Raw genomic sequence first — 72,089 nt, forward strand, 5'->3', positions numbered from 1 at the left:
GCTCCATCAGTACCCCCCTCCTGTGGAATTGGTAAATGTTTTACATATTAATAAACCACGCACTGATGTGCCAAATATTCCGCGGAATTATTTGAGTGGGAAAGAAATGAGAGTAAATGATCTTACTGGAGAGGGAGTGGGAGATCTTGTACTGACAACACGGATCTCTACTGCTAAAATAATAACAATCTCTACTGCTATGCAAGAGTTGTTTCATATTGTTGCAAATTTAAATCTAATTTCCAACAGTATCAGCATGCACAAGATATTAATTTACAAAAAGATTTGTATTAATTACACTTTAGCTGTTCGACAAATGATCAGATGGACCTAAGTGAAATACAGCATCTGGATTTTACTGTAAACAACAATGAGATTATATATTCAGACTGGTGGGTTTGAGAGGCTTTTATCACATTATTTGTGTGGAAGCTCAGTTGGTCTGACAGGATTAACCTGAAACATCGATGTTTCTAACGTGAGCAGCTGTTACAGTGGGCTCCCGGTGGACACCAACCCTCAGAGCTCCCACTCAACCCAGATTTGAGTGGAAATGTTTTCAGAGGAATGGCCTGAGGTTTGTGATGCTCTTGCTGTCGAGTTCTGGGTGAGACCCCTGTGCGATGGACGCTCCCCGCCGCACTCCAGCACGTGTTGAGTGCCTCACGGCGGCGTGACCATCCGTCAATCGGCCAAGCGAGCGCAGAAACATCTGGACGCGCCGAGATTTGGTGGAGACAGACAATAGAGTTGGCGTTTCCACACCGCATGACTCGTCTTCGGGGCTCCCAACAGAAGAAGAGTTCCGCGCATTCAAAACGGAGGGCGGGGTTTTCCAGCCGGCGGGGTTTTCCGCTCCCGTCCTCGGGTTTCGCGGTGGCATTCAGCGGTAAACCCCCGTTGACAACGGCGGAACCGGATGGCTCCTTTAGCGCACCGCCTCCACGAAACATGCGGTGGGCTGCACGGAAAATCCCGCCCAAGTTAACTACTTTCTCTCTCCACAGGTACACAGACCCTGCTGGGTTTCCCCCCACACTTTCTGATTTCGCTTCAGATTCCAGCATCCACAGGCTGTGTGGAGTTAATCTATTAAACGAGTAAAATCGGTGCTTGGCTCCACATATTGGCCTTTCTCTTTTACCAATGGGAAATAAATCTGTGTGCACACATTTATCTTTCATACTCCCACACGGAGCTTGACTGAATATTTATTGACTTATTTGTCAGAAATTGTGTTTTAAATGTTAATTTTATTTTTGTACCATGTATGGGTCCACATGAGCAGAGTGGATGAGGAGAATATACCCATTTTATTTATGGTTATTTTGCATCCCTGTCGATCAGTGTAAACATGGATTTCTATGCAGTCTCTCGACATTGAAATGTGTAACATGTATTTCCTTCACGTTTTGATTCCACCGCCCTTCAGAGAATCAGATGAAAGGTAAAGATGAGGTACAGTAATTATTTCATGCGGGTTGTTTCTGAGCTGGGAACAGACATTTACAAGCCATGCCAAACTCTAAACCCTCCCCACTGCCGCAACTGGGATAGGAGGAGTGTGCAGATTCTCCAGCCTCACTACCCCAGAGGTCGCAGCAATGGTGTAAATGCTTAATTCACTCCACAAAATGGGCAGATGTTCACCTTTGCTACTGCTGGCTTCTTTCAATAAACCCAGAATCATTGATTTATTATTAATTTATCATTAATGGTCAATGAGCATTTCAAATTTCAACACACACTGTAATGGTCCTTCCTGTTTATTCCCTGTTAATTCTCTTATTTCTCCTTTTATTTTTGCTGTTACATTTTTGTTTCATGGATGATTAATGGACATGTGGCTTTAAGGCAGCCAGTATCTTTAATTCAAGCAAAGGATTTCAGCAGCAGGAGAGATCACTGATAGTCTCTGCTGTTCATGCTGGAGTTTCAGACTGAGTGGCAGCGATGTCAGAGATTGGCTGGGAATTGGCAAATGAATTTGCCCAAAAGGCTGTGCTCTGCTCGGTAACAGGTGGTGATTGGATCTGACCCCACTGGAAATTGTTTGAGAGCTCCAAAGGTTGAGTTTCAGTTTTTATCTTGGCAGCACAGGAAAGGACAGTGTTTCTGAACTGGCAAAGAATCTGATCATAGAATCATGGAAGTCCTACAGTGCAGAAGAAGACCACTTGGCCCACCCAACCTGCACTGACCATCTGAACCAAACCCCTACCTAAGCCCACACACCCACCCTATCCCTATAATCCCATCCAACCGTTGTACACTAAGGGGCAATTTAGTATACCCAATGCACCTAACCTGCACATCTTTGGACTGTGGAAGGAAACCGGTGCACCCAGAGGAAACCCACGCAGTCACCGGCAAAATGTGCAGACTCCGTACAGACAACCATTTGAGGCTGGAATTGAACCCGGGTTTCTAGTGCTCTGAGGCAACAGTGCTAACTACTGTGCCATCAAGCCGCCCTTTGAATCTATGTACGGGCAGAATCCAGAACCGACAAACTCTCTCTCCTGATGGCAAAGGCAGAACCAACCAACTATATCTCCAGAAAGATCGAGGCCTGAATGCGAATAAGATCAATGAGAAATAAGGTACCTCCAGAAAACCTAAGAGTGCTGCATTTTCTAAACTACAGGAACCATGAGTGAATGACTCAGCAAAGAAGATCATTGCCGACTGCAAACCAGACACTCAAATCTGAAAATTTGCTGTGAAGAAAGTGTGCTGAAAGGACCACCATCAGAAGCAAAGACAGCAGTTATTTTTAAATTATAACTCAAGTACTCAAAATAATTCTTATCTCATCAGGTGTCTTGCTAGTCATCTGGCTGAAGTCATATGATTTCTTGAAAAAAAGTTTGCTCACTGACCAAAGTGAACTTGCAATCTTCCACAAAAAATTTGAGAGTGCCCAAAATTAAATTTTTAAAACATATTCTTCATACCGCAAACAACAATTGATATATAGCACCATTAACTTACAACAAGTAGACTCTGCAGCTATGGAGTGAAATGCCTGGTGAGACATTTTATTTCAACAGCAGAATAATGATTTGTGCGATGATGGCTGTGACGCAGCAGACATCAAACTAAGTCTGCTCTCAGGCCCGTTTAGCAACATATTTCTCAGTGGATGCAGTGCCGGGAACCACAATGCCATTTTCTTTGGCCTCGGGACGTTTCTCTCCACTGAGTCTGCACTTAGAGAGGTTTCCTGCTGACAAGCTTCAGCTCAACCAACCTTGGGGAGGCTGTTGGGGAAACCCTCTTATCCTGTTCAAGTGGCAAGGACCCCCGGGCCCGCTCGCTGCCAACCTAGCATGTGGGCACCTTGGCACTGCAAGGGTGCCAGGGTGGTACTGCCAGGGTCCTATGTTGGCAGTGCCAAGGTGCCAAGGTGGAATGTCAGGGTACCACACTGCTCTGTCCCTGACCAACTGGGTACCATTATGCCTGGCCCATGTTTGTGTGGACCAGTACTAAATGGTGCACTGGTGAGGCCTCCCATATCTAGCCATTGAGTACAAGGCCCTGGGTGAATCCGGCATCTGGGTAATTAAATGAGCCCTTAGGCTCATTTAAATATTCAATCTGGATCTCGCCCAGTGAGGGAAGGCAAGATCCAGACTGCACTGGGCAGAATGAATCTGGTGACTTGTGATTGGCCCGGCCCTGGCATGGTGCCTGATTTGGGGCTTTCGCACAATTCACTCCTTGCGCCCAGTACGTTAACTGAATCACGCCCGATACAATTGCTCTGTACCATCATAATGGCAGCATTCATAACATGTAAGTGGATGGAACTGTGGAACCCAATGTAGCACAATGTTTTGCACTGCTGCTTCACAGTGCCAGTGACCCGAGTTCATTTCTGGCTTTGAGTCACTGTCTGTGTGGAGTTTGTACGCTCTCACCGTGTCTGCGTGAGTTTCCTCTGGGTGCTCCTGTTTCCTCCCACAGTCCAAAGATGTGTGGGTTAGGTGGAATACAATGCTATATTGACCCTTCGTGTCCAGGGATGTGCAGGTTGGGTTATGGGGTACAGGGATAGGATGGGGTGGATGGGGGTCGGTAATGGTTACAATTGGGCTGAACATAACCTTCCTCGTACATAGAACATAGAACAGTACAGCACAGAACAGGCCCTTCGGCCCTCGATGTTGTGCCGAGCAATGATCACCCTACTCAAACCCACATATCCACCCTATACCCGTAACCCAACAACACCCCCCTTAACCTTACTTTTTAGTACACTACGGGCAATTTAGCATAGCCAATCCACCTAACCCGCACATCTTAGGACTGTGGGAGGAAACCGGAGCACCCGGAGGAAACCCACGCACACACGGGGAGGACGTGCAGACTCCGCACAGACAGTGACCCAGCCGGGAATCGAACCTGGGACCCTGGAGCTGTGAAGCATTTATGCTAACCACCATGCTATCGTGCTGCCCCTACATAGGTTAACACAAAATTATGTGAAGTGAGTTATAGCTTGAGCAACACTATTGGAGATCAATGTTTAAGCTTTAGGCTAAAAGTGCATTATTATCATAGGGTAGTGTTTCACAAATGTTTTATACTTGTTTTTGTAAACATCACTGATAACATTTTTGCATCAGTTGCAGATTAAGCTATCCTGTCAAAATGGCTCATCTCCCTCCTCAAAATGTGGATGATTAATTGAAAGATGTTTCGAATGTCCACTGCGATGATAATTTGGCGAATCTGTAGAAACCTTGTGGTTTTTGCTCAGAACATATTTACATTTTTTTTGCAAGTGAACTTCACTTTTGTTTCATACACATAATTTTGATCACAGCTTAGATCCAGCCATGCCATTGAGAATTGAATACCAGAGTCAAAAGAAGATTACTTTTCCTCAACATCAAGCCAGAACTCACCTGAACATTGCACCAAAATGTGTTTGCAAATCTAAGATAAATGGAGATCAAGTGGAAAACTCATCAGTTTGAGACAAAGGTTATTCGAGGTCAATGGTCACAGCCCAAAACACAGTTGCAAAAATTCCTCAGGGAAGCATTTTGGGCCCATTCATCTTCATCTGCTCCAACACTAATCTTCCCTTCAACACAATATCAAGGGTAAGGCTGTTTTGCTGATGATTCCAAAGTACTGTTCACATCTCCTCCAATAATAAAACTCACGTTAGACAAAGCAGGAGCCGAACAATTGACAACTGGCAGACGACATTTGCATCATATAAGTTTCAGGTACTGCCCATGTCCAACAGAAAAGTCCCATATCCTTCACCCTCCACCTCCCGAACCCCACCTCAGCCCCCATTAATCTCCTGTGACACCATTATTACCTAGTCTTCCACCATCAAAATTGTGGAGGCCACCAAACCAAAGAAACTTAGTTAAATCAACCGTTTCAGCAAAGTGGCTACACAAGTAGGAAAAAAACTGGATAATTGGCTACAGTTGGCTCACATGCTGACCACACAAAGCCTCTCTACCATCTCCCAGGCTTAACTCAGAAGTGTGATGGATGCTCATCACCTGCTTGCATGGGTGCAGGCACAACAGCACTCGATACGTTTAACATCTTAGCAGGCATGTGCTCTCTCTTCCAACTTCGTCCATCAGGCAGGAGATAAAAAAGCCTGAGAACATGCACTAACAGGTTCAGAAACAGCTTCTTCCCCACTGTTACCAGACCCCTGAATGACCCTCTTATGGACTGAACTGATCTCTTAATATATCTTCTCTACTGAGTAGTACTACACTCTGTATGCTCTGGATGCCTGTGTGTATGTATTTACATTGCGGGCTTTTGCTTATCCTATGCTTTTTCATATATGAAATGATTTGTCTCGACTGTATGCAGAACAATACTTTTCACTGTGCCTCGGTACATGTGACATAAAATCAAATTCAATTCAATGTCGCTGAAGTCAATCTCCATTTCCCAATTGCCTCAAATACACATACTATCCAGTTTTGGACACATACCATGCTCCTTAATCACTGTTGAGCCAAAACCTTAGGATTCTGTTTCTGATACCACTGTGGAAATGTTGTAAACACAAAAATTGCAGTGTTTCAAGGAGTGCTTTCAGGCCAATTACGATGTGCATTAAAAATGCAACCTTACCCATGTTGCCCATACCCCGAGAGCAAAGAAATAAAAAGGAAACCCTTGTTCACCTTCCAACAACCAAATTCTGAGAAATGTGACAAAGTCAATGAGCTTGCCTCAGATATAATGGATGGCATGAGTGGATTTAAAAAACCAAAAGCAAAATGAAAAATAAAATTAAACATTCGGTGCGATTCTGCGGCCTCGCTGTGCTCTTGCTCAAGCGAAACAAAGCCGGTGAATAGCGGATGAGACCATAAACGAGACCCATGATAGGAGCCAAACAGTTTGCCATGTAACCGCCCTGCTCCCATAGGCAAAATATGGATCTCACCGTAGCATGGCGAGATACCAATTATCACCACTTTCTCCCTATTTCCATACAAGTAACGAGAGCCAACCCTTATCTAATGGCCGCCAGTCATTCAGTGGCCTCCCCAGCAAGTGGTCACGCTGGCACCAATTAGTACTCCTTTTTAAAAACATGAACCTGGTGGAAGGCCTTCTGTCGGGAGCCGAGGAAGTGAGTAGCTATCTTTGGTCATAGGCAAAGAGCCCTGGAGCATTGGCTTGCTGCCCTGTGCTCGGTGGGGGATGAGGGACCCTTGGCTAGGGGTGGGGGATCCTCTGCAGGGATGGGTCACCATAGGAGGTTGGGAGGGGGTTCTGGGGGGCAACCGGGGAGAGCAACTACTCATGGCACAACCATGCCAACACCTGGATCGGTTACCCATTGCAGGGGCAACCCTTGTTCCTGCCCATCTGCCCAATGACCACCCATAAGCCCCACTGACTGCCGAACCCTCTGGCCGTGCGGCTGAAGGCTATTGCTAATAGGAAATTGGCAATCGTGGTTAAATGAGCACTTCACACATCCCAAGTTGTTTCCTGTTGGTGGACGGGCCATGTAGCATGTGGGAGTCATTGCCTAGAATCCCAATCAGATTTTGATGCATGGGCACTGTGCCTGAACAGGGCGGGAGGCAACATCACACACGTAGCAGCCAACATCCGAACATCCAGGGGATGGGACACAGCCCCGGGGGCATGTCCATGGCCGGAGGGTGGGTGGATGCTGTAGGGAGGGGAGGGGGGGATGCCTGGAGAGATGGGAAAAAGGTTTGGAGGTCAGCCCATATTGCTGAAGAAAGTGACAGAGGCGTAATAATGCTTGTGCACAAAGATGTTTAATATGCTTTACAATCCCCCACTCTCCCGATGATGTGTCCTCCCACCCCATCAACCCCCACCATCCCCCTTCCCCACTCCTTCCCTACCCCCACTCCAGTGCCCTGAATCAGCTGGCAAGCTTTCATTTCAGGGGTTGGTTTAGCTCACTTGGCTAAATCGCTGGCTTTTAAAGCAGACCAAGCAGGCCAGCAGCACGGTTCGATTCCCGTACCAGCCTCCCCGGACAGGCGCCGGAATGTGGCGACTAGGGGCTTTTCACAGTAACTTCATTGAAGCTTACTCGTGACAATAAGTGATTTTCATTTCATTTCATTTGCTGCAAGAAGCCCGTGAGGCCTCGTTAAGTGGACCAAGTAACGTTGAATTGCATTGCCAGCCACACTGGAGCTTGTACCGGGAAGCTCGCGGCAATTCCCGCTCGCTACCACATTTAGAAATTGTTCCGGAGAATCTCGCCCATTTTTAAGACCAACAGAAAGGAGACAATGGGGTTAAGTCTGTTAAAGCTGTGAGTTTCCTCTTACTGCAGTCACCCAAGTTTTCTGTCCATCTGTGAACACAATTATAAATATGATTCATAGGATTAGTGAGAGGCTTCTTTGGCTAAGTTTGATATCCATCCACTCTCCCCTATTATGTGAATGGTGTCTGTACTGAGTTTGGCATATTTTCAGCACTTGGAATCACCAGTTGTTTTCCTTTCTGTTTTTTCTCATCAACTGTTTCTTTAGAATTATTGTTTTACGAAGTACAGGAAGAAGCAACTCAGTGTTGTACCTTTGACCAAGAATCCTGAGTTCTGAGTCTCAATGGACATGTGAAATTGGAATTCACCTGAACTGGTGAGTTGGCTAACATGTGTTGGAAAAATTAACTAGGCAGCAGGTTCTTTCTAGACTTACTTTCGTTGAAGTAGTTTGAGCAAATTTCATAATTTACAGTGACCACAGCTCTGCTGTGGGGCTGGACTATCTTAATATCTTGAGCAATGCAAATTAGGATAAAATTAGAGCAATGAAGGTTTGAACGAAACAAAAAAAAAAATCAAAAATACGTATTTGTTCTCCACACCGAAGCTTAGTTAACCTGACAGGTTAGTAAACGTACAATAATGAATTACTATTTATTGACCACCATTAAATGTGTTCCCACTTATCAAATTGAGCTTCTGGTTACTGTCTCGCCCCTCGGGGCAATGCTCAGTTTTTTTATTTGCCTGTAAGTACAATTACAAGTTTAATTTGTTAGCGGAAAGGATGAGTCTTATGGACTTACCTGATATCCAGCCATAGCAACCCCATATTACATCAATCCTGCGCAGACAGAGTTCAGCATTCTTTGAATGCCCTCTCTAGTCGCATATGGTTTGCGCCAATCAAACAATGATGGAGCTAAATCGAGATGTAATGTTTTCAAGATGGCAATTATTGTTGCCAAGTCACTGCAACTTTCTACAGTTTGTAACATTCACATGTAACAAATCCCACAACCCCATACAGTCTAGCCTTCCCAAGAGTTTTGAAAGATGTTTTACGATTGAAATTCAGAACATATGAATCCAACTTAATCCAATTTATCCAACGGAAAACAGTGCATGTTTTCCGTGATAATGAACCGAAAAGCAGATATGAATAACTAGGTTGAATGTAATTATGCCCTCGCTTATATGTTTTCCAACTTTAACAACCTCACTTTTTGAATAGTTGCCTTGTGAATCTTAAGTAATTTTCACATTTAAATAACTCACCCAGGAGGATTTTAACTCAACTCCGCCCAGTGGAAACGGAGAGCCTGCAGAGTTCAAATAGAGATGGTAAACTACCTTCCTGTTCCTGCCCCGCTGCCATTTTACCGAGGGCCACCTGATGCGCGGCTGAGGTGTCCAGCTGAATTAGGCAGGCGCCCTGTTAATCCCTTCACACTTGAGTCCTGTGACATACATAAAAGCCAGATGCCATTTTAACTGCCTACTTCAGTGAAATATGCTGATACAACAGTAGAGACATAGAAAATAAAGTGCTAAACTGGCCAGGAGGAGAAGTGTAGCTCCTCAAGTTCCACAGGAATGTTATCAATCACTCCCAACAGGCTCTCCCATCCACACCTACCTATTTTCCAGCCAGGTCTATCTCTGGAAGGTGAACGTCCTGTATTGTGCCAACACTGGGCAGGTGAACTGCTTCAGAATGCACATTTAATATATGTAGCCATCTGCATAGGAACCTTTCACTGGCAGCATTAAGTGGCAGGCGAGTGTGCACTGCCTGACAGTTGAAACCTTAATCTGCAATGTCCCTACAAAGTAGTTGTTAAAGAAAATCAGTAAAATATATAATGCAACAGCACGTAAATATTGTAAAAAGGAAATTTGACTGATAGGGAAGTAACTACAGGAACACAACCAGACACAACTATGTCTGTTTTATTATGTGTACACCAATATTTAAATATTAGAACTGACAGTGGGTATTTGGTAGTATATCGTCCTTTAACATTTGGAGCCTGTGTTTGAATCCTGACTAATGAAATTCCGACTAATGAAATTGAAATCTCCTCTGTTGGATTCTGTAACATCTTTTAAGTGAAATGAGTTTGGACAGTCTCAATAGAGGTCCTGGTTGGCAGGAATCCACAGCAAGAACATTGTACTAAATTGGCAATTTTACTCCGAGATCTCACATGGTAAATGTAAATATCTCAGTGATGGAAGGGTAGATATGCTGCTGAGCTTGTGACAGTGCAGACATAGCTTTATTACTTCTCTGACCTATAATATACACATGCTGCCAGGGTTAGATGGTGACCTGAGTTGGTAGATGTTTTCTTTTTTTTTAAGTAATTTTTATTCAAATTTTTCAACAACAAATTTTCTCCCAACAATAAAATAAACAAGGTATAGGAATAAACAGAAAGAACCCCCCCCCCCCCCAATAAAAAGCAATAAATTAATAACAAAAAAGAAAATAGCAAACATATAGTCGCAAAAATAAACCCCCTGGCACTGCTGAGATTGACCACCCTCTAACACTCCGCCAGGGAATCGAGAAAGGGCTGCCATCGCCGGAAGAACCCTTGTACCGACCCCCTCAGGGCAAATTTGACCCTCTCCAGATTGATGAACCCGGCCATGTCGCTAATCCAGGATTCCGGGCTCGGGGGCTTCGCGTCCCTCCACTGTAAAAGAATCCTACGCCGGGCTACTAGAGACGCCAAGGCCAGGATACCGGCCTCTCTCGCCTCCTGCACTCCCGGCTCCGATGCTACCCCAAAGATAGCGAGCCCCCAGCCCGGTTCCACCCTGGAACCGACCACCTTGGACAAGGTTCCCGCCACCCCCTTTCAGAACCCCTCCAACGCCGGACACACCCAGAACATGTGGGTGTGGTTCGCCGGGCCTCCCGAACACCTCCCACACCTGTCCTCACCCCCAAAGAACCGGCTCAGCCTGGCCCCAGTCATGTGCGCCCCATGCAGCACCTTCAGCTGAATTAAGCTGAGCCGTGCGCAAGAAGAGGACGAGTTCACCCTCCCCAGGGCGTCCGCCCACGTCCCCTCATCGATCTCCTCCCCCAGCTCCTCCTCCCACTTCGCTTTCAGCTCTTCCACCGAGGCCTCCTCCCACTCCTGCATCACCTGATAAATTGCCGAGATCCTACCCTCACCGACCCACGTCCCCGAGAGCACCCTATCCTGAACCCCCCTTGGCGGCAATAGCGAAAACTCCGCCATCTGCCGCTTAACAAACGCCCTAATCTGCATATACCTGAAAGTATTCCCGGGGGGGAGACCCCACTTCCCTTTCAACTCCTCTAAAGTCGCAAACTTCCCACCGAGGAAAAGGTCCCCCATCCGCCTGATGCCTGCCCTATGCCAACTCAAAAAACCACCATCTATTTTCCCTGGTGCAAACCGGTGATTGCCCCGTATCGGGGCCCAAACTGAGGCCTTCACTTCCCCCCTATGCCGCCTCCACTGCCCCAAATTTTGAGGGAAGCCACCGCTACTGGACTCGTAGAATACCTTGCCGGGGGGAGTGGGAGCGGGGCCGGCACCAGTGCCTCCAAACTCGTGCCCACACAGGACGTCACCTCCAACCTCTTCCATGCGGCTCCCTCCCCCTCCATCACCCACCTACGAATCATTGCCACATTCGCAGCCCAGTAGTACCCACACAAGTTGGGCAACGTCAAACCACCTACCTCCCTGCTTCGCTCCAGGAATACACTCCTCACTCTCGGGGTCTTCCATGCCCACACGAACCACAGAATACTCTTATTTACCCTCTTTAAAAAAGCCTTCGGAATCAAGATGGGGAGGCACTGGAAGAGAAACAAAAACCTCGGGAGCACCGTCATCTTAACTGACTGGACCTTGCCCGCCAAAGAGAGTGGCAGCGCATCCCACCTCCTAAACTCCTCCTCCATCTGTTCCACCAGCCTCGAAAAGTTTAGCCTATGCAGGGCCCCCCAGCTCCTAGCTATCTGGACACTAAGATACCTAAAGCTCCTCTCCGCCCTCTTCAATGGGAGCTCCCCATCTCCCTCTCCTGGCCCCCCAGGTGCAGCACAAACAGCTCACTCTTCCCCCCATTGAGCTTTTAGCCCAAAAAGTCCCCAAACTCCCCAAGTATCCTCAACACCTCTAGCATCCCCCCCACCGGATCCGCAATGTATAACAGTAAATCTCCACGTACAGCGACAACCGCTGCTCCTCCCCCCCCCCCCCCCCCTCCCCGGCACAATCCCCTCCAGTTCTTCGAATCCCTCAGTGCCATGGCCAGGGGTTCAATCGCTAACGTGAAGAGCAGGGGAGATAAGGGGCACCCCTGCCTCGTCCCCCGGGACAGCCAAAAGTCCTCCGACCTCCTCCCATTCGTCACCACGCTCGCTACCGGGGAACTATACAGTAGCCTCACCCAGCTGATGAATCCCTCACCAAACCCAAATCTCCTCATCACTTCCCACAGGTAGCTCCACTCCACCCTATCAAAAGCTTTCTTCGCATCCATCGATGCTACTATTTCCGCCTCCCCATCCACCGACGCCATCATCATGACATTAAGGAGCCGCCGCACATTAACATTCAGCTGCCTCCCCTTCACAAATCCCATTTGGTCCTCATGGATAACCATCGGGACCACCCTCCAGGACAGTATCTTAGCCAACAACTTTGCGTCCACGTTGAGGAGCGAGATCGGCCTGTAAGACCCACACTAGAGGGGGTCCTTATCCCGCTTCAGGATCAGTGAGATTATTGCTCTAGACATCGTAGGGGGCAAAGCCCCCCCCCCCCCCCCCCCCCCCCCACCCCCGCCTCATTCAGTGTCCTTACTAGCAATGGGCCCAGCAGGTCTGAGAACTTCTTATAAAACTCCACCGGGAACCCGTCAGGCCCCGGTGCTTTCCCTGTCTGCATGCTCCCCAGCGCCTCCATCAGCTCTTCCAACTCAATTGGGGCCCCCAGACCCTCCACCCTCTCCTCCTCACTCTTGGGAACTGCAGCTTATCCAGAAAGCGGTCCATCCTGCCCATCTCCCTAGGGGGCACCCACCGGTACACCCCATTAATGTTCCTACCACTCTGCACCAGGTTCTCTCCTGCATCTGTGTCTCCCCTATCTCTCTCGCTGCCTCCCGCTTCCGGAGCTGGTGGGCCAGCATCCGACTTGCCTTCTCGGTAGATGTTTTCTGTTGCCCGTATTGGTGTCCTTCAACGGAATGCGAAATCCCAGCCCCACCAACCTAAAACCTAAAATGAATTAATGAAACAATACTTCAGGTTAAAGGGCTTAACGATTGGTCCATGCAGTTTTTGGTTTGAGGACCATGATTTGTGACTTACCCTCACCCATTGCCATTGATTCAGATGGCACACAAACTTGATGCTGCTGCCTCATTTCCCTGATTATAGCTTAGGCCCAAGTGAGGTCTTATATGGTTATACAAGAATATGGTTATATGGTCTTATATGGTTATACAAGGCACTTATATGGTTATACAAGAATTGGACTTTCTCCTTTTACTTTTAACACAACTGGATATTCCACTTTAGAATTATGCTTTATAATGTCCCTTAGGTAGGCATACAGTATCCTTAGAATCAATCAAAAGTGTTTCTTAGCACCCAAGGATTTATTTCCATTCTTTTCCTTTCCCAGCAACTTTTAATCCCAGAACTGGAGATTTTCCCGCTTGTGCAAACTCGGCGAATCTTTCATGAAATTGCTTTTTTCTCAATCTGAGCACAAGTTCCCACTTGCATTCCTGCACAGGCCTATTGCCTCTAGCTGCCCCCTCACTCCCAAATCCAGGTAGACTAACTGGGTCTATGAATTTCAGTGATACCGTAGAAATCCTTCCTGTCTCAAATCCCAACCCCATGATGACATAAAGCAAATGGGCCTTATGTTCAGGTAGAAATGCTGATTTTTCTTCTTCATTACACCAAAACTCTATTCTATCTTCTATATAAGCATCTGAACAAGGAACATGAGGAGGCCTTTCAACCCCTCAAGCCTGCTGTGCCATTTAGTAAAACTATGGCTGATCAGATAGTACCTTCAAACCTGCTTACTGTTATGATAGGGAGATACATGGGTCTAGAAATGGGGTCCAAGATGTAGCAGGCAATTTAGGGGTTAAGCAGACTGAGGGAAAAGACTGCTACCAGCAGAGTCAGAGGGATACGCCTGCAACCTGAGTCACCTTGCTCCATTCTGACTTAACCTCGTTAGTGGGAATAACAGGATGCCCCGGTTCAGCCAAGATGATCCACTCAAGATCCATTGTCCTTTGGGACAAACTTGTTTGATAAGGCATTAGCCCTTCACAGAGTCTGATGACCTATTTGTCCATCAATGGAAGATTAGTTGCATATGAATGGCTTGGCTCTGTTCTTTTGTAGAAATGGGAATGGGAAATCAGACAGCCAAGATAACAATAATGGATTGAAGTCTGGCCACCTCAGGAGTGTACCTTTGTTTGAGGAGCTGGGCAGAGCTTAGAGAGAGAGAAAGAGAAGTAATGCTATTTTGAAAAGTTACAGAGAGAAGTTGTGGATCATGAAAGTTGCCACCGAGGCAGGCTTTGGAAAACGGCCCTGAACAAATGTCCCTAAAAGAAGAAAAATTGCTTCGTAAATGCATGCATTGCCTTGACCAGTCTGTGCAAGTGGCATGAGAGCAACATGTTTATTTAAAATTATGTGTATTGCGGACTAGCCTGTTAAGGTTAAGAAACTGCATGAAATCTGTTAGTGTTGGAGCTGAAGTAAAATTTTAAATATTGTTTCATTTTCTTTTGTTTTAATAAAGTTTGTTTGTAAAATAACCAAGCCCTATTTCTTATATTATCACTCCTGGAACGAATCGATCTTTCCGCATCGTCATAAAACGTTAGAAAGTTTATGGCATCTGGTCCAATCTCTTAGAAGCTGCTGAAATCTGACTAGGCACCTGTAACACTACCCCCAGTTAAACTGTCACCCCTTGCTTACCATGAATCTATTCACCTCTGCCTTAAAAATATTCAAAAACTTTGCTTCCACCAACCTTTCTGGACGAGAGTTTTTTCTGAGTGACAAAACATTGCCTAATCTCCATGTAAAATGGGCGATCACTTATTTTTAAGCAGTGACCCCTAGTCACGGAAAAATCCTCTCCACATGCACCCTGTCGAGACCCCTCAGGATCTTCTATGTTTCAATCACTCTTGGGAGTAAATGGATAGTTTAAAGTAGAATCACTTACAATCTGACCTTCTCAACAGCTTGCTGGTACTTTGTTAACTGCCAGTTTAACCATTGTAAATACAGGTTCTTCTGCCATGGTCTCAAATTATGAACAACCTACACCTTCTTTGCAGAATAACAACCACTTTAATCTTTAACAGCCATGTCACCGATGTCTGTTGTTAGGCAGTCTTCAGAACAGGTCACATGATCAATTTACCCCACATTAAAGACATAGTCCCAAAACAATATAATCTTATAAACCTCTTATTTGTACCACCAGAGGTCTGCCCCAAAGGCCTAACAGAGGTGCAACAGAAGATCTCACGTGAGTGATCAAGGTCAGCAAATGGTGTTCACCTAACATCTTCTACCTAATGCACGACAAACCTGTCACACTGTTCAATGGACTACTTCACTATTAGTCACCCAGAACCAGTCTCTGCCTAATGTCTCCCCTCCCCCTCACACACATTAGAGTTACACCAGAAGCATGTCCATCTCCCACCCCTTCTATGTACCTCTAGCTATTCTGTACACACTCTCACAGGACAATATCACCCTTAACCATCAGGACCAAAGTAGAACTAATGGGGGGACAAGGGTGCCTGCACCTCCTGAACCCTACAGAGGAGATGTCCTCTATATCGGTGCATCTCAAACTATCTGATGTGGCGTACCGGCAGTTTTTTTTTTCAATGTGCCAGGGACCGGTGAGCGAAACAGGCCAATCCAGGATTACTGTCTCTTTCTTTTCTGGAAACACTCCAAGTACCGGCAGACGATGGCTCACGTACCGGCACCGGTACGCGTACCACACTTTGAGAAGCACTGCTCTATATCATGGGGTCAGCGGCAACAGAGCCCATGACATTCTGTGTCATTGAAAGCATTGAGGTCGATGGTATGTTACTGCCTTACCATTCAGTGTCCTTTTCAACTCTCAGTTCTCTGACATCTGCTTTTTGGCATGAGCAACAAGTTGCAAGTGAATCTCTTGCTTTTGAACCCACATCCTTCCCTCACCCCAATCCTTCCCCTTTGCAGGCACTGGTTCAGATACTGAAAGCAGTTGAAGGCACTACATGGCCCACTCAGAGGTTTTCCAGCTTCTGGATCAAGTTTTGCACCCAGAGTGTTTATCCCAATGCACAATACATAAAGAAGAGAGTGTCATGGAAAACGGGATGACAGTTCATTTTGGTGACCAGTTCAGAACAGAACTAGAAGAAATATTTCTCTTACAACCCCCATTCTGTTAGTACAGAAGAAACCATAGGTCATTGAAATTTTTTCCATCTGTATATTTTTCATTGGTTCAGGTAACATCCAATCAACAGAACATATTTTAAATACTTGAATATGCGAGTCCACTTTATCAGATACAATGCCTTAGGAGAACAGCAGATAAAAGGAAAATGAGGGTCACTGGCGAGGGGAAGGAATAATAATCAACAATTAATTAACCATTTTGCAGCTCAACGTTGAGACCAATTCCAACCTTGAACAAAGAAGAAATTGTTCACATTTTTAAATGGGCCAAATGTAGTGAGATGGTCTAAGCTGCTGAAAAGATTTGCTCGTATACAATATATGTTACAATAATCTAATTGTGTTCAGGACAATATGGAAACAATGTTGAAACTTTCAGAATTGGCAGTCTCAGTTTTGAAAGTGTAGCATTGGATTTTTTTCAACTTATTACCCGCTTTGCATCCCAGCCCTGGGTCGCTGTCTGTGTGGAGTTTGCACATTCTGCTCATGTCTGCATGGGTTTCACCCCACAATCCAAAGATGTGCAGGTTAGGTGGATTGGCTAAATTGCCCCTTAATCGAAGAAAAAATAATTGGGTACTCTAAATTTATTTTTAAAAATGTATTACCCGCTTTGTAATATTGGCAATCAGTTCAAAGTAAATCTTTAAAAGGCATAATTACATATATACTGTAATGGAAATGTCACTTTAAGAAATGTTTGTCTTCTCGTGTGGCTGTAGTGAGAGAACTGCATCTCTCTCTGCATGCTAAAGAATGTCCCCAGATCATTTGATGATTTCAAACTAATACCTGTTTCTGTAAGGAATGCAAATCTATTGGCCAGGATTCTCTGATCCTGTGCCGGGTTGGAGAATCGCCGGGGGGGGGGGGGCGAGAATCGCACCACGCCGTCCCGACGCCAGCTCTCTGATTCTCCAGTGCCGATTTTCGGGCGCCCGTGGGGTCGCCGCCGTGCCGATCGGGGCCGCTGAAATCAGCCCCACCCCCAGCAATTCTCCAGAACTCGACGGGCCGAGTGCCCGCCGAGTTCGGCCGGGTCCCACTAGCATGGGTTACATATGGTCCCACAGAGCGGGACCTCGGAGTTCTGTCTGTGGGGGCCATTCTGGTGGGGGTGAAGGTGGAGGGATCTGACCCCGGGGGCAGGCCTCTACGGTGGCCTGGCCCGCGATTGGGGCTTACCGATCGGTGGGCGAGCTAGTTCTTGGGGGCCTACATTCCTCCGCGCCGAGCCCCTGTAGGGCTCCGCCATATTGCCCAGGGGCCGGCGCGGAGACCAAAACCCACGCGCATGCGCGAACTTTGCCAGCCGTGGCGTGCATGCGCGCACTCGCGCTGGCCTTAGTGCACTAGCTTTCGGGCGCCGGAGCTGCGGAGACCACTCAGGCGCCATGCTAGCCCCTTAGGAAGTGGCTGATAGCTGCCAGGTGAGGCCCGTTAATGCCAGAGTGGCTCGCGCCACTTTTCACACCGGTGTCAGAACTTGGCCGCATGATTGGAGAATCCCGGTCATTGCCTTTGTTAAAAAGGGTTTTTGACTTATGGATGTTGTTACGAAAGTTACTAAGGGTTACCGAAGTAGTATTGTATCTTTTGGGGGAGTATCAGTGTTGGTAGTTGATAAGATGTTTACTGTGTGTTTATAAAATGTTTACTGGATTCATAGAATAAACATTGTTTATGTTTAAAAAATACTTTAGATCTCTGTTGCATCACACCTGGAAAGTGGGGCGTTGTGCTCCCCATAACCAACATCTATTCAAAGTTGTGGGTCAGGTGGACTCCATCATATACTTTGGTGTTTTCCAAACCCTGGCCCATAATAATACAGAGTTCCATTTTCCCTGACCAGAGCCTAGTATAAAGCCAGGCATATCTGCATACTTGTATTACTCTAAAGATCTGTACTAGTCAAACTGGCACCTCTAGTGCAACTGAACATAAAAGGTTTAATCAAATTAGGCACTGCATCCTGTATTAGAATAAGACCCTATTAACAGTATACCACTTCCAAAACTGCTGTGTCATTCTTGCTGCAAGGAAATTGCACTTTCTTTCTGCTACATGTGTGTTTGACTTATTTCCTGAGGTGGTCACACCTAACTCTATTGTTTCCATACTTTAAGAAAGGTGCACCTATGAGTCATTTCATATCTCAGTGGAACAGTTGGGAATAATGAAGCATTTTGCATTGGAGATAGCAGTAATATTAGTCCCTGAATATGATTGATGTCAAGGTGACTATTTATGTGCAGTGCACCACAGGAAAGCACGTTATGACATTTATAGGATTGAGTGCTATTGTTGATTGCTTTTTGTTTGACATCTTGCCAATTTTGACTGTTTACAAAGCAATTATAGCCGTGGTTTATTATAGAATTCAACTGAAAATGTTCTTTAAACGTGGAACACTGGAGATGACTGTTCCCCATGGGGCTAATGCCCAGTATCTGCCTCAAGGAGCAGCTAAAATTAATAATAGTTTTCTGTATATTTTAAAAATTCCCACTTATTAATTTTCTCTCCATTGTATTTTATTCTGATAGATTAGTTTTGGAACAATGTGAGCAAACCAAGTCACATGGGATGCAGCACTCACTCATGCTGACATCACACAGTGAAATGTTTTAATGTACACAATGTTCATTTAGCACCTTCTAACCTCGATAGTTCTAATTCATATCTTTAATCTCCCAGCATTCTGCAGGAAGCGATACAGGAGCAGGACAAAGACCCCTCAGACAAAGTCACTGACTGACTTTCAGGGTTACCAACTCAAATACACATACTCTGGTTGGACCAGTAAGGCAGACAGTTGGCTTTTCTCCTGCAAGTCAGCAAGAGAAGATGCTGGAGACAGAATGCAGTTCCTGAGCTTGGGGGCCACTGACCCTGAGGAAGCAAATCTGGAACAGTAGCGAGAAGCGTGTGCGGTGCTGACAAGCCTTTCAGTAGCGTTGTGCATTCCTGGAGAGAGATTGGAGGAGTTCATCTCAAGAATGAATGCCCTGATGTTTGAGGCCTTTGTGATGATGCCTTGATCCATGGAAAGAGCAGTGGCCACCTGCATGCAGCATTAAATGCAGCAGTGAAACAAGTGCATGCTGGCTTGCTACTTTAAATAGGACTGATCAAAACCTTGACTTCGCCATGCAGCACCTCATTCATGCTTGACAGAGTTCTCTAGCTCATAGCTCGCGAGGAAGTGTGGGTGAACGACGAGAGAGAAGAGCAGAAAGGGGAATGGAAGTGGGGTCTCTGCTCAAAGCGCTTCTGCTTCTCATCCACTGTCTCCTCTCCCAGTTCAGTGGCCCTCTGCCACATGTCCCAATAGTTAAGTCTGCCTCTGCACAGATGCAGATTGAACAGTCTTTAACCTGGCTCTCACAAACTCCAAAACCCAATAGACATTAGCCAAGCGCATCTGAGCAGTCAAAGCAATGATCAGAGCAATTGCCTCTTCCTGTACTATAGCCACAGAAATTCCACCTCACACAAGTAACAGAAAGGAGAAGAGTAAAGATTTGTAGTTCCACAAGAGCATGTGAGATGTGTGTGTTACACAATGTTAACTTGTTAATGAACATACCATTCATTTTCTGAATTACATTAAAGATTAATTATCTGCACCACTTCCTGTCTTTACCCATTATTGCCTGTGGCCTGGCGAGTTGTCTTCTCACCTGAGGTTAAATGTAAGTCAAGATGTGAAGCCAGGTAATAGGTTTGTTGATTGCAGGACAGTTTTCTGTGGGCGGGTATGAGGTGGAGGCCAGGTTGGGGCATGTGGCTGATGACAGGTGAACGAGTGTACTGTAATTAAACCATGTCTGTATGAGGTCATCCCAGGCATTCCAGGCTGCAAGGTAAGCTGCTGACCTGTTGCTGCCATAGCCAAATCACATCCATCTTCCTCCCTCTTCTGCCGCTGCCTCGGACGGGTCAATGCACTCTGTACATTTCTCCTCCTGCAGCTCCAAACCTGCAGGTTGCTGTATGTTGTGCAGGGCACAAGCACACTGCGATCATTCTCCAGGTCCTATCTGGTGTATAATAAAAGGCACCACTAAATTCATCCAGGCTCCTGAAGCATATTTTCAGCATCCTAATTCCTTACTCAAGTATATGTCTTGTTGGGCTTCATCATGTCGACTTCTCGTGGCTGTCATCAACAATGTTTTAAGTGGGTAGCCCTTCATCTGGTAAATCTGTTCCAAGGTCTGAAGAGTTCATGGAAGGTGAACTGTCGCAGGCTGAATGAATCATGACAACTCCCCAAGAATCTTGCACACAACTGTATGGATGGCACAGCACCTCAGTGGTTAGCACTGCTGCCTCACAGCGCCAGGGACCGGGTTCAATTCCAGCCCCGGGTGACTGTCTGTATGGAGTTTGCACATTCTCCCCGTGTCTGTGTGGGCTTCCTCCGGGTACTCTGGTTTCCTCCCATATTCCAAAAGATGCGCAGGTTAGGTGGACTGGCCATGCTAAATAGCTCCTTAGTGTTCAAAAATGTGCAGGTGAGGTGTGGCTATTGGATGGGGCAGGGGAATGGACCTAACTAGTGTGCTCCTTCAGAGAGTTGGTGCAGACACGATGGGCTGAATAGCCTCATTCTGCACTGTAGGAATTCTAATTCTATTCTACGCATGATGATCTTTATATGATTGTGCACAAGCTACACAGTGACAGCGTGGAAGTCCTTATGGTTCATGAACATGCCTGGATGATCGGGGGCACTTTAATTCTCACATGTATGCAGTCAATCATGTCCTCCACCTCATGGCCCTCATTTGATGGAACCTTCAACTTTGGAGCGAAATTGTAGCTTCTGTCCATTGTCTCAGCTAAACAGGTAAAAAATGGTAAGTTGGGCCAGGATATCTTAAGGCTCCCAATAATGATAGAACTGTATCTAACCAAGAGTCAACAGTTTCAGAAAAGGTATGTGTGGTAGTATGACTAGGGGTATTACGGTACCTGGAAGTGAGCTGCTATTGGTGCAGAGGACTTGCTGCCCATTGGCCCGGGTAAGTCATGTGCCTCTCAGCCGATTGGCTGAGAGGTAGGTAGCTCCGCCTATGAGGCGGGATATAAGAACCCGTGCTTCCCGGCAGTCGGCCTTTCTTCTGTACGTCTGCTGCCGGGTATACTTCTTGTGCATTAAAGCCTATCGTTTGGACTTCATCTACTTTTTGTGTCTATTGATTGTGCATCAATTTAATGCACAAGATTTTAAAGGATGGAGCTTCATATCAAGTGCCTTTGACTCAGCCCACACGCAGCAAATGCAACAGCAGCATTTAAACACTGGCTGGCTTGCTTCAATAGCTACTTGAGCACAGCCGAAAACGTTCCGACGAGGGAACAGAAATTGCACATCCTCCACCCGTGCGTCGGCACCGCCGTGTACATGCTCACAGAGGAGACAACAGACTACGACGCGGCCATGGACTTGCTGAAAGGACATTTGAACCAGCTCTATGCTCGGCACTTACTGGCCACGAGGCAGCAATTCCCTGGTGAGTCTTTAGACAAATTTTACCGGGCCCTCCTTGTTCTGGGGAGGAACTGCGGCTGCCCACAAGTTTCTGCGGCCGAGCATACCGAACTTTTAATCAGAGACGCTTTTGTTGCAGGTATGCAATCTTCGCAGATCCGCCAAAGACTTTCAGAGAAAGAGAACTTAGGCCTCACCGAGGCACGGGCCCTCACCTCCTCCCTAGACGTTGCCAATCGTAACACCTGCGTGTACACTCCCGACCGCGCGGCGGCCCCCTGGGCAGCATGGAACGCGACCCCCCTCACCTCCGCAGACTCGGACCCCCCAGGCCTGTTCCGCAGGACACCCCGATAAACCCGCGGGGCCCCGCTGTTACTTTTGCGGCCAGGCCAAGCACCCCCGCCAGCGCTGCCCAGCCCGCACCGCAACCTAGAAAGGCTGCGGCAAGAAGGGCCACTTTGCGGCCGTCTGTCAGTCTGTCAGTCTGCGGTTCCGAGCAGCGACTGCGGGTCCCCTCCCCCGCTCTCCTCAGGGCCCCGTGCTGCACACGGACCTCGCTGCCCACACCCCCCACCACCATGAGTGATCCCCGGGCGCTGCCATTTTGGGCCCCCGACGCCACGTGCGATCCCCGGGTGCCACCATTTTGGGCCCCCGACTCCACGTGTGATCCCCGGGTGCCGCCATTTTGTTCATCCCCCACCACGTGCGGCCGACGGGCGCCGGCATCTTGGATCGGCACCAAGGACCCCGCAGGTGACTGCTCTCTGCCAGATGACGACTCGGAGTTCCTGCCACGACTCGCCTCAGTCACATTGGCCCAGTCACGGTCCCGGACGCTGTCCACGGCAACCACGAAGATCCTCCTCAACGGCCACAAGACAAGCTGCCTGTTGGACTCCGGGAGCACAGAGAGTTTCGTCCACCCCACCACGGTAAGATGCTGCGCACTTCCCATTTACCCTGTAAAACAAAAAATCGCTCTGTGCTCCGGTTCGCACTCGGTCCAGATCACAGGGTGCTGCATAGCGGACCTCACGGTCCAGGGGAGGGAGCTCTTCATCCTTCCACACCACTGCGCGGCAGCACTCCTGGGGTTAGATTTCCAGTGCAACCTCCCGAGCTTAACGTTCAAATTCAGCAGCCCTATGTCCCCCCTTACTGTCTGCAGCCTAGCGTCCCTCAAGGTAGACCCCCCGTCCTTGTTTGCAAACCTCACTCCGGATTGCAAACCCGTCGCCACCAGGGGCAGACGGTACAGTGCCCAGGATCGGACCTTTATCAGGTCTGAAGTCCAAAAGCTTCTGAAGGAAGGGGTTATCGAAGCTAGTAACAGCCCCTGGCGAGCACAAGTGCTGGTGGTAAAGACCGGTGAGAAGAATAGGATGGTCATAGACTACAGTCAGACCATCAACAGGTTTACACAGCTGGACGTGTACCCTCTCCCACGTATCTCCGACCTGGTCAACAGGTTTGCGCAGTACAAGCAAGGTCTTTTCCATGGTGAACCTCAAGTCCGTCTACCATCAGCTCCCTATCCACGCGAGTGACCTAAAGTACACTGCGTTCGAAGCGGATGGGCGACTCTACCACCTTCTAAGGGTTCCGTTCGGTGTCACGAACGGGGTCTCGGTCTTCCAACGGGAGATGGACCAAATGGTCGACCAGTATGGTTTGCGGGCAACCTTCCCGTATCTCGATAATGTCACCATCTGCGGCCACGACCAGCAGGACCACGACACCAACCTCCGATAATTCCTCCGCACGCAAAACTCCTTAATCTGACCTATAACAAGGACAAATGCGTGTTTAGCACCTACCGTCTAGCCATCCTCGGCTACGTAGTGCGTAATGGAGTGATAGGCCCCGACCCCGAACGCATGCGCCCCCTGATGGAGCTTCCCCTCCCCCACTCCCTCAAAGCCCTCAAGCGCTGTTTGGGCTTCTTTTCATATTATGCCCAGTGGGTCCCCAATTACGCCGACAAAGCCCGTCCCTCATCCAATCAGCCACTTTTCCCCTGTCAACGAAGGCCGCCAGACCTTTAGCCGCATCAAAGCAGATATTGCAAAGGCCACGATGCGCGCTATCGATGAGTCCCTCCCCTTCCAAGTCGAGAGCGACGCGTCTGATGTCGCTCTGGTGGCCACCCTCAATCAAGCGGGCAGACCCGTGGCCGTCTTCTCCCGTACCCTCCACGCTTCCGAAATCCGCCGCTCCTCGGTCGAGAAGGAAGCACAGGCCATAGTAGAAGCTGTGCGACATTGGAGGCATTACCTGGCCGGCAGGAGGTTTACCCTCCTCACAGACCAACGGTCAGTGGCTTTCATGTTCGATAACGCACAGAGGGGCAAGATAAAGAACGACAAAATCTTGCGGTGGAGGATCGAATTGTCCACCTACAATTACAACATCTTGTATCGTCCTGGGAAGCTAAACGAGCCTCCCGATGCCCTGTCCCGCAGCACCTGTGCCAACGCACAAGTGGACCCCCTCCGAACCCTACATGCGGACCGCTGCCACCCGGGGGTCACCCCTTTTTCCACTTCATAAAGACCCGCAACCTGCCCAACTCCATCGAGGAGGTCAGGACAGTGACCAGGGAATGCCACATCTGCGCGGAGTGCAAACCGCACTTCTACCGCCCTGAACATGCGCATCTGATAAAGGCTTCCCGCCCCTTTGAACATCTCAGCATGGACTTCAAAAGTCCCCTCCCTTCCAACAACCGCAACACGTACTTCCTCAACGTGAATGACGCATACTCCCGTTTCCCTTTCGCCATCCCCTGCCCCGACATGACCACGACCACCATTATTAAAGCCCTTCACACCATTTTCTCCCTGTTCGGTTACCTCGCTTACATCTATAGCGATCGGAGGTCCTCCTTTATGAGTGACGAGCTGCGTCAATTCCTGCTCAGCAGCAGCATCGCCTCCAGCAGGACGACCAGTTACAACCCCCGGGGTAACGGACAGGTCGAGAGTGAGAACAGTACGGTCTGGAAGACTGTCCTGCTGGCCCTACGGTCCAGAAATCTCCCAGTCTCCCACTGGCAAGAAGTTCTCCCAGACGCCCTCCATTCTATCCGGTCACTCCTCTGTACATCCACTAATCAAACGCCTCATGAACGCCTTCTTGTTTTTCCCAGGAAGTCTTCCTCAGGGACCCTGCTCCCGACCTGGCTGGCTACCCCCTGGGCCCATCCTGCTCCGGAAGCACGTGCGGGTGCACAAGTCGAACCCATTGGTCGAAAGAGTCCAGCTACTCCACGCAAACCCGCAATACGCGTATGTGGAGTATCCCGACGGCCGACAGGACACGGTCTCCCTTCGGGACCTGGCACCCGCCGAATCTTGGCCACACCCCCCAGCGCCAGCACCCCCCCAACCCCAACTGCCCCCAGCAAGCCCCCCCCCCTCCCCCCCCGGCCCCACCGACACCCCCACGGCCCAGCGGACAGGACACCCCTCCCCTGGCCTGGCCCCTGCTAGCGCCGACCAGGGGCACGGACACATGGAACAGGATCATCGCTCCCGGAGTCACGGACGACCACCGCTCCAACGTCGCCGGCACAGCTACGCAGGTAAAGCAGGGCATCAAAGGCGCCCGATCGACTGATTGAATCAATGTGACCTACTGGTGGACTCTTGCCTGCGGATGGACTCTTATTTTCCTTGTCTGTTCTCCATTTTTTTTCTTCCCCCCCCCCCCAAATTTTAATACACTGTACATAGTTGTTGTATTTTGCACATAATTGCGGGCAAGTGGGCAGCCATCAATGCAATGGTACGACCTAAACATCTCTAGTCATACTACCAGTCTCTCATGTACTCACGGGACAACCCCCCCCATGTCCGCGTTTCCCATACCATCCCCCCCCCCCACCCCCGGCTCTTTTTCAACAAGGGGTGAATGTGGTGATATGGCTAGGGATATTACGGTATCTGGAAGTGAGCTGCTATTGGTGCAGAGGACTCGCTGCCCATTGGCCCGGGTAAGTCATGTGCCTCTCAGCCGATTGGTTGAGGGGTAGGTAGCTCCGCCTATGAGGCAGGATATAAAAACCCGTGCTTCCTGGCAGTCGGCCTTTCTTCTGTACATCTGCTGCCGGGCAAACGTCTTGTGCATTAAAGCCTATCGTTCGGAATTCATCTACGTTTCGTGTCCATTGATTGTGCATCAGTATGAACAAAAGGAGAAAACATTTGGATGGAAAAAGCAACATAGAATTGGGATGTTCTTCATGTAGTGTTCAAAATAGGTGTGAAATCAGGAGAATGAGTCAGTTGCCTGCCTGTTCAGGCCAGTTTGAAGCCTAAGCTATTTTGAGACCCAGTTTTTATTAACATGTTACCTATGAGTTGTCGGTAGCAAACAGGCACTCCCATACAACTCACCAGTTCCAGGTGGGCAACATGCTGGCGCAGTGGTCAGCACTGCTGCCCACTGGCCCGCAATTATCTGCCTAATGGCGCCAACAACCAGGGTTCACTCCCGGCCCCGGGTCACTGTCCGTGTGGAGTTTGCACATTCTCCCCGTGTCTGCATGGGTCTCACCCCCACAGGGTGAGGGTAGGTGTAGGGTACAGGGTAGGTGGATTGGTCATGCTAAATTGACCCTTAATTGGTAAAAAATAATTCGGTACTTTAAATAAAAAAAAACTCACCAGTTCCAGAAGGGCTGCAAATCGACCTACTCTAATGCAGAGAAAACTAGCAGGTCGGGCCCTGAGGGGAGAAAGGGAACAAACAAAGTGTTAGTCTATTTATTGGTAAGTCAGGTAGAGTAAACCTGCTTCTCTTGGGATTGGGCGCTGGGACTGCAAGCAGGCCCACGCCAAACTCACTGGATCCAGAAACCAGACAAACCAGGTAAAGCATTTAGGTTGGGGGAGGATCGGGAAGCCTAGTGAGGGTTTAACCAGAACGTGAGTCAAGCAGGTTTTGGATGCATGGCAGGGAGGAACAAAAGGAGGTAACAGAGGGTGCCCCAATGCATTAGGGCAGGCTCCCCTGAAAGGACATTCGCCCCCCCCCCCCCCCAACTGTCTTTTTACAACTTGAATTTGAAAACTGACCTGCCCGCTCCCACCCACCTGCCCAAGTCAATCATGTTATGGCATGTGAAGCGTGGGGAGCTTTGTAACAAGCTCAATTGACAATTATTTACTTAAAAATGGCAGGTGAGCTGCCGATTAAGAACATGGTCACTATCATATTATGAGGCGGCAGCTCGGTGTTGGGCAGTCAGGCAGTGGGTGTGAAACCCATCATATTTTATGTGCCCCTCCCCCTTGTCAAAAACACACCTGGCGGGTGAGTGGGCCCCAAAAGCCAGCCCCATGACAGTGCGTCTGGCTTCATCTGTTGGGTGTGCACTACCTCATGTGTCACAGGAAGTTGGGGCTTCAAGAAGCCCTCCTTGTAAAATGTATCCATTTACGAGAGTGATGGTTGTAATTTTAAATGGACAATATTGGATTAGCCAACCATTGTACTCCGCACCTCGAGTTCCTCTTCCACTGATCTAATTGAAAAAGAAAACCAGGCTGGTTGCATGAGGGGGGAATCCAATCCCATCTCTTTAACACCATCATTGAAAGCCACAATTACCATGAAATTTCAAACATTTGTCATTGATTTGAAACTGTTTCTTCGTAATCATTGGGTTTTTCAATTCACTTTAAGTACCACTTCTCCATTTAAAATATAACTTCATAAAAACATTTTCGATTATGTGTCCATTAATGAAATGCTTTAAACCGCATTCTGCTCCTTCCTTGTCTTAGTGCCACAAATTTCCAGTGTGTGTTTAACGAAGCACCTGAGCATCAGAATAGAAGCTTGTACATAACACTCTCCAGATCAACGCTATTCTTTATTTCATGAGCTCTGTAAGAACAAAATATTTATAATAAAACATTTCAAAGGTCCGAGTGCAGTTACAATCATTCTGGTCAACTCCAGATAATTGCAAAATTACTATTATAATGAAAGTGCTAAATCGTATTTGAAGATAAAGAAATTCCCTTATGATCTAACACTTCTTTTACAAACTGGTAAAACAGCAAGTAAATTAAATGAAAATCGCTTATTGTCACAAGTAGGCTTCAAATGAAGTTACTGTGAAAAGCCCCTAGTCGCCACATTCCGGCGCCTGTTCGGGGAGGCTGGTACGGGAATTGAACCGTGCTGCTGGCCTGCCTTGGTCTGCTTTCAAAGCCAGCGATTTAGCCCTGTTCTAAACCAGCTGCAAATATGTTCTTCTAATGTTATTTTGCTGTCACAACTTGATCCTAAGAGTCAGCAACTAAATAGTTTGACAGTAATAGCATTTACAACACAAAGTGCCTTCAATTTAATCATTAACTGTTAAGTCCAAGGAACAAAAACATATCTACAGTTAGATATAAAATGGGTGATGGTGTTAACATCACAAGATAACGCATAAACTTCAACCTATCTCAGAAAATATATCAATCAAATCAACAGGTGGCTTACATTAAGCCTCATCTAATAAAAATATTGAGCCTGCATTACATCAAAAATATGTTCTATTCATTGACAATGAGTACAATCACAGTCTGCTTTCATTTTTGTAATACGTTGTTATGGGACAGGGTTTAGAGAACCCCATAGTGTATCATGGAGTTCACCTGACCCGCAACTTTTAATAGATTGTGGTATGGGGAGCACAAGGCCCACTCTACAGGTGTGGTACAGCAGAAATGGAAAAGTATTTTTTAAAGCAAAACAATGTTTAATCTATGAACTCAAGTTAACATTTTTAAAACAAACTGTGAACATCTTAGCAACCATCAATTCAAACACAGCCCCCAAAGAATACAACACTAAGTAATCCTTTAAGCTTTCCTTTTAACATCCAGAAGACTTTTTAAAAATCTTTAAAACAGAAGCACATCAGGTTAAAGTCACTGCTGAGAGCAGTTATTAGTTTTAACTCACCAAAGGATCGATTTACAGTCTTTAGATTACAGAGAGAGAGACTCCTACACCTTCTGGCTGTGACTGCAGCTATCCAGCTCTGAAAAACAAACCTAAAACACACCCTGCAGTAAACAGCCTAAAACAAAAGTAAAAAGCTGACAGACAGGCCAGCTCCACCCACTCTCTGACATCACTGCAGTACAGTAAGAAGTCTTACAACACCAGGTTAAAGTCCAACATGTTTGTTTCAAACACTAGCTTTCGGAGTACTGCTCCTTCCTCAGGTGAATGAAGAGGTTTATTCCAGAAACATATATATCGACAAATTCAAAGATGCCAGACAATGCTTAGACTGCGAGCATTTGCAGGTAGTTGAATCTTTACAGATCCACAGATAGGGGTGACCCAGGTTAAAGAGGCCTGAATTGTCTCAAGCCAGGACAGTTAGTAGGATTTTGCAAGCCCAGGCCAGATGGTGGCGGATGAATGTACGACGACATGAATCCCAGGTCCCGGTTGAGGGCGTACTCACGTGTGCAGAACTTGGCTATAAGTTTCTGCTCTGCGATTCTGCGTTGTCGCGCGTCCTGAAGGCCGCCTTGGAGAACGCTTACCCGGAGATCAGAGGCTGAATGCCCTTGACCGCTGAAGTGTTCCCCAATTGGAAGGGAACATTCCTGCCTAGTGATTGTCGCGCGATGTTCGTTCATTCGCTGTCGCCGCGTCTGCATGGTCTCGCCAAGGTACCACACTTTGGGACATCCTTTCCTGCAGCGTATGAGGTAGACAACGTTGGCCGAGTCGCACGAGTATGTACCGCTTGCCTGGTGGGTGGTGTTCTCACGTGTAATGGTGGTATCCATGTCGATGATCTGGCATGTTTTGCAGAAATTGCCATGGCAGGGTTGTGTGTTGTCGTGGTCGCTGTTCTGAAGGCTGAGTAGTTTGCTGCTAACAATGGTTTGTTTGAGGTTGTGCGGTTGTTTGAAGGCAAGTAGTGAGGGTGTGGGGATGACCTTGGCAAGGTGTTTGCCTTCATCGATGACGTGTTGGAGGCTGCAAAGAAGATGTCGTAGTCTCTCCGCTCCGGCAAAGTACTGAATGACGAAGGGTACTCTGTCGGTTGTGTCCTGTGTTTGTCTTCTGAGGAGGTCGGTGCGGTTTTTGCTGTGGCGCATTGAAACTGTCAATCGAGGAGTCGAGCGCCATATCCCGTTCCTACGAGGGCATCTTTCAGTGTCTGTAGATGTCCGTTACGTCCTCCTCGTCTGAGCAGATCCTGTATATACGCCCTCTGTAGAAACTGTCCAGACAGAGAAACTCCCCTGGTAGAAGCTCAATTAAACAAATTACCTTTCCGCCTTTCTAATATAAATTTCAGCTATTTGGGGATCCAGGTGGCCCATAATTGGGCCTCACTTCATAAATTAAACTACTCAAGCCTCAAGCTTGATGAATGGTATCAGAGCAGATTTGCAGAGGTGGAGTATCCTCCCTCTGTTTCTGGGGGGTAGGATCCAAACAATTCAAATGAATATACTTCCTAGGTTTTTCTTTTTCTTTCGACGTATTCCCATTTTGTGGCCCCAATTTTTTTAAATTAAATTGATTTCTTCTTTTACTTGGGTGAGTCAGAATCAGACCTATATGGCTATATTCTCTCGTTGGATCCCGCTCCACTAGATGGTGTGAAGGTGAGATGGGAGCGTGAGCTTGGTCCAGTGCATATGGATGAGGTTTGAAGGAAGGCCCTGTACAGCAGGGTTTTTCAAACTCAGGGTTGGGACCCAGTGGGTAACAGGTGGGTGACGGGAGGGTTGCGGAGCGATCAGTTGTGGCATTCCCGATCGCGGGAAGAAGACCCCAACAGCCAGGACCAGCTTTTAAGAATGCAGGCTGCGGGCAGTCCCTGATTTGAGGAGGCATTTGGGGAGGCAGGGCAGCACAAGGCTGGGCTGTGTGCTGGTCACCATGCACGGGAGGTTGGGGGCAGGAGCCGATGGGCATCCACGTGGGCGCGATGCCAACAATGGTAGCGCCAGCTTGGAGCTCCGCTCTGTTGCTTGCCCTTTGCATGCTGCTCAGCTCGTCCCCACCATCAATCGTCAGTATGCGACCGGTGGCTCCGTGGTCAAGCTGTTCAACGGCTGGCACGAAGTCCGCTTGCACTCCCACGCCTGAAGTAGTGGTCGGGAAGTGGTCAGCAGTGTGTGACTGGAATGGATGCAGCTACTGGACAGAGAGAGGGAAGCCAGGCCAGGTCTGTCAGTGAGGAATACTGATCAAACGAGGCCAGTCAATATGGCTGATACATGTCAACACTGGAAGAAACCCACGGTCATCACTTTGTGATCCGACTCTCTGGAAGCCAGGAAATAAGTGCTTTTCCTGAGAATGGGACAGGAGATGACTTGGATGTTTGGATAGTATGATGGAATGGAACCAGTAAGAAATATTGTGACATTTTACGTGTTTGACAAGTTACTTCATCTTGTCTAAAGTCATAGTTTGTAAAGTAAAAACAAGATTGTACTTTTTTCTATACTTGTTTAAATTTCTAAATAAATGGTAATATATTTAAAACAATGTTTGTGTATAAATATAAGAATGTGCATGTTCAACTCAAATTATTTTAAATTTAAGTCGCAAAAAGTCATAAACTTGGAAACATCAGGTATTGGAAATAAAGCTTCAAAGTAAAAAAAGAATGCCTACCGCGACTGGCCTTTAAATATGAACGATGAAGTCCTTCTGCCAGAGGAAACGGCAGAGAGAAGGTCACGCGCCCGGCACGTACACTGATGCCACGTGCCCAGTACATCTGTGCTTTGACCGTGAAATCATGGAGGAGTGTTCCTTCCATTTTGTAGCTGCCAACAAGACTCTGTGAAGAACTGAAGATGAATTATTTTGTAATTGTGGTGAATCATAATAGCATAATTCACACTGTTATCACACATGTTGTACCATGCCTCTGTAAGCTTGGCACACGAGCAGTTGCGCGGCTCTGCCCCTAGGGGGAGTTGTACTGGGAATGTACGGAAGTTTGTACTGGGCTCCACCCTTGGCTCCGCCCATGACTCCTCCCCCCCCCACTGGTTGTATAAAGCTTCGCAGTCGGAGCCTGCCTAGAGTTCATCTCGTCACAGGCAGGTTCTGTTGTAAGACGATTAAAACCACTGTTCACTTCTAACCACGTGTCGCGTGAATTGATGGTCTCATCGGTAATAAGGAAGAGAGGGCCAGAGACACAAACCGGCCAAGATCTCACAATTGAATCTGCTGGAGAGAGCTTCTCAGGAGGGTCCACAGCAGGACAAAGCAGTGCTGGTGTGAGCTGTATACAGGGCCCCAGGGCCTCTGGTGAACAAACAATTAAGAAACTGGAATCGGGAACAAAACGGTACAAAGTGGGTGGTAATGGGGGAACAGGTCGTGGAGCTGGTGAGGTCTCCCATGGGGCTGGGGTGGTGCCCAGCCATGCACCACCATTGCCACGGCCTGCAAGGCAGCCATCTTGCTGCGCACCCCATTGACCACCCAACCTGGTTCTGCAGAGTGACACCAGTCATATGAGTGCCCTCATCCCACCACCCTCGCTCCACACCCTCCACCGTACCACCCCCCCCAAACCGGCCGCCACCCATTGGCGGGGCATCAGGCAGTCCGCCCAGGGCAATGCCCACAGTAGCCGCTACAAGGGGGGTGCCAACGGGGGCTGTGAAGCATATCATTGGCAAGGGCAGCGCCAGCTGAAGGTACCCCTGGCAGCAGAGATTGGAACCCGGGCTAGATGTCCCCACAGATCTGGCCACCGACAGGGCCAGGGGGACAGAGAGGAGGGGGACGGGGATATGCGGGGGCAGTGTCTACAGTGACAACCGGGTACCCTGTTGGACCTGGTTGGGGACGGGGGTACACACCATGTTAACATGTCGGTATTTCACCCACTGCAGACAATGGACATTGAAATTCAGCCAGCAATGGTGGCCTTCCTGCTGGTCGCCGCAGCCCTGGGATATGCACCGCGGCTGTACGAGCTGGAGCTGCTCAGGGAGGAGGAAGCTGCAGCAGCGGAGCGTTCAGCAACGGAGGGTGCAGCAGTGGAACATGCAGCAGTGGAACAGGAGGCAGCCGCTGAGGATGGAAAGTCAGCCGCCCAACAGGCCATGGAGGAGGAGGTGCTAAGGAGGTGCCTCATGAGGCCTCGTGTGTACCAGCAGCACCTGTCATTTGAAAACCTGCTGGACTGGGCAGGGCATCAAAGACTCCAACTGAGCAGGGAGACATATCTGCCAGATCATGGCGCAGCTGGCACTGTGAGGGAATGGGACAGGACAGCCACTCCTGCTGGCAGTCAAGGTGACGGTCACCTTGAATCTCAGCACCACGGGGTCCTCCCTGGCACTGAGTGGGGATTGTCCGGGATCTCACAGAACTCAGTGCACAGGTGCAACCGCACTGTCACGGAGACCCTGAATGCCCAATCGGCACAATACATCATTTCAATGTGGACTGAGTCCACCAGGATGCCCGGGTAATGGGGTTTGCCACCATTGACAGAATGCCCCTAATCCAGGGGTGATTGACAGGGTGCATGTCGCCCTACGAGCACCTGCAGATGACAGGCCGCTCTTCACAAAGCGAAAGGCGTTCCACTCAATGAACGTGCAGCTGATTTGCGACCATCAGATGTGCATCATGCACATCTGTGCCCTATACCCTGGCAGTGGCATCTTCATCCCGACACACTCAACGATTCCCACCTCTTCGAGGCGCACACTCAACTCGGGGGTTGTCTCCTGGGTGACAGTGTTATCCGCTGCGGTGGCTGCTGACGCCTAATAGAGGCCTCAGACCGAGCGGACACCCGCTACAACGACACCCACGCAGTGACCAGGGATGTGATCGAACGGTGCTTCGGCAACCTGAAGATGCAGTTCAGATGCCTGAAACGCTCTGGAGGGGCCCTCAGTTTGATGTGGGAGGGTCAGCAGCATCGTGGCGACCTGCTGCATCCTCCACAACATCGGGCAGTAGAGGGGCGAAGTGCTGGAGAAGGAGGATGAACGGCAGTCCTCACCTGATGAGGAGGATGGGGGGGGAGGGCGAGGAAGGGCAGGACATGGGGCACAGGCAGGCATAGGAGGCGGCACAACATGTGCGCCAGGGCAAATGCGCACGGGACGCTTTGTTTGTCTCCAGGTAAACCGACTAGGACGGGCCTGGCCTGGATTACAGACACCGCATCCTATCCCCATAGTCTCCCTGGCCAGCCCCCTTGCAACCCCTCTGTGATACATACCCGCCCCACTACAGGGGTGTGGGCCCTGGGCTGGCAGTAGCAGTGGGTCTGGTCCAGGGGATGGAGGATGACGATACCTCGCTTTGCGCTGAACTCTGGTGCTCTGCATCGTTTGACAACGTCTGACACCTGCCCACAGTTGCACCGTCCACCTGGGTGACCTCTGCATGCGAGCTGGTCATTCCATCACATGGTTCCATCGAAACCCTGGGGTGGTGGACACTGGAGCGGTGAGCGCTGGCTGAACTGCGGTCCCTGAGATAAGCCCACACCCAATATTCACCAATTCCACCCCTCTCCCTGACCTCGCACCCCTTCTACAGCCATCCCAGACCAGCCCACTCCTCACATCCTTCTGGCAGAGCACCGAGGCAGGATTTAACATTGTGAACAGGTGTTTAATGTGACAACATAGTTACAGAGTCGTGCCCTAGCCCCTATAACTAAATTGTGCCGTGCACCCGTGCCAACTTAACTGGTGTCTAACGTTCTGGCCTTATGGGTCCTAACACTTCTTCTAGGTGGATCCCCAGACGGTACATCGGGAGTGCAGGTGGCCTAGAGGTTCCCCTCCAAGTCACTAACCATCCTGATGTGGAGATATATCGCCATTCTTTCACTGTTGCTGGGTCAAAATCCTGGAAATCCCTTTTCAACAGCACAGTGGACGTACTTACACCTCAGGGACTGCAGCGTTCAAACACAAAGCTCATTACTACCTTCTCAAGGGCAACTAGGGATAGACAATAAATGCTGACCCAGCCAATGATGCCCGCATCCCATAAATTAATTTTTAAAAGTTGCCGAGGTGGAATTTAAACATGCGTTTCCACATCATTAGTGCAGGCCTCTGAATTACTAGTCCAGTAACATAACCACAAATAAGTTAAAAATAATATTTTGCATAGCATGGGATCAGTAGGGGAATGTTTTTGCACCACCTGGCCCACAGGCAATGTTATAAACCTTCTCCATGAAATTGTCCTTGACTCGGTTAAGCTGTCAGTTTTCCAGAGGTGAGCTGCCCACTGTAAAACCTGGACAACAAATTAAATCAGAGCCTGCAAGCCTGATTGAATTATTTAAATTGACAATTCCCTTCTGGTTCTGGGTTCCCTGTCCACCATTTGACCCACCTCTATTAAACCCAAACATGCATCCCAAGTCCAACTAATCTATTTTTGGTTGTTGAGGTTGATTCGCTGTCACAAAGGCTCTTCAGGGACAGAAGTTTATGCAGAAACATGTCATTGGATAGAATGCGGAGGAGAAAAACACAGATAATCCTGAATGTAAAGTGAATGAGGTACAGAAAGTGAGAGTTCAATTTATACCACAGAGAAGACAGTCAATAGGAACTTCAATGAGGCATATAAAATATTCAATACAGTAGAGAAAACCAAATATTTGCCAGATGAACAGGCCCAGAAGAGGAAAATTTAAAGCAAAGCAAATCGGAAACAGTCTTTGAGAGAACTTCATTTGTAAAAAGAATAATGCATGGTTTGGAATATTCTCCAGACAGGTAGTGGAGACAAAAACATTACAACAGCTCAAAAGGCAGCTGGATGACATTAGGGGAGAATTATTGCACTGGAGGGATACATTTAATGGGTCAAGTGGCTTTTTCTTGTCCTTAACTTTTCAAATGTTCTTACAATTAAAGCCCTACTGTATAATTTCAAGAGTGTTTTGAAGCGCATGGATATTGTCCCACGTCTGTTGGTTGCACAGATTTCCCTTAAAAACACATCCAACATTTCAACAAAGCAACTCCAGTCATGTTATGTACCTCTTCCTCCAACTGAATTTCTTATTTAAAGCAAAGGAAATTATCCAACAAAATCTTGAGTTTACATTCCAAGTTTTTACATTTGTATTCTGTATATTAGGCCTTTCTCCGATCAAGGCGTCCTTCTTTACTGCATCCCACATTTCAGCCAGCATCCTATTATAAATTTTCATTCTCCCTAGTGTTGTCTTGTAATTCTTTCCAGGTGAGCCGCACCATAAATACAGTCATCTATTGTCGGAATCTTGGCGCATCTGAATTTTCCAGGACGCAGCAGAGAGCTTTGCCAACAGAATGACTAGCAAAAATCAGATGTTTTGAACGTTTTCCAAAGTATGTTCCTTCAGGCTATAAAATGTATCTTGAATGCTCTTTCGTTAACCTTCCAAATCTGGACACCCCCATATCTCATGACAATTGTACCTTGAGCCTCTAGCTTTGTGCATCAGAGCCGCTTTTGTCCAAAGTCACATGTGGTAGATAAACTAGTTTTATTATGTTAAACTTAACAAGAAAATTAGAAAACTTGTATGTGGAAGTCATTTGGATCACTAAATCTACTTTTTCCACAAACCTGCTCATGGGTATTCCAACACCACAATCACCTCAGGGAAAATTTTCAATCAGAAGATATCCAGGGGGAGATCTTCGGCCACACCCACCAATGACTGGAAATTCCCACCCAAGGTCAACGGACCTCTACATGGTCCTCTTGTGGTAGGCACAGCCTTCCAGCCCCTAATCTCCAAAGGTCATTCAAAACAATCCAGACTTTTTAATCATTCAAGGTGCTGTCAGTATTCTTGCCTACTCTAGGAGCTGTTGTGAGCCGCAGAGGGTTTAATCCTCTCTGTCCCTGCTTATTCCCGATCAATTCCATTTGCACCTACATATTTATCCGCCTTCCCTTATCTCCCAGAACCACAACGGGATTCCACTTCCCCTACCTCCACATTCACCAGATCATTTGCCATTATTTCCACCACGTACAGCACGATACCACCACCAAACACATCTTCCCCAACTGTAGGGTCATCATTATTTAATTCAAGCTATTGCCAGGGAATATCCCGGCTTTGGGAAAGGAGGCTCTGTTTAAAACACAGGCTGTTGGTCCCCAAACCAGAAAGGACAAACGATTCTAATGCTAAACTAAATCCAACCCCACCCAACAGAGCCTGTGATCACCTAATTGCCACCTCCAAATTGGCTAGGGAGACAATGACATCCACTGGTCTAATGTGATCAAGGAGACAATAGTGCACATCGGAAGCCAATTGGCACATCATTTTATATTCCAGATCAGGAGTTCCCTTTGATCCCCAATACCAACTAGGCGAGGGGCGGGAAAACAATACACATTCGAGCAAAGCTTTCTGTCCAGGGGACCAATCAATACAATTTTGGGTTTGTTTTCACCGTCTGGGCAGATCATACAGGAAACAGAATAACTGGAGAGTCTCTGAAACAACAAGAGGGTTCAGCTGTGGGGTGAAATGGAACAAGTCATACAGCTCGACAAGACTGGTACATCAGGGCAGCATCTGGCTCTCTTGTCCTCCCTCTACAACAAGGATTGAAGGAAGTCACATACCCCAAGGAACGGGGTATGGCCACGAAGACTTTGACGGAACGGGTTGAACGTTTCATCAGTAATCTGCGGAATACTCAGCATAATGCCATGTGGAGAGCCGCATTTTCCAACCAAACCTTCGGTAGATTTGGGCATTTAGCAACTGGCAGGAAGGGAACCCCCAGGGGCTTAATTCGGTGCAGTTTAAGGGGTAGTAATCCGTTTTGTTTTCAACCACATAAGAACAGCTAGCAACGGTTGTGTCATATTTACATTCACTGTAAGTAATAAACACACTCTGATTATTCAAACTTGAAACTTGTACTGATGCATTATTCATGATCCTTCAGTGTGGTTCATAAATGTAAGCCCAAGGGTGGCATGTGGCACAGTAGTTAGCACTGCAACCTATAATGCTGTTCAAATCCCGGCACTGTCCGTGTGGAGTTTGCACATTCTCCCCATGTCTGCGTGGGTTTCACCCCCACAATCCAAAGATATGCAGGTTAGGTGGATTGGCCATGCTAAATTGCCCCTTAAATGAAGAAAAAAATTGGATACTCTAAATTTATAAAAATAAATAAATAAATGTAAGCCCAGACCTTCGACTCGAAATGTGTTTGGTCGTGACCAGCAAGGCTGAATGGCCCTCACATAATCAGAAACACCCTACACTACCCTTTCAGCATTCTGAAGAGAACATTCCCTCTGTAATATCCTGTCCTGGTCATATCCTTCCCCCAAAAGCTGCCTTTGCAAGTGCAAGAGATTCAACACCTGTCCTCTTACCTCCTCTCTTCCTGGCATCCAGAGCCCCAAATACTCCATCCAGGTGAAATAGCAATTTATCTGTACTTACAATTTTGTATACTGTATTTACTGCTCACGACACAGCCTCCTCCACTCTGGGGAGACCAAATGCATGTTGGGCGGCTGCTTTGTAGAACATTGTCATTCCATCTGAAGTCCTGGTTTCCTGTTGTTTAATTTTTCTGACCGACTCCCACAACTTTCTGTCCTCAGCATCCTACATTATTCCATTGAAGGTGATATAGGCTCAAGAGGCAGCATCTCAACTTCCAATTAGCATTTTACAGCTTTCCAAGCTCAAAATTGAGTTCAACTATTGCAGCTTAACACCCACTGGCCCCTTTATGTCAGAAAGTGGCTGTAGGCAATGATTCGGCAGTTCTCATTTTAATCTTTTTTATAATCTTTATTGTCACAAGTAGGCTTACATCAACATTGCAATGAAGTTACTATTGCACCTTCTTGAGATCTATCTTTTGTCTCTTTGGTTGTCTCTCTTTGCCTTGTATCACATTCCTTTTATAGTATAACCATTCCCTTTCCAGTCTATCACAAACCTTTCCTTTTGTTATTTCCTTATTTATTTTCCTCATCTTTTTACTTGTTTAAAATTATTTTCCTGATGAAGTTTCTGATGAAAGGTCATCGACCTGAAACGTTAACTCTGTTTCTCTCTCCACAGATACTACCTGACCTGCTGAGTATTTTCAGCATTTTCCATTAATTTATTGCAGATTTTCAGCTTTTGTTTTCATGGATAATTATTTAACTCCTTATTCTGTACAGATGTAATAATCTCTGCCCAAACTACTTTGTGAAGAAGAAAGTTTCTGCTAATATTTATACTCGATTGCTTACTTTCTAAATGGAGTTACATGGCACACTTCTCTTGTTGGTGGTGGATGCAGCACATTAAAAGGAATGCTCAAAGTCCCAGCCATCCTTGCAAGGGACAAACCTTCTGAGCAGGCCTTTCTCAGCAGGCCTTCCTTGTGCCTCTAAAACATTTGAATTAGGGAAGACTCCTCAGATGTTTCTTTATTCGCTCATGGGACGTGGGTGTCACGGGCTGTGCCAGCATTACTGCCCATCCCTAATTGCCCTTGAGGAAGCAGTTCAGAGTCAACCATACAATTTAACAATAATAATCTTTATTATTATTGGGCAGCACAAGTGGATAGCACTGTGGCTTCACAGCGCCAGGGTCCCAGGTTCGATTCCCCGCTGGGTCACTGTCTGTTCGGAGTCTGCACGTTCTCCCCGTGTCTGCATGGGTTTCCTCCGGGTGCTCTGGTTTCCTCCCACAGTCCAAAGACGTGCGGTTAGGTGGATTGGCCATGATATATTGCCCTGAGTGAGCAAAAAAAGGTTAGGAGGTGTTATTGGGTTCTGGGGATAGGGTGTAAGTGAGGGCTTAAGTGGGTCGGTGAAGACTCGATGGGCCGAATGGCCTCCTTCTGCATTGTATGTTCTATGTTCTTTGTTATTGTCACAAGTAGGCTAACATTAACACTGCAATGAAGTTACTGTGAAAATCCCCTAGTCGCCAATTCCGGTGCCTGTTCGGGTACACAGAGGGAGAATTCATAATGTTCAATTCACCTAACAAACCCGTCATTCAGGACTTATGGGAGGAAACCAGAGCACCCGGAGGAAACCCACGCAGACACGGGGAAAATGTGCAGACTCCGCACAGACTGTGACCCAAACTGGGAATCAAACCTGGGACCCTGGTGCTGTGAAGCAACATTGCTAACCACTGTGATACTGTTCCACCCACATTGCTGTAGATCTGGAGTCACATCTAGGCCAGATCAGGTAAGGATGGCGGCTTTACTCCCTATAAGACATCAGTGAAAGAGATAGATTTTTATGACAATCGGCAATGGTTTCACAGTCGACTTTGGACTTTTTAAATTGCAGATTTTTATGGAATCCAATATCATCATCTGTCGTGCTGGGATTTGAACCTGGGTCACCAGAGCATTACTCTGGGTCTCTGGTTTACTAGTCCAGTGACAATACCACTACGCTACCGCTTCCCCTCGGGCTAACTTTCTGTCCCACACAACACCAAAACCACATTTTGTCAGTTGCAATATTTAGAGTTGCACCTTCTGCATCACCAGCCTTCCTTGGTAAGTTATTTCACAGGTGTCTCACACATTGGTTTAAAAAGCGCTGCCCAAATGAAGGTCTTGGGCGAGATTCTCTGCTCCGACGGCAGAATGTCGGCACCAGCGTCAAAACGGGAGTGTTTCACTCCGCAGTCAGTGCCCATTCCGGGACCCCATTCTGCGCCGTACAAGGTGGCTAGCAGGGGTGCGGCGGGAGGCGTGGGGGAGCGGCCACAGAGCAGCTTCGGTGACGCGGCGCCACACAATCGATGCGGCGCCACGTGTGAGCACACAGGTCGCCAATGGAGCAACATGGTGCCACGCCGAGCAGCGCCCCAGTTCACCGGCCATGACCTGGAGACGCTCCTGGATGCCCTCAAGGAAAGGGTCCCACCCAACGTGGCCCGCCGTTTGTGGAGGGAGGTGGGCGTGGTCGTCAGTGAACATAGAACATAGAACAGTACAGCACAGAACAGGCCCTTCGGCCCTCGATGTTGTGCAGAGCATTGTCCGAAACCAAGATCAAGCCGTCCCACTCCCTGTCATTCTGGTGTGCTCCATGTGCCTACCCAATAACCTCTTGAAAGTTCCTAAAGTGTCTGACTCCACTATCACAGCAGGCAGTCCATTCCACACCCTAACCACTTTCTGAGTAAAGAACCTACCTCGGACATCCCTCCTATATCTCCCACCCGAACCTTATAGTTATGCCCCCTTGTAACAGCTACATCCACCCGAGGAAACAGTCTCTGAATGTCCACTCTATCTATCCCCCTCATCATCTCATAACCTCTATTAAGTTGCCTCTCATCCTCCTCCGCTCTAAAGAGAAAAGCCCCAGCTCCCTCAACCTTTCGTCATAAGCCCGATCCTGTAAACCAGGCAGCATCCTGGTAAATCTCCTTTGCACCCTTTCCAATGCTTCCACATCCTTCCTATAATGACGTGACCAGAACTGCACACAATACTCCAAATGTGGTTTCACCAGGGTCACGTTCAGTTGCAGTATAACCCCGCAGCTCTTAAACTCAAGCCCCCTGTTAATAAATTATAAGCCTTCTTCACAACTCTATCCTCTTGAGTGGCAACCTTCAGAGATCTGTGGAATGAACTCCAAGATCTGTCTGTTCCTCCACATTCCTCAGAACCCTGCGTTGACCCTATAATCCACATTCAAATTTTTTCTACCAAAATGAATCACCTCGCACTCATCAGGGTCAAACTCCATCTGCCATTTTTTGGCCCAGCTCTGCATCCTATCAATGTCTCTTTGCAGCCTACAACAGCCCTCCATCTCATCCACTATTTCAACAATCTTGATGTCATCAGCAAATTTACTGACCCACCCTTCAGCCCCTCCTCCAAGTTATTTATAAAAATCACAAATAGCAGAGGACCCAGCACTGATCCCTGTGGTACACCGCTGGTAACTGGTCTCCAGTCTGAAATTTTCCATCCACCACCACCCTCTGTCTTCGATGTGATAGCCAGTTACTTATCCAATTGGCCAAATTTCCCTCTATCCCATATCTCCTTACTTTCTTCATAAGCCGACTATGGGGAACCTTATCAAACGCCTTACTAAAATCCATGTATACGACATCAACTGCTCTAGTTACCTCCTCAAAGAATTCAATCAAATTTGCGAGGCAAGACTTACCCTTCACGAATCCGTGGTGACTATCCAGGATTAAGCTGCATCTTTCCAAATGGTCGTAAATCCTATCCTTCAAGACCTTTTCCATTAACTAATTTTCCTTTTCCATCGCGTTGACACTCAGGACTGGCGAGCAGTGTCGCAAAAAGCTCAACGACCCACTTAGGGCAGTCAGGGTGAGTACCCAGCAATGTGCCCATGGCACCATCCCCCCTACCTCCCACATGTGTGACACCCACCGCTCCCCAGGGGGATAGTACAACCACAGCCATGACCTGCATGGCTGCAGCCACCCATGCAAGCTGCGTTGGCCGTGTGCCCTGTGCACCCATGCCAATATAGTTCCAACCGCATGCATCGGACCGTCTAACAATGCTGTCATTCTCCCCCCCCCCCCCCCCCACATCCCACCCAGGAGAAGAGCGCCCATAACCAACGAGAGCGTGCCCGAACCAGAGGGAGTGACCCTGACATGCGGCCCCTCACCGTGCACGACAAGGGCACTGGACATAGCTGGTACACCTGAAGACCGGTAGATTGCCCATGCCGAGATCGGGGGCGTGCCACCAAGTGAGATCCCCTACCTGCCTGGCCCCTTTCCCCTCAGCCCTTTCCCCTCAGCCCTCCTCCCTCAGCCCTTTCCCCTCAGCCCTTTCCCCTCAGCACTCTCCCCTCAGCCATTTCTCCTCAGCCCTTTCCCCTCAGCCCCTTCCCCTCAGCACTCTCCCCTCAGCCCCTTCCCCTCAGCCCTTTCCCCTCAGCACTCTCCCCTCAGCCCCTTCCCCTCAGCCCTTTCCCCTCAGCCCCTTCCCCTCAGCCCTTTCCCCTCAGCCCCTTCCCTCAGCACTCTCCCCTCAGCCCCTTCCCCTCAGCCCTTTCCCCTCAGCACTCTCCCCTCAGCACTCTCCCCTCAGCCCCTTCCCCTCAGCCCTTTCCCCTCAGCCCCTTCCCCTCAGCACTTTCCCCTCAGCCCCTTCCCCTCAGCCCTTTCCCCTCAGCCCCTTCCCCTCAGCCCTTTCCCCTCATCCCCTTCCCCTCAGCACTCTCCCCTCATCCCGTACCGCGACCCACACACCCCTCCACCTACCTAACCATGATGGTGTATTGTGTGTCGCAGGGTCACGCGGTGACCGACCCGGAACACCTGGCAGACACCGCCCGCATCCAGTGCCTGGACGGCCAGCCGGCGCAGATCAACCGGACGAACCTGGCAGACACCGCCCCCGGCCAGCGCCTGGATGGCCAGCCGACACAGATTAACCGGGCATACCTGGCAGACACCGCCCCCGGCCAGCGCCTGGATGGCCAGCCGACACAGATTAACCGGGCATACCTAGCAGACACCGCCCCTAGCCAGCGCCTGGATGGCCAGCCGATGCAGATTAACCGGACGAACCTGGCAGACATCGCCCCCGGCCAGCTCCTGGACAGCCAGCCCACAGGGACTCTAGCAGCGATGGGGAGGGTAGTCCCAACAACAGCCCTCCGGCCCAGTCCAGTGACGACACGGCACACAGGGGACAGACAGACACGACACGGCGTCTCAGGACACCAGCACACAGGGGACAGACAGACACGACATGACGACACAGGACACCAGCACACAGGGCACAGACAGCCATGAAAGAACACAACACAACACCACCACGGAGGGGACGGACATACAGGGCATGGCACCCCAGGGGATCCCCCACCGCAGGTCCGATTAAGACATTGAGGTTGCGTCACAGCTGTCCCCTGCACCCTCCGCTACCGTAGATACTCTCACCTTGATTGGCCATTTTAGTTGTGAGGCTTCTGGGACACTAACTGGTGCACACCACACAGCCGCTCCGGTACAGCAGGTGGAGGTAGGAGCAGCCGAGGGGCCGGATGGCCGGAGGGCAGCCCAGCCCCGGCAAACACCTGCTGCCCAGATGGGTCCCGGGTTCCTGGAGTTCCCCAGCCCACCCATAGGCCCAATGCAGTTAGGGACCCAGAGGCGTGAGAATGTGACGGCCGGTTTCCAGCACCTGCAGACGTAAGTGCAGGAGTGCATCCGCGTCCAGGAGCAGGAAATGGTGCTGGTCATGATTGCCACTCAGGCCAACACCGCACAGGTGGCTTCTGCGGTGGAAACAATTGTGGTGACGGCATTGGGTATGGACTGAGTTTGCAAGGCCTGGGGCTATCTGTGCACGAGGCCTCCGCGGCCCAGGATAGGGCTGCCCTCTCACAGGCAGCCATGAGCCAGAGCCAGCTGAACATCACAGAACGCTCAACAAGCTGGTGTGGTCTCAGCAGTCCATGGCCAAGTCCCAGCCGGCCATCGCTGAGAGCATCAGCGCCATTGCCCGGGGTGATGGACAACGTTGTACAGAGCTAGACAGGGATGGCGAACTCCCTGAGCTCCATGGCTGCAAATGTCCAGACCCTGGTCGATAGCAGCGTGGGCATCCAGGACTGGCAGCGCCAGGTGATGGTGGTGCCCTGGGTGCTGGATCCGCTCGCAGCCCTAGCCCATGGAGAGCCCCTGGGGCCACCAGGCACCCTGAGGGAGGAGGCAGTGCAGGGGCCCGTTCTGGGTCCCCCTGCAGGGGGGGTGCCAGAACCCCGCGCCATCTTGGATTCCCCCCCTACCGTCCCTGGTTCATCTGGTGGGCAGCGGGCAGAACAGGGTGGCACCACGCCATCCCAATTGCCTGAGGTGCAGCCTGGCCCATTCAGGGTGGGCCGCCCCAGGAAATAGCCATCAAAGGGAACCCTAGTCACAGGGCAGGAATCATAGGAGTCCACCTCCAGTTCTGCTGTACCATCTGGGGGAACACCGAGCCGTAGTCATAGGGTTTGTAAGGCCAGAAAGGTAGACACTGATGAGTAAGTTGGCACGGATGCAGGGCACAGAATAATTAAATGGGCTAGGGACGTCTAGCCAGGACGTCTGTTATTAAACACATTCCACACCTATGTGAGCTGCCTCTGTACTCTGTCCGATGCGCGCGGGGGTGGGGCGGGGACTGTGTGTCAGTGTGTGTGAGGGGTGCTGCGATACAAGTTGAGCTCCGGTGCATGTGACGCGCCCCCCCCCCCACGTTTCTCCCACGCCAACCCGCCCCCAGCCATACGACAGGGTAATGGGATGCAGTGTCTGGGCCGCGTGCAGGGTCCACCCAGGTGGAGGGTCTTGATGTGGCCATGAGTCAGACGTTGTCGAACGATGTATGGCTCAGAACCCATCGCAAGGCGGGCTGTCATCATCCTCCATGCCTTGTACCACACCGCTGACACTATCAACCATGTGCCCCCATCCTGTTGTGCCGTAGGTGAATGTGTCATGGAGGGGTGGTATGCATGCAGGTGATGTGGTGGTGGGGGAGGGGGAGATGAGGGTGATGTGGTGGTGGGGGAGGTGAGGGTGATGTGATGTGGTGGTGGGGGAGGTAAGGGTGATGTGGTGATGGGGGAGGGGGAGGTGAGGGGGATGCGGTGGTGGGGGAGGGGGAGATGAGGGTGATGTGGTGGTGGGGGAGGGGGAGATGAGGGTGATATGGTTGTGGGGGAGGTAAGGGTGATGTGGTGGTGGGGAGGGGGAGATGAGGGTGATGTGGTGCTGGGGGAGGTAAGGGTGATGTGGTGGGGGAGGTAAAGGTGATGTGGTGGTGGGGGAGGGGGAGATGAGGGTGATGTGGTGGTGGGGGAGGGGGAGGTGAGGGTGATGTGGTGGTGGGGGAGGGAGAGGTGAGGGTGATGTGGTGGTGGGGGAGATGAGGGTGATGTGGTGGTGGGGAAGGTGAGGGTGATGTGGTGGTGGGGGAGGGGGAGGTGAGGGTGATGTGGTGGTGGGGGAGGGGGAGGTGAGGGTGATGTGGTGGTGGGGGGGAGATGAGGGTGATGTGGTGGTGGGGGAGGGTGAGATGAGGGTGATGTGGTGGTGGGGGAGGTAAGGGTGATGTGGTGGCGGGGGAGATGAGGGTGATGTGGCGGGGAGGGGGAGATGATGGTAATGTGGTGGCGGGGGAGGTAAGGGTGATGTGGTGGTGGGGGAGGTGAGGGTGATGTGGTGGTGGGGGAGGTGAGGGTGATGTGGTGGTGGGGAGGGGGAGATGAGGGTGATGTGGTGGTGGGGGAGGTGAGGGTGATGTGGTGGTGGGGAGGGGGAGATGAGGGTGATGTGGTGGTGGGGGAGGTGAGGGTGATGTGGTGGTGGGGGAGGTGAGGGTGATGTGGTGGTGGGGAGGGGGAGATGAGGGTGATGTGGTGGTGGGGAGGGGGAGGTGAGGGTGATGTGGTGGCGGGGAGGGGGAGATGATGGTAATGTGGTGGCGGGGGAGGTAAGAGTGATATGGTGGTGGGGGAGGTGAGGGTGATGTGGTGGTGGGGAGGGGGAGATGAGGGTGATGTGGTGCTGGGGGAGGTAAGGGTGATGTGGTGGGGGAGGTAAAGGTGATGTGGTGGTGGGGGAGGGGGAGATGAGGGTGATGTGGTGGTGGGGGAGGTGAGGGTGATGTGCTGGTGGGGGAGGTAAGGGTGATGTGGTGGTGGGGGAGGGGGAGGTGAGGGTGATGTTCTGGTGGGGGAGGGGGAGGTGAGGGTGATGTGGTGGTGGGGGAGGTAAGGGTGATGTTCTGGTGGGGGAGGGGGAGGTGAGAGTGATGTGGTGGTGGGGGAGGGGGAGATGAGGGTGATGTTCTGGTGGGGGAGGGGGAGGTGAGGGTGATGTGGTGCTGAGGGAGGTAAGGGTGATGTGGTGGTGGGGGAGGTGAGGGTGATGTGGTGTTGGGGGAGGGGGAGGTGAGGGTGATATGGTTGTGGTGGAGGTAAGGGTGATGTGGTGGTGGGGGAGGGGGAGATGAGGGTGATGTGGTGGTGGGGAGGTGAGGGTGATGTGGTGGTGGGGGAGGGGGAGATGAGGGTGATGTGGTGGTGGGGGAGGGGCAGATGAGGGTGATGTGGTGGTGGGGAAGGTGCAGCCTTACCCTGATCCACCTGTTTGGTCACCTTCTCAAAAATCTCAATAAGGTTTGTGAGGCATGACCTACCCTTCACAAAACCGTGTTGAGTATCGCTAATCAACTTGTTCTTTTCAAGATGATTATAAACCCTATCTCTTATAACCTTTTCCAACATTTTACCCACAACCGAAGTAAGGCTCACAGGTCTATAATTACCAGGGTTGTCTCTACTCCCCTTCTTGAACAAGGGGACAACATTTGCTATCCTCCAGTATTCCGGCACTATTCCTGTCGACAAAGACGACATAAAGATCAAGGACAAAGGCTCTGCAATCTCCTCCCTGGCTTCCCAGAGAATCCTAGGATAAATCCCATCTGGCCCAGGGGACTTATCTATTTTGACATTTTCCAAAATTGCTAACACCTCCTCCTTTTGAACCTCAATTCCATCTAGCCTGGTCGACTGAACCTGAGTGTTCTCCTCGACAACATTGTCTTTCTCCAGTGTAAACTCTGATGAAAAATATCCATTTAATGCTTCCCCTATCTCCTCTGATTCCACACACAACTTTCCACTATTATCCTTGATTGGCCCTAATCTTACTCTAGTCATTCTTTTGTTCCTGATATACCTATAGAAAGCCTTAGGGTTTTCCTTGATCCTATCCGCCAACGACTTTTCGTGTCCTCTCCTCGCTCTTCTTAACTCTCCCTTTAGGTCCTTCCTGGCTAACTTGTAACTCTCAAGTGCCCTAACTGAGCCTTCATGTCTCATCCTAACATAAGCCTTCTTCTTCCTCTTGACAAGTGCTTCAACTTCCTTAGTAAACCACGGTTCCCTTGCTCGACAACTTCCTCCCTGCCTGACGTACATACTTATCAAGGACACGCAGAAGCTGTTCCTTGAAAAAGCTCCACATTTCGATTGTACCCATCCCCTGCAGTTTCCTTCCCCATCCTATACATCCTAAATCTTGCCGAATAGCATCATAATTGCCTTTCCCCAGCTATAATTCTTGCCTTGCGGTATATACCTATCCCTGCCCATTGCTAAAGCAAACATAACCGAGTTGTGATCACTATCACCAAAGTGCTCACCTACATCTAAATCTAACACCTGGCCGGGTTCATTACCCAGTACCAAATCAAATGTGGCCTCGCCCCTTGTTGGCCTGTCTACATACTGTGTCAGAAAACTCTCCTGCACACACTGCACAAAAACTGACCCATCTATCGTACTCGAACTATAGTATTTCCAGTCAATATTTGGAAAGTTAAAGTCCCCCATAACAACTACCCTGTTACTCTCGCTCCTGTCAAGAATCATCTTTGCAATCCTTTCCTCTACATCTCTGGAACTATTCGGAGGTCTATAGACAACTCCCAACAGGGTGACCTCTCCTCTACTGTTCCTAACCTCGGCCCATACTGCCTCAGTAGACGAGTCCTCAAGCGTCCTTTCTACCGCCGTAATACTTTCCTTGATTAACAATGCCACACCCCCCCCCTCTTTTACCATCTTCCCTGTTCTTACAGAAACATCTAAATCCTGGAACCTGCAACAACCATTCCTGTCCCTGCTTTACCCATGTCTCCGAAATCGCCACAACATCGAGATCCCAGGTACCAACCCATGCTGCAAGCTCACCCACCTTATTCCGGATGCTCCTGGCATTGAAGTAGACACACTTCAAACCAGCGTCCTGCTTGCCGGTGCCCTCTTTCGAACTTTTAACCCTATCCCTGACCTCACTACTCTCAACATCCTGTACACTGGGACTACAATTTAGGTTCCCATCCCCCTGCTGAATTAGTTTAAACCCCCCCGAAGAGCACTAGCAAATCTCCCCCCCAGGATATTGGTACCCCTCTGGTTCAGGTGAAGACCATCCTGTTTGTAGAGGTCCCACCTACCCCAGAATGAGCCCCAATTATCCAGGAAACCAAAACCCTCCCTCCTGCACCATCCCTGTAGCCACATGTTCAACTCCTCTCTCTCCTTATTTCTCACTTCGCTAGCACGTAGCACGGGTAACAACCCAGAGATAACAACTCTGTTTGTTCTAGCTCTCAGCTTCCACCCTAGCTCCCTGAATTTCTGTCTCAAATCCCCATCTCTCTTCCTACCTATGTCGTTGGTACCTATGTAGACCACGACTTGGGGCTGCTCCCCCTCCCCCTTAAGGATCCCAAAAACACGATCAGAGACATCACAAACCCAGGCACCTGGGAGGCAACACACCAACCGTGAGTCTCTTTCGTTCCCACAGAACCTCCTGTCTGTTCCTCTAACTATGGAGTCCCCAGTGACAAGTGCTCTGTTCCTCTTCTCCCTTCCCTTCTGAGCAACAGGGACAGACTCTGTGCCAGAGACCTGTGCCCTATTGCTTACCCCTGGTAAGTCGTCCCCCATATTCCTGACTTGTGCCTTGCAGGCAGGCTTTGGGGAGTCAGGAGGTGAGTTACTCGCCACAGAATTCTCAGATTCTCAGATCTGCTCTTATAAGCCACAGTAATTATATGGCAAGTCCAGTTCTGCTTCTGGTCAATGATAACCCCCAAGATATTGATAGTGGTGGATTCAGCAATGATAATGCTATTGAATGCCAAGGGGAGATGGTTGGATTCTCTCTTGCTGGACATGGTCATTACCTGGCACTTGTGTGTGCCAATGTTACTTGCCACTTACCAGCCCAAGTCTGGATATTGTCCAGCCTTGCTGCATTTGGAAGTTGATAACTTCAGTGCCTAAGGAGTTGTGGATGGTGCTGAACATTGTGTAATCATCAGCAAACATCCCTACTTCTGACCTTAGGATGGAAGGTAGATCACTGATGAAGTAGCGAAAGATGGTTGGGCCTCGGATACAACCCTGAGAAACTCCTGCAATGATGCCCTGGGATGAGAAGATTGATCTCCAAAAAACACCATTTTGCATTGTGTCAGTATGACTCCATCAATGGAACTTTCCCTCTGATTCCCATTAACTCCAGTTTTGTGGAGCTCCTTGTTGACACATTCGGTCAATTGCGTCTTTGATGGCAAAGGCTGTTTTCTCACCTCACTCTTGAGATCAGCTATTTTGTCCATGTTTTAACCAAGGCTATAATGAGTTCAGGAGATGAGTGGCCCTGCTGGTACCCAATGCAGATTGTTTCTGCACTTGATAACACTGTTGATGACACCTTCTGTCACTTCGCTGATGGTCAACATTGACTTATGAAGCAGCATTGGCCGGGTTGGATTTGTCCTGCTTTTTGTGGACAGGAAATACTTGGGGAATTTTCCACTTTGCCAGTAGATGTCAGTGTTGTAGATGTACATGAACAGATTGGCTAGGGACAGGTAGCTTTGGAGAATAAGTCTTCAGACGCCAGTGTGCCAGAGTTTTGTCAGGGCCCATAGTCTTTGCAGTATTCAATGCCTTCCGCCATTTATTGATGTTATGTGGAGTGAATCAAATTGGATAAAAACCAGGGAAGAGGTTTAGATGGATGTTGTCACATCTGGCTGAATATTGTTGCAAATGCCTTAGCCTTGGGCGGTATTCTCCGACCCTCCACATTGAAATCGGGGCGGGGGCTGAGAATTATCCAAAATAGGCTCCCACCGCGACACACGATTCTCCGGTGACCGGAGAATCGCTGCTAAACGCGCATGCGATCGTCGTGGCACCGGTCGGGGGCAGTTGAAAGAGGCCCAGTGGCAATTCTCCACACTCGATGGCCCGAGTGCCTGCCGGGTTCCGCCGAGACCCGCCGGCATGGTTTCCCTGCTTGATTCAGAGTGGCGGCGAGAGCGACCTCTGAGGCGTCGCTCTCCACCTGAAAGGGGACGGATTCATACACCGCCCGCATGGCGGCTTTGGTGATGTCCTCCTTGATGCAGTTGGAGGCCTGGCGGGCCTCAGCTGACAGAGGAAAGAGTGTGGCCTTAAATAGTGGACGGGCTTTGTCCGCATACTGGGGGACCCACTGGGCGTAATAAGAGAAGAATCCCAGGCACCTCTTGAGGACCCCGGGACAATGAGGGAGAGGGAGTTGTAAGAGCATACGGTCCGGGTCGGGGCCCAGGACTCTGTTTTCCATGATTTAGTCGAGGATGGCTAGTCTGGTAGTGTGGAAAACGCATTTCTCCTTGTTGTAGGTGAGATTGAGTTTCTGGGCGGTTTGGAGAAAACGGTGGAGGTTGACGTCGTGGTCCTGCTGGTCATGGCCGCAGATGGTGACATTGTCCAAGTACGGAAACATGGCCCGCAGCCCGTACTGGTCCACCATTCGGTCCATTGCTTGTTGGAACACCGAGACCCCATTCGTGATGCTAAAGGGAACCCGGAGGAAATGGAAGAGGCGGCCATCTGCCTCAAACGCCGTGTAGTGGCGGTCCTCCGGGCGGATTGGGAGCTGGTGGTATGCAGACTTCAGATCCACCGTGGAGAATAAGCGGTACTGGGCGATCTGGTTGACCATGTCTGCAATTCTGGGGAGGGGGTACGCATCGAGGTGCGTGAACCGGTTAATGGTTTGGCTATAATCAACCACCATCCGGAACTTTTCCCCGGTCTTGACGACCACCACCTGAGTTCTCCAGGGGCTGTTACTCGCCTCTATGACTCCCTCACATAGGAGCCGCTGGACTTCGGCTCTGATGAATACTCTGTCCTGCAGGCTGTACCGCCTGCTGCGGGTGGCTACTGGTTTACAGTTAGCCGTTAGATTAGCGAAGAGTGGCGGGGGGGGTCGATTTTTAGAGTCGCTAAGCTGCATATAATGAGAGGAGGTCGGGGTCCACCGAAGCTGAGTGTGAGGCTCTTGAGGTTGCATTGAAAGTCGAGCCTGAGTAAGAGTGGGGCGCAGAGGTCGGGGAGTACGTACAGCTGGAAATGAGAGTAGCTGGCGCCCTGAATCGTTAGGGTCGCAACAGTGCACCCTTGTATTTGGACCGAATGCGAGCCTAAGGCGAGGGAGATAGTTTGCCGTGCAGGGAAGATCGGGAGCGAACAGCGTCTTACCAGGTCAGGATGTACGAAGCTCTCGGTGCTCCCGGAGTCAAAGAGGCACGGTGTCCTGTATCCGTTGATTTGAACGGACATCATCGAGCTCCTGAGGTGTTTCGGACGCGACTGGTCCAACGTGACTGCGTTGAGTTGCGGGTAGTCGGTGGCTCGATCAGCAGTGCTGGAGTGGCCCCGTGATGACTGTCCGCGGAGGTCGTAGTCCTCGAGGTGAACATTGGGTGATGGCCAAGATGGCGGCCCCCGTTGATCGCACGTGGCGGGCAGCGAGGAAGATGGCGCCCAAGATGGCAGTCCCCATGATTCGCACATGGACGGACGCATGGGGGCGGATTGCCAAGATGGCGGCCCCCATGAGTCGCACATGTCGGGCGGAGGCAGAGTCGGCAGACACGTAGCAACGTTGTGGGGCCTGCGGGTCTGCGAGTTTGGGGAGAGATTGTTCTGCGCTGTGGAGGAGTTAGAGGGTTTTGATTTCACCAGGCATACTTTGGCATAATGTCCTTTTCGACCGCAGCTGCTGCAGGTCGCGTTGCGGGCCGGGCAGTGCTGCCGTGGGTGTTGGGGCTGGCCACAGAAATGGCACACTGGCACTCCATAGTGGGTGGGTGGCCGCACGGCGCAGGCCTGGGGCTGTCGCTGGTCGGGGGTCCACAATGGGGTCGCTTGGTCATAGTGATTGCTAGCGCTACCGTGTCCTCCAAGTTCTGGGCCCACTTTTCGAGTAGTCGCTGGCGCACATAGTTAGACCGGACCCCCGCAACGTACACATCACGGACAGCGGGTTCCATATGCTGGGAGGCAGTTACAGCCTGAAAGTTGCAGTCCCGAGCAAGGGCTTTTAAATCATGCAGGAAGTCCTCTAGCGACTCTGCGGGGCACTGGCGGCGGGTGGCGAAAATGTGCCACGCGTAGAACGCGTTTACCGTCCGCACGTATAATCGGTCGAGTATAGCGAGGGCCTCGCTATACGAGTCGGTACAGTTGAGTTGCGTAGAGATGCGATGGCTCACCCGTGCGTGCAGTAAGCTGTTACTGCTCCTCTGTCGTCTCGGAGGTGGTCGATGCAGCCAGATAGGCCTTGAAACACCGAGTGCAAGCATGTTTTTCTCTCTTGTTGGCTCTCTCACCACCTAACAACAGACACAGTCTAGCAGCTATGTCCTATAGGATTTGGATTTGGATTTATGGTCATGTGTACAGTCCAGACAGATCGTTCCATGCATGAAAAACATAGGACATACGATAAATACACAAATTAAATACATAGACATAGACACCGAGTGAAGCATACAGAGTGTAGTGCCATTCAATAGAGAAGATGCATGGAGAGATCAGTTCAGTCCATAAAAGGATCATTCAGGAGTCTAGTAACAGTGAGGAAGAAGCTGTTTTTGAATCTGTTAGTGCGAGTTCTCAGACATTTGTATCTCCTCCCCGATGGAAGCGGTTGGAAGAGAGAAGTGGGAGGGGTCTATGATGATGCTTCCCACTTTCCCAAGGCAGCGGGAGGTGTAGACAGAGTATGGGAGGCGGGTTCACATGATGGACTGGGCTGTGTTCTCTATAGTTTCCAATGGTCTTGGGCCGACCAGTTGCCATACCAGGCTGTGATGCAGCCAGGATGTTTTCTATGGTGTATCTGTAAAAATTGGTAAGAGTCAATGTGGACATGCCGAATTTCTTGAGGAAGTATAGGTGCTGTTGTGTTTTCTTGGTCATAACGTTAATGTGGGTGGACCAGGACAGATTGTTGGTGATGTGCACACCTCTAAATTTGAAGCTGTCAACCATCTCCACCTTGGCATCATTAATGTAGACAGAGGTGTGTACGATACTTTGCTTCCTGAAGTCAATGACCAGCTCTTTAGTTTTGCTGACATTGAGGGACAGATTGTTGTCATTACACCATGCCACTAGGTTCACTATCTCCTTCCTGTACTCTGACTCATAGTTGTTTGACATCCGACCCACTATGGCCATGTCATCAGCAAACTTGTAGGTAGAGTTGGAGCCACATTTTGCCACACAGTCATGTGTGTATAGGGTGTATAGTAGGGGGCTAAGCACATGGCCTTTGTGGGGCCCCGATCTTGAGGACTATCATGGAGGAAGTGTTGTTGTTTATCCTTACTGATTGTGGCCTATGAGGCAGAAATCGAGGATTTAGTTGCAAAGGGAGGAGCCAAGTTCTAGGTTTTGGAGTTTTGATATGAGTTTGGCTGGGATTATGGTCTTGAAGTTAGAGCTGCAGTCAACGAATAGGAGTCTGACATTGTCAAGATGCTCCAGTGATGAGTGTAGGGCCAGGGAGATGGTGTCTGCTGTGGACCTATTGTGGCAGCATGCGAATTGCAGTGGATCAAGGCATTCTGGGAGTATGGCCACAACCAGCTTGGTCAGCAGTGCTACTACAAAGCCACTTTTGGTGATAGTCATTGAAGTTCCCCCACTCAGAGTACAGTCTGTGCCCTAGCCATCCTCAGTGCTTCCTCCAAATGGTGTTCAATATGGGGGAGCACAGATGTATCAGCTGAGGAAGGAGGTTCGGTGGTAATCAGCAGGAGGTTTCCTTGCCCAAGTTTTACCTGATGCCATCTCATCTGATGATTTCCTGGGGTCCAGAGCTGACGTTGGGGACTTCCAGGGTAACTCTCTCACAACTGTATACAATTATACCGCCACCTCTGCTGGATTTATCCTGTCGGTGGGACAGGGATGGTTATAGTACTGTCAGGGATATTATCTGTAAGGTATGATTCAATGAGTATGACTATATCAGACTGTTGCTTGACTACTCTGTCATAGCTCTCCCAATTTTGGCACAAGCCCCCAGATGTTAATAAGGAGAACTTTCACATTCGACTTCCGGGCGGCGAGCGAGGAGGTCGCAGGGAGAGGGGCTCCCGCAAGCGCCAGGAAGGAACCCCCCCGACAGGCCGGACGGCGGAGGAGGAGCGGGCGGCAACGGAGGAGAAGCGGAGGAGGAGCGGGCGGCAGCGGAGGAGAAGCGGAGGAGGAGCGGGCGGCAGCGGAGGAGAAGCGGAGGAGGAGCGGGCGGCAGCGGAGGAGGAGCGGGCGGCGGCGGAGAGGCGGAAGGCGGCGGCGGAGAGGCGGAAGGCGGAGGCGAGGAGCAGCGGCGACAGGGAGGAGCAGCGGCGACAGGGAGGCCCAGCAGCGGCAGGTCCAACCCCTCTCCCTCCCCCCCCCCACGCGGGCCGGGAACGGTGCGGCAGCGGCGGGCCCTCTTCTCCCCCCCCCCCCCCCCCCCCCCCAGACGCGGGCCGGGAGCTGTGCGGCAGCGGCGGACCCTCTTTTTTTCTCCCCCCCCAAACCAGCAGCGGGGACCCCCCCCCCAACCAGCAGCGGGGACCACCCCCCAACCAGCAGCGGGGACCCCCCCCAACCAGCAGCGGGGACCCCCCCCCAACCAGCAGCGGGGACCCCCTCCCCAACCAGCAGCGGGGACCCCCCCCCAACCAGCAGCGGGACCCCCCCCAACCAGCAGCGGGGACACCCCCCCCCCAACCAGCAGCGGGGACACCACCCCCCCCCAACCAGCAGCGGGGACACCACCCCCCCCCCCAACCAGCAGCGGGGACACCCCCCCCCAACCAGCAGCGGGGACACCCCCCCCAACCAGCAGCGGACACCCCCCCCCCCCCCCCCCCCCGCAGCGACCACCGGCCCACTCGCCCCTCCCCCCCCCCCCAACTGCAGTGACCACCACGTGGCAAGGACAAAGAGACAAAGGGACTCTCTCTCTCTCTCTCCTGGGCGAGTGGGGAGAGAAAACAAAAGAAAAAAGAGACTTATATTTCTGTTCTTTTTTTTAAAAAAAACCAAAAAGAAAACTGGTAAAGAGAAAAGGGGTAAAATAAAGGGGTAAAGGAAAGAAGGGGAGAAATAAATTTTTATTTAAAAAAAATATATATATATTTTTTTATATATATATATATATATATATATATAATAATAAATAAAATTAAAATAGGGTGCGGAAAAGGGGGAAAAGAAGAACAAGGAGAGAAGAAACGATGAAGGGGAAGGGGGAGAAAAAAATGCCAGAAGGGAGCCAAGAGAAAGGGGGCACCGGAAGTAGACGGGGCAAAGGGCAAACCAGCTTGGGCGAACGAGTCAACACGCGAAGCAGCGGGAAGGATGTATCGCCGCATCCAAAAGAGCTGGACGGGCGGGCAACCTCTCCCCTGGGGTTAGAGGGGGGCGTGAATTGGAAGGAAGCCTTTGCCGAGGTGGTGAGGGAGCAGCTGCAGGCAATCAAGGCAGAGTTAAAAGCAGACACAGAGGCCGCAGCACAGGCAGCAGTGACCAGGGCCATGTCAGGGGTGCAGGAGGCTCTGACCAGAATGGAGGAGAAAGTGGATGCCCAAGGGAAGATACTGGAAGCCCAAGGGGCAACCATTAAAGAGCTGGAGAAGGCAGCGACTGACGTGAGCGACCGGGTCATGTCCCTGGAGAGGGAAATGGCGAAACTGAGTGCAACACAGGGGAGCCTGAAGGGCAGGGTAGACGACCAGGAGAACAGCTCGAGAAGGCAAAATATTAGGATAGTGGGCCTGCCAGAGGGGATCGAGGGTAGAAATCCCACAACATTCGTGGCTGCGATGCTGGGCTCCTTAGTGGGGCGGGAAACTTTTCCCACCCCACCGGAAATGGACAGAGCTCATCGGTCACTGCGCCCGAAGCCCAAGGAAGGGGAAAAACCGAGAGCAGTTATAACCAAACTGCACTGGTACCGGGATAGGGAGACAATCCTGCGCTGGGCCAAGGAGAATAGAGCCTGCGAATGGAACGGGCACGCCATCCGAATCTACGAGGATCTTGGAGCGGACATAGCTAAGAGACGGGCGGAGTTCAACAGAGCGAAGGCAGCTCTCTACAAGAACAAAGTACGTTTTGGTATGCTGTACCCAGCAAAACTCTGGGTCACATACCAAAACAAGGAATATTTCTTTACAGCCCCTGCCGAGGCGAATAGATTCGTCGAGGAGCACGGGCTGGAAAAACGCCATGGGAAGTAGGGACGAGGGGCCCATGGCAAGGAGAAACGTCATGCCGACGGGTGGGTGGGGAGGGGCGAGGCAAAGCCAGCCCCCTCCCCCCTGGTAGGAACACCCAGAACGAAAAACAACCCAATGCCCAAGGGCCCGCTCCAGGTGGGAGGCCAGCACCCGGCACGAGGGAACGGGAGTACTGGAGAGGGGAGAGGAGAAGCGGGACAGCAACCTCCGAGAGGGGAGCCACCGTGCTAGCAGGAAAGCTAGCGACGGGGGCGCGCAACAGAGCAGGGCCGCAGCGCACCCCACAACAGGGGGGAAGGCGCCAGGCAGGGGAGGGGGGGGATCACCCATCAAAGGTGGGACAGCAAATGGGAACAGGAATGGGGGAGAGAGGGGCAATGGAGGGGTATACAGGGGAGGGGGGAAAAGGGATAGAGCGGGGGGGGGGGGCACTCGGGGGGCGAGAGACCAGGGAGGGGAAATGCAGGGACGAAGGGACAAAAGAGGCCAGAAAGGGAATAGGGCCACAAAGTGCCACGGACAAGGGCTCGAAACAGGGAACCGCTGCAAGCACCCACCCAGTACGGTCTGTGGGTGAAGGGGCCCCCCGGAGTGCAGGGGACTACCCGCGTGGCGGACACACAGTGGACGGCTACGGCGGGTGTCCCCGGGACAAGGGGGAACCCCGGAGCGCAGGGACCCGACCGCATGGGGAGAGCAGTGATAGTGGACATCCTGGACGGCCCCCTAACAAAGGGAAACCCCAGAGGGCAGGGGCGCGTCCACCGGACAAATATGGTTAACCCCACAGGAGCAAGGGGGCAGAAGCCCCCCACCAGAATAGTCACCTGGAACGTAAGGGGACTTAACGGCCCAGTGAAGAGATCTAGAGTCCTCACCCACCTTAGAAACATGAGGGCCGACATAGTCTTCCTCCAAGAGACGCACCTGAGGGAGCAGGACCAACTGCGGGTAAGAAAGGGCTGGGTGGGACAAACCTATCATTCCTGTTATGGGGCAAGGGCCAGGGGGTGTGGCGATCCTGATTGGCAAGAGGACAATGTTTAGGGCGACAAAGACGGTTACGGACCCAGGGGGACGGTATGTCATGGTCAGCGGGGCCCTGGATGGGGCGCCGGTAGTTCTAGTTAACGTGTACGCGCCCAACTGGGACGACACGAGCTTCATCCAAACGACCATGGCAGAAATCCCGGACATAGCGACGCACCGACTAATCATGGGGGGGGACTTCAACTGTGTACAGGACCCAAAGACGGACAGATCAAACTCCAGAACGGGGAAAACCTCAAACATGGCAAGGGAACTCAGCCACTATATGGAGCAGATGGGAGCAGTAGACCCCTGGAGGTTCGCCCACCCGGGGGAGAAAGAATTCTCTTTCTTCTCCCCAGTACACAATGTGTACACCAGAATTGACTTCTTTGTGGTGGGGAAAACGGTGCTTCCAGGGATAGACAAGGTGGAATACTCCGCAATTGTGATATCAGACCACGCCCCACACTACATGGACGTGCGGCTGGAGACGGGAAGGGCCCAGCGCCCCACATGGAGGTTGGACGGTGCCTTACTAGCTGACAAGGCCTTCAGTGAAAGGATAGCGCGGGCCATAGCGGAATACACGGAAAACAACCAAAACGGGGAGGTCTCATCCTCCACGTTCTGGGAAGCACTTAAGGCCGTACTAAGAGGGGAAATCATTGCCTACAAAGCGCAAAGAGATAGGGAGGAAAGGGTGGCTAGGCAGAAGCTGGTCGACTCCATACTGGAGGTAGACCGTAAATACTCCGAGGCCCCGACCGTAGAGCTCCTGGCGGAGAGAAAAGAATTACAAAGGAACTTTGACCTGCTCTCCACCAGGAAAGCAGTACACCAACTCCGCCAGGCACGCGGGGCCCTGTACGAACACGGAGACAAAGCCAGCCGCCTGTTGGCACACCAGCTGAGAAAGCAGGCAGCCAGCAGGGAAATTGCGCAAATCAGAGGTACCAGAGGCACGTGGGAAACAGAACCAGAGAGGATTAACGAAACCTTCAAGGCCTTCTACCAAGAGCTATACACCTCGGAGCCCCCAACGGGGAAGGCTGGGATGAACCGGTTTCTTGATGGACTGGACATACCAGTCGTGGGAGAGGGCAGAAAACGGGATCTGGAAGCACCACTAGCACTGGGAGAGATCATGGAGAGCATTAGCTCCATGCAGACGGGGAAGGCGCCAGGACCGGATGGATTCCCGGCGGACTTCTACAAAAAATTCGCGACAGCGCTGGCCCCGCACCTGCGGGAGATGTTCACAGACTCGCTAGCTAGGGGCACACTGCCACCCACGTTAGCACAGGCCTCAATCTCGCTGATACCTAAGAAAGACAAAGACCCAACGGAATGTGGGTCATACAGACCCATATCCCTGCTGAACGCAGACGCCAAAATACTGGCCAAAATCCTAGCCAAAAGGCTAGAAGACTGTGTACCTGAGGTGGTCACAGAGGACCAGACGGGCTTCGTCAAAGGTAGACAGCTTACCGCGAACATCAGGCGCCTGCTGAACGTGATAATGACCCCCTCCGGGGAGAGAACACAAGAGGTGATCGTCTCCCTGGACGCAGAAAAGGCCTTCGACAGAGTCGAATGGAAATACCTCATAGAGGTACTGGAGCGGTTCGGGCTTGGAACAGGGTTCACCGCTTGGGTAAAGCTCCTATACAACGCTCCCATGGCGAGTGTACGGACCAACAATACCAACTCCCAATACTTCCAGCTGCACAGGGGCACCAGACAAGGATGCCCACTGTCCCCGCTGCTGTTCGCACTAGCAATCGAACCGCTAGCAATCGCGCTCAGGGCAGCAAAAAATTGGAGGGGGATCCGAAGGGGAGGTAGAGAGCACAGAGTCTCACTCTATGCGGATGATCTGCTCCTCTATATCTCGGACCCACAAAGCAGCATGGACGGAATCATAGCGCTCCTGAAAGAGTTTGGAGCCTTCTCGGGCTACAAACTCAACATGAGCAAAAGTGAGATCTTCCCAGTACACCCGCAAGGGGGGGGGGGGGGCAGCGCTAAAGGGCCTGCCGTTCAAACAAGCCCGAAATAAATTCCGCTACCTGGGGATCCAAATAGCCCATGACTGGAAAGGGGTCCACAAATGGAACCTCACCAGCCTGACGGAGGAAGTTAAAAAGGACCTGCAAAGATGGAACACACTCCCGCTCTCCCTCGCGGGGAGAGTCCAGACGATCAAAATGAACATACTGCCCAGGTTCCTTTTCCTGTTTAGATCCATTCCGATCTACATCCCCAAGGCCTTTTTCAAAGCGCTGGACAAACTCATCATGGCGTTCGTATGGGGGGGTAAAAATGCTAGGATCCCAAAGAAGGTCATACAAAAAACAAAATCCAGGGGGGGGCTAGCCCTCCCGAATCTACAATTCTACCACTGGGCGGCAACAGCCGAGCGAGTAAGGGGATGGATCCAGGAGCCAGAAGCCGAGTGAGTCCGTGCGGAGGAGGCCTCCTGCATGGGAACCTCCCTCCGGGCCCTCGCTACGGCAGCACTCCCATCCCCACCCAAAAAACACTCCACCAGCCCAGTGGTGACAGCCACCCTCCAATCCTGGAACCAACTGCAGCAGCAATTTGGCCTGTACAAAATGTCGGACAAGGCTCCCATCTGCAACAACCATAGGTTCAAACCAGCACTGAACGACGCCACCTTCAAAAGGTGGAGGCAGGACGGGGGGACACTGACAGTCAGGGACCTATACACGGACGACAGGATCGCAACACTGGACGAACTGACAGAGAAATTTCAGCTAGCTGGGGGGAACGAGCTACGGTACCTGCAGCTCAAAAACTTCCTACGAAAGGAGACAAGGACGTACCCACAACCGCCACGACAGACACTATTGGAGGACCTACTGGACGCAAGTATCCTAGAGAAAGGGAACTGTAGTGACATGTATGACCGACTGGTAGACAGGGACGACACCGTACTGGACGCAACAAGAAGGAAATGGGAGGACGACCTGGGGATGGAGATAGGGTGGGGACTCTGGAGCGAAGCACTGCATAGGGTCAACTCCACCTCCACGTGCGCAAGGCTCAGCCTGACGCAACTAAAAGTGGTACATAGAGCCCACTTAACGAGAAACCGTATGAGTAGGTTCTTCCCGGAGGTGGAGGACAAATGTGAGCGGTGCCAGAGAGGCCCGGCCAACCACGCCCACATGTTCTGGTCTTGCCCCAGACTTGTGGAGTACTGGACAGCCTTCTTCGAGGCTATGTCCAAAGTGGTGGGGGTGAGGGTGGAGCCATGCCCGATAGTGGCGGTCTTCGGGGTTTCAGACCAGCCAGATCTATTCCTGGGGAGGAGGGCGGACGCCCTTGCCTTTGCCTCCCTGATTGCCCGCCGTAGAATCCTGTTTGGCTGGCGGTCAGCAGCACCACCCAGAGCTGCAGACTGGCTGTCCGACCTCTCGGAATCTCTCCAAATGGAGAAAATCAAATTCGCCATCCGAGGGTCGGACGACGGCTTCCACAGAACGTGGGAGCCATTCATGCAACTGTTCCGGGACCTGTTTGTGGCCAACGTACATGAGGAAGAATAGTCGGGTGGCCAAGAACCAGGGGAAAATGGGCGGGAATCGGGGGAAGGTAGCCGGGGGGAGGGGGGAGGGGGGGGGGGGGGGGGGCTACGGGCTCGGTATGGGGGTTTGATGGCAAGCCAAGGCCCAAAACCAAACTATAAATAAATGCCTATAAACATGTGCCTCGGCCATATTGGGGAATGTAAAATATGTATGCTGGCTAAAGGGGGCGGCCACAATTATTGTTATGAAGATGCTTACCTGTAAATATTCATGTAAAAAAATTTTGTGTTTTCCTTTTTTTTTTTCTTTTCTCTCTCTCTAATAACTTGTAATTTGTCATATATAAAATATGAAAACTCAATAAAAAAACATTTATAAAAAAAAATAAGGAGAACTTTGCAGCGTCAACAGTTTTGGGTTTGCCGTTGTCTTTTCTGGTGCCTATGTTGATGCTGGGTGATCCGTCTAGTTTCATTCCTTCTCATTGGCCTCTTAACGGTTTAACACAACTGAGTGTTTTGCTAGACCATTCAAGAGAGTGTTTAAGAGTAAACCTAATGTGGGTCTGGAGTCACATGTCAGACCAGATAAGGAGGGCCGATTTCCTTCCTTAAAGGGCATTAGTGAGTCAGTTGGAGGGGAGATCAATTGGGGACTATGGAGTGAGGCACTGCATAGGGCAAACGGGACCTCCTCTTGTGCAAGGATGAGTCTGATACAGTTTAAGATGATGCACAGTGTACATATGACTCGGGCAAGAATGAGTGGGTTCTTTAAGGGAGTAGCAGATGAGTATGAGAGGTGTGGGCGGGGCCAGCGAATCACTAGCACTGCGTGCAGTTCTGGTCACCACATTACAGGAAGGATGTGGAAGCTTTGGAAAAGGTTCAGAGGAAATTTACTAGGATGTTGCCTGGTATGGAGGGAAGGTCTTACGAGGAAAGGCTCAGGGAATTGAGGTTGTTTTCGTTAGAGAGGAGAAGGCTGAGAGGTGACTTAATAGAGACATATAAGATAGTCAGAAGGTTAGATAGGGTGGACAGTGAGAGTCTTTTTCCTCGGATGGTGATGACCAACACGAGGGGACATAGCTTTAAATTGAGGGGTGGTAGATATAGGACAGATGTCAGAGGCAGTTTCTTTACTCAGAGAGTAGTAGGGGTGTGGAACGCCCTGCCTGCAACAGTAGTAGACTCGCCAAATTTAAGGGCATTTAAGTGGTCACTGGATAGACATAAGGATGAAAATGGAATAGTGTAGGTCAGATAGGCTGCAGATGGTTTCACGGGTCGGTGCAACATCGAGGGCCGAAGGGCCCGTACTGCGCTGTAATGTTCTATGTTCACATGTTTTGGTGTAATGAAAAATTGGGAAGATTCTGGGCAGGAGTGTTTGCGATCTTATCCAGGATAGTAGAGGAGGACGTGGACCCGGACACTTTGTGGCAATATTTGGGGTTTCAGAGCAGCCAGAGCTCATGGAGAGGAGGAAGGCCAATGTTGTGGCCTTCTCCTCCCTGATTGCACGGGGGCAAATTATACTGGAGTGGCAGTCAACATTGCCACCGGGTGTCGCGGCATGGTTGGGTGACCTGTATGACTTCCTGCAGTTAGAGAAGATAAAGTATGAGTTAAGGGGCTCTGCAGGAGGGTTTGAGAAAAGGTAGGTGATGTTTCTGACCATGTTTGAGGAGCTGTTTGTCGCAAGGGATTGGGGGGCAGGCGGGGGTGGGGGAAGGGAAAAGATTTGTACAGACTATATAGATGATTGTTGGGAAGTATGTTTCCCAGGGTGTTTATTTGCAGTCATCTGTTTTGATACATGTTTGTAATAAAATACATTTAAAACAATTAGTAATCCAGTTGGGCTTTTACAACAATCGTTCATGGTCACTGGAATCAAGAATAGGTGTCGGGGTAGGATTCAAACCCAGGTACCCAGAGCCTGGGCCTCTGGCTTACCAGTCAGGTGATATTATCATTACCCCACCGTCTCCCTATGACATACACACATGCAGTCAATGTGACAAGGGAAGTAGTGAGGGAGCACAATGCATGGTTCAATACCCATCGAGGCCCTTCTGTCCAAACTCACCTTCAAAGCCAAATTTGCCTGTCTGTCAATCAAACACATCCTTGTGGTGCAGACTAAACCATTCATCTTTTTCCTGCATTTAACCCAGTCCCTCGGATGGATCCACAGCTTCCCGCCTCTGTTGTGACCTCTTTCCAGGCCTCCTTGGTCAGCCAAACTAGTCTCCTGTGGTCACCAGCAGGAAACAAGATATCTCTCTACTCGTGGAAGGTTTGATGAGGTCACATAGCGAGACCTCGCTAAACCGTGGGGTAATCCTCCCACTTGGCTGTGACATCTCGGACATCTTCAGGTGCCCCTTTAATCCAGAGAAGGGAACTCCAAGACAGTGATAGTCTCTTCTCACTGAACTTTGCATGTTCCTTTTGTGTTTCTTATCCAGAAACGCTGATGCCGACAATTTAAAGTGCAGAGCTTTCAGGGCTGGCTTCCCTTGAAATGTGGCACGGACTGCTGTACAGCCATTGGGTGATGCAGACTTTCCTGACACCAGAGCGAAGTCCTTGTCACCTTCACTAACTAACTGGCCGCCATGTGATCTGGTTCAGTTGACTGCCAGGAACCGTACTAAATCCCCAAAATCTTCTGGTGCTGTCAGCAGGATTTATATTGGGAACAATACAGTACAGCACCCATGGCACTATTTCAAAGAGGGGCATGCGGGTTATTCCTTGTTTCCTGACCAATGGACACCACAAAAACAGATCATCTGGTCATGACCACATTACTGTTGGTGGGAGTTTGCTATGTTTAAATTGGTTACTGCGGTTCCTCCGTAACCACAGTACTTGAAATGTACTTCAATGGCTGTGAAGTGCTATGGAATGTACATGAAAATGCTTTGGTAGTGCAATTATTTATTTTATTTTCATATATTCTGTATCAGTTAAGCAGGGCGCCGACTAACATGGGGAAATATTGTATATTTGTAATTGTTGCCCTGCCTATCCATTTGCTGTGAAATAAAGCAGCGTAATTAATCACATTTGGTCGAGTCTTGCCATGTGTTTCCTTAGACCCCTTCAAAAAAAATAAGGAATTGGACATGATGACAGGGTGGCACGGTGGCGCAGTGGTTAGCTCTGCTGCCTCATGGCGGCGAGGACCCAAGCTTGATCCCGGCCGCAGGTCACTGTCCATGTGCAGTTTGTACATTCTCCCCGTGTCTGCGTGAGTCTCACCTCCACAACCCAAAGTTGTGCAGTGTCAGTGGATTGGTAACACTAAATTGTCCCTTAATTGGAAAAAAAGAATTGTGTACCTCAAATTTATAAACATGGTAATGTCCACAATGTCCACGTGTGGAAAGGGCGTCATGGTGGCACAGTGGTCAACACTGCTGTATCACAGCGCAAGGACCCGGGTTCAGTTGCAGCCTTGGGTGAGTGCCTGTAAGGATTACGTTCTCTCTGTGTCTGTGTGTGTTTCCTCTGGCTTCCTGCCACAGTCCAAAGATGTGCAGGTTAGGTGGATTGGCCATGAAAAATTGCCTCTTTGTGTCCAGGGTAAGTAACGGGGATAATAATAATAATAAAGGTGAGTGGGTGGGAGGGGGCTTGGACCTGGGCAGAGTGCTCTTTAGGAGGGACGGTGTAGACTCGATGGGCCAAATGGCCCCCTTCTGCACTGTAGGGATTCTATGAGTCCAGTTTGTTTCACAAGCAAGTATGTTATCATATAAATAGATATTAGGCAGTACGCACACACCTCTAATTATAAAACACTCAGACGGCAGATGAGAGCGACCAGCATTGCTGTAACAGAGATAATCGTTCCACTGAAGACAACGCCCCCCCCCCCCCCCCCCCCCCCCCCCCCACCACCGCAGGTTCCCTGGCAGTAGGACAGGCAAGTCAACCAAAGTGCTGTAGACAGCAGCAGGATCAAACTATCCTACCAGCAACCAATGGTGAATAGCCTCTGCTGAGAGAAAAAAGGCGGGGGAGGTGCAAACTTGCATCAATTCAAAAACCAAAATAATGTGCATTAGTTTTACAGGAAGCTTTGTTTCATGTTGGAGGTTGGGCAGTGCAGTGGGTAGTGCTTGTCTCTGAGCCAGGAGCTCTAGGTTCAAGTTCCACTCTGATCACTCTGAAGGTGCGTTCATAATTTAACCAATCATGTAAGTCATTCCAAACTATCTATGGCAGACGATAAGACTGAGAGAGTCTGCTGGTCAGCCTCATTTGATGTGGAATGATGCCCCTCCAGGGGTCAAATCAAGTGATAGCAAAGGTAAAATTATCTTTCCATTCCATACATGCCCCTTCTACAATTACTCCAAGTGGCGATGGAGCATCCGGATGAATATGTTCCACAACACACTTACAGTGCAAGCTGAGAAAATGAACACAGCACACCAGTGGATCCTGCAATGTCTATTTTAATCAAACACAGGCACCCACATGTCTAGGCCATTGGGTCAATATCTCATTGCATCTTCAGTGTGCTCATTCTTACTATCAAGGAACTATGAACATGAGCAGATTTGGGTACATGAAATGAAAATGAAGTGAAAATCGCTTATTGTCACAAGTAGGCTTCAAATGAAGTTACTGTGAAAAGCCCCTAGTTACCACATTCCGGCGCCTGTTCGGGGAGGCTGGTACGGGAATTGAACCCATGCTGCTGGCCTGCCTTGGTTTGCTTTAAAAGCCAGCCATTTAGCCCTGTGCTAAACCAGCCCCTGCATTTACACCATTATGCAAACAGATAGCTTTTTAAGAGTGAAGGTTTTTTGGCCAACAAAGCTTTTCATGGCTCATTTACATGTCTTTACTGTTAAACATTCTTGGGTTTATGCCACTCCTGCAATTCAAGTATTTTTACACCCCCCTGAAAAATGATTTACCAACTCACCCCAGCACTTCAGACAAAGAAAGTGAGGACTTGGTGAGCTGAGCCCACCAATTTCACTTGACAATTTCAGGTTTCAAAGGAACATTTTTCGAACCGTTTTCACCACATTATGAACTATTAACATGTGTAACACATTGTACTGTCATGCTTTCTCCGCTTCATAGTAAATAAACTCCTATATTGGCAGCCTTAAATTCGCCTCTTGCTTCCTCCACATACTTCCAGCTGTTCAGTTATGGCAAGCACATCAGCCGCACACAATGCAATACATTTGCTGGCATTTTGTCCTCTCAGATGGGATGAGGTGGCAATGGAAAGGAGCAGAGTAGAACTGACAGGGACAAGGATGTATTGACTGAGTCGTACAGAGGAGATGGCTGTCAATATTGTGGAACCGGCTCTGATGGGAACTTCAACAGCCAGTGGTACCGAGAACACTGAGGATGATGGCATTATCCTGCCTTCTGTCCTTTCTCAGCTCCCAGCACATCGTCATCCTGCTCTCTGTAATGATAAGCAAGTTGTTGATGGTGTGGTGATATACCTCCTGCTTTCCAGCCCTACCACTTCCCTCACAGTAACTTTCCCTTTCTCAGTTCCTGCTTTCAGAAACCACAGAGCTGCCGCCTGCCCAGGCAAAAAGCCCCAGGAGGAGGAAAGGGAGCAACAGCTTAGCCGGAGAGGCCCTTTAACTTCATTTGACACTCACAACCACCAGCTCAGACATGGGACACTGCACTGACTTTGAAGGTTAGCTTAGAGTTGGGATCAGCATGTGGTGAGTCACTGGCCATGGATAAACTGCAACCAGCGTAGGGGAAAGTATGGTTCTTTTGCCAGCTCACCGGAGGGCATGGTAATAGACATGTAGTGTTGCAGAGTGCTCAGATGCGGACCTCGACAGCCCAAAACACTAGAAGGTGGAAAGGACCACATACCCAACATACTGGATTGGCTGATGTGCTGACACTATCAAGGAGCATGGAGTGCCTGGCACCAACGTGGCAGAGGACATAGTGTGGAACTTGCTCTCACTGGAGTCTCTGCCCTATCGCTCTGTCTCCCTGTTGTGTTGCTGACCCAGAAGCACTGCTATCCCATACTTGTTGCAGCTTTTGCCTATAGAAGGTACCTGCTCCTCTTGAGCCCATTGAGGATAGAGAAACAATCTCTGGCAAATGCAGGAATGCACCAAATCACGCCCAAGAACACTACAGAGTACTTTTGGCCATTTTACGATGGAAAAAGTTCCAAAGGTTCAACCTGCCTATAATTGGAATTTGTGTCCTTATGATTAACCGTAAGTGTCAGAATAACCAGTTCCATTACCTCTCTCTCTCCTTCCGACAGCAGAGTATTGCACCATCTACAGGGACCATTCTAGAATTTAGGGAAACCTGGAAGATCAAAACTAGTGCATCCACCATCTCAGCAACCTTTAAAAATATTAAAACGTAGGCCATCAGGAACTGGGGATTTGTCAACCTTTATTCCCATCAATTTCTCCAGTGCTTTTTCTTTACAAATAACAATTACTTTAATTTCCTTTCTCCGTAGACCTTTGATTTTTAAAAATTAATTTTTATGGGACATGGACTTGTTGCCCATCTCTAATTGCCCTTGCGAAGGTGGTGATGAGCTGCCTTCTTGAACCACTGCAGTCCATGTGCTGTAGAATCCAGCTTCAAACTGTCCCGGTATATTTAAATGATGGTTTGAAGATGTTAATCCGTTTCATGCCCAGCAAGGGAGTGACCCAGATTACATCAACTGCAGCAGGCCGGGGAGTATCATGCACTGCTCAGCACCTGGCGCAAATCCCGCTTAAGAGCTCTTCTGCTACTCTCCCAACATAGTGGGATTTGTGTCAGGCGTAATGCGTCCGGAGAATCGCCCCAAAAATATCTATTTTACCTCTGTGCCATTTCCTTAATCCCCATTATAATTTTTCCTTCCTCTGCTTCTAATAGAGCAACGTTCACTTTTTTCCAACCTTTTCCCTTTTGCATACTTGCAGCTTTTGCAATCTGCTTTTATATTTCATGCGAATTTATCCTCATATTCTAGTTCCTCCCTCTTTACCAATCCTTTGATGATTTTTAAAACTCTCCAAACCTAAGGCTTATTCCCTTTTTTTTGTCAACATTGTCAACCTCTTCTTTTAATCTGACACTAATTGTAACTTTTCTTAATAGCCATGATTTGCCACTTTTGCAGTGGAGCTTTTATTTCTCAAGACAATATATATTATTGAGAATGATTCATTATTTCTTTAAATGTTTGTCATTGCTTATCTACCACTGTATCTTTCAATCTAATTTCCCACTCTGCCTTAACCAATTTACCTCCCTTACATCTGTACTTGGCTTAGTTTAAATGTAAGACCCCGGTTTTGAGGCTTAACCAGATCAATCTCAAACTCAATATGAAATTCTATCATACTATCAATCTTCCACACAGGATCCATTACTAATTAATCCTGCCATATTAAATAATACTGGACATAAAATTGCCTGTTCCCCAGTTGGTTCCTTGGCATATTCTTCTAGAAAACTACCCAGATGCATTCCATGTACTTGTACTTCAAGTTACTTTTGCGAGTCTGGTTTGACCAGTCTTTATGAAGATCAAAATGCCCCACAATTACTGCATCACCCTTGTTACAGGCTCCTGTAAATTCCTGATTCATACTCTATCCACTGCATTCACCTTTGTTGAAAATTCCTACACTCCTACCAGCTCTTTCAAATATCTTTGGCACTTATTTTCCCAACAAAAATTAGAAATGGTTATCTAGTCAAGATGCTGATGCTTGTAATTGAAATGTCAAGATAGTATCCTCCCCAGCACTGGCCATCTTTTAGCTCCCCCAGACATCTTGAACTTCCTTGGCAGAGAATTGAGAGTAGCTAATCCACTCGCCCTCTCAGCTGGAGTCAGTGCATGATCTGGAGAGGCCAGTTGACTGGGAAGAGCAGATATATTAAAGAAGAACCAAGCACTTGAGACCTCTGGCAAAAACACTGAAGTGAGGAATCTTGCTTTATTTTAAAACCTAGTTATGAATATTCTACAACCCAGAAATTTCCAGAAAAAGACACCTATGGTTCTTATATTACAGGAAATTAAAATCCTGTAAAGTTTTTCATACTCACAGGATCAAAATAACATTAGTGAACCCAAATGGGAATGGTACTGAAATTATTTCAGGAAGACCTTTTTGATTATTTGTAGTCATGCTGTTTCTTAAAACCCCATACATTTCCTGGTTAGTGATCACAATGAAGAAAATGCTCCCATTACTAGCTCTTGACCCTGTGTGGGTGGCAAGAGATAACAGTATCAAGCTTGTTGAAAATGTTTTCTCTGATGATTGTCTTTCTTTAGTTTATATAAAATGGCTAGTGCTGATAAGACCTCCTATGAATAGAAAGCTTTCGCACTTCTGTGACTTTAATGCTCCACCAGTATCAATGAGTATTTTGACAAGTCTTCATATTTCAGTGTGGAATATCTGGTCCAAAAAATAAAATCAAGGACACTATTGTGAGGTGCGGAAGCCTAAACTGTAAGCTTGATTACATTACTGGTGGGAGGATAGCTGTTACAAACACTGGATGTGGAGATTTATCTAGCTGACAGACGTTCCAAAGATACAGTGCATTTGAAATAATCAGATTTTCGCTTCATGGGCAGAGGGGATGGGGGTATAATTTTCACTCTCATTGCCTGGGATGTAATCTGGTGTAATCAATGGGCTGACAATCAGGTGGCTGGTAAACTGGATTTATGATCCATGCTGCGAGATTACCACCCAGCTGGCGAAAGTAAAAATTTTCTGCATGATAATAATTGATTATTCCTCCAATGTTCCCTGAGAGTAGTGAATTTTACTTCAGCTCACTTACCTTATATGGTACTTTGCTATTTATGTTTCCTTATTTCCTCTTTTTTCAGCATTCCTGAGTCCGGTTGGAGTATGATTCCATGGGCAGAACATTTCGTTCCTAACTCAGAGAGAAACTTCCACATGTGAGCCTATACAGTTGATAAATAATTTAATTATGAAGTAGCATCATAGCCCCGTCCATTCAGGTCCTTGATCAGTGCATTTCCCAATGATCTTCACTGAAGCTCTTGGGCATCCTCAGCTTGTGGAACAACGAGGGAAGCAGGTTTCTGTGGTAACGTTTCTGTAATATACATATGATGGCTACGGTGGATGGTGTAGCTACTGCTCTCAAAAAAGATCTTGTATTTTAATAGCACTTAATCATATCTTTAAATGCTCTCAAAATATTTAACCTTTAATGGATTTTATGTGAAATGCAATTATGCATGTTAGGTATTTGACTGCATTTTTAGTCTAATAATTGCAGAATAATGTGGTCATTGTATTCTTTTCTGTATACAAATATGTTTGTTTTCTTCCATTGTCTCCCCTTTTCACCTCCTTTTTTCAAAGGCATTGACTGTTGTTGGTCCAGGGCTCCAACAAAGGCGAGCAGTTCTCCAGCATTTAACCAAGAGGGTAATCTACATGTATGAGTCCAGGCAACGAGTGGAAAGCATGACAGCCAAGCCCAGTCCTGTCCACACAGCTTCCCTCAAAAGAACAATCAAGAACAAGAACTCTAGTTGATTCTTTGCCCACCCTAGTCCAGCCATGCTAGGCTTTTTGCAGTACTGTAACTGCAACTGCTCTGGTTAAGATCAGCTAACACAGTGCAGCCCAGGGATTAAATTGGCATCCTTTTGTTGGTTTATCTTAGTACCACACCACACATGAGGCATCTGCATTGTAAATGTTGTAAAATGTCTTGCAAATTACTTTACCATGGTTACATTGTGGCCCTGAGTTTGAGGGCCGAAGCCTGTTGGGAATCATACAATATCCCAAACATCATACGGCAGAACCTATCCATGACCTAACTGTTTGCACATTCACTGGGTCTTTTATGTGGGTGGCCGAGGTAACCTATATTTCAGGTTGGAGCTTATTAATAATCGGAGCATTGCTTCTGCATGCTGGATGTAGGAGGCAAATGCAATTTTGTGGTAGCAATGGATGCAGAGATGTTGTACACACATTGCCTACTAATACCAGGGGTTCAGCGCCTAAGTCCTTCATATTGTATGGAATTGACTATTCCAATGCTCTGTTCGGGAAACAAAAGATAATTTTGAGGGAATTATATTTGCATTGGTAAAACTTAGTTTTAAGGGGGTTTAATTTAATGTTTCTGCGTCTGTAAAGGTAGAGCCTATAGTTAATTTCAAGCAGGACAATGTGCTTGCAGGTATGAGGGTTGGTTAAGTTGCAACCATATTTCTATTGTGCTTAGAGAGGGCTACATGTGAATAATAAATAAACCAGCAGTGGTTGCTTAATAACTGGGGCATTGTAAGGTAGAGAAATTTTTAAGTTTTTGTTTTGATTGCAGTTGAAGATGTGCAGTGAGAGAACAGGCGGATCTCATAGCTCTGCTGCAAGCAGTTGGTTGAGAAGGCGAGAGAGGGAAGATCTCTCAGCCTTACTGGA

At 49.4% G+C, this 72,089-nt stretch overlaps 1 long non-coding RNA gene across 1 annotated transcript; it reads left to right on the forward strand.

Moving 5' to 3' along the window:
• Nucleotides 1–8,051: 8,051 nt before the first annotated feature.
• Nucleotides 8,052–19,945, forward strand: LOC119978002. Its single transcript, XR_005463342.1, has 2 exons — nucleotides 8,052–8,150; nucleotides 19,011–19,945. It is a non-coding gene; the product is annotated as an uncharacterized LOC119978002 (long non-coding RNA).
• Nucleotides 19,946–72,089: the final 52,144 nt, after the last annotated feature.

This window comes from Scyliorhinus canicula, chromosome 1 (genome assembly GCF_902713615.1).
Source record: "Scyliorhinus canicula chromosome 1, sScyCan1.1, whole genome shotgun sequence".
NCBI lineage: Eukaryota > Metazoa > Chordata > Chondrichthyes > Carcharhiniformes > Scyliorhinidae > Scyliorhinus > Scyliorhinus canicula.